This window comes from Bidens hawaiensis, unplaced genomic scaffold (assembly GCF_021521415.1).
Source record: "Bidens hawaiensis isolate Kalapana, Puna unplaced genomic scaffold, B.hawaiensis_p1.1 tig00031087_1, whole genome shotgun sequence".
NCBI classification, from domain to species: domain Eukaryota; kingdom Viridiplantae; phylum Streptophyta; class Magnoliopsida; order Asterales; family Asteraceae; genus Bidens; species Bidens hawaiensis.
In genome coordinates, this window is record NW_027495201.1 from 166677 (window position 1) to 238765 (window position 72089).

At 42.2% G+C, this 72089-nt stretch overlaps 3 protein-coding genes across 3 annotated transcripts; 2 read left to right on the forward strand and 1 right to left on the reverse strand.

The window, feature by feature from the left end:
- Window positions 1-4269: 4269 nt before the first annotated feature.
- Window positions 4270-5587, forward strand: LOC143581510 (aquaporin PIP1-3-like). The gene is made up of 3 exons (XM_077064278.1): window positions 4270-4496; window positions 5230-5370; window positions 5457-5587. The coding sequence occupies exons 1-3, from the start codon at window positions 4281-4283 to the stop codon at window positions 5547-5549; spliced, it is 450 nt and encodes a 149-aa protein (XP_076920393.1). The 5' UTR covers window positions 4270-4280; the 3' UTR covers window positions 5550-5587.
- Window positions 5588-8799: 3212 nt separating this feature from the next.
- On the forward strand, window positions 8800-11390 carry LOC143581521 (eukaryotic translation initiation factor 3 subunit F-like). The gene is made up of 6 exons (XM_077064287.1): window positions 8800-9107; window positions 9194-9273; window positions 10432-10661; window positions 10756-10877; window positions 10946-11059; window positions 11149-11390. The coding sequence occupies exons 1-6, from the start codon at window positions 8886-8888 to the stop codon at window positions 11236-11238; spliced, it is 858 nt and encodes a 285-aa protein (XP_076920402.1). The 5' UTR covers window positions 8800-8885; the 3' UTR covers window positions 11239-11390.
- A 17893-nt stretch (window positions 11391-29283) lies between these two features.
- LOC143581511 (putative acetyltransferase At3g50280) lies at window positions 29284-31084 on the reverse strand. Its single transcript, XM_077064279.1, has one exon. The coding sequence runs from the start codon at window positions 30861-30863 to the stop codon at window positions 29418-29420; it is 1446 nt and encodes a 481-aa protein (XP_076920394.1). The 5' UTR covers window positions 30864-31084; the 3' UTR covers window positions 29284-29417.
- Window positions 31085-72089: the final 41005 nt, after the last annotated feature.

Below are 72089 nucleotides of genomic sequence, written 5' to 3' on the forward strand. Positions count from 1 at the left end.
GCCTCAGCCTGCTGTTCCAAGACACGCACTCTACGCGCGTACTTGGCAACTTCGGCCTCCGCCAACTGCTGCTTCTCCCGCGCAGCTTGGAGCTCATGCCCGCGCTTAATATAGGCGGTGTTGGCACTTGCTCGGTTTTCGCTGAGCTCCGCCTGGAGTTTCTCAGCTCGTGCGCGAGCATCAGAAAGGTTCCAGGCGGCCACCTTAGCCTCTTGCTGGGCTGCCACAAGAGCATCGCGTACTTTAATATAATCGCGATGAAGCTCTTGGGAGGCAGCAAAGAAAGCTGACCCAGCGAAAATGTGATCGTTGAGCAAGTCAGCGCGGGTGCGCTCCTCCTGATACCTCCTTTCAGTAGGAGGCACGGCATGAGCCCAGAAGTCCTCGCATACGCCCATGGATTGGAAGGAACTGTCTTCATTAATATTCCATCTCGGGCGATAAACGTGGTCACCTTCCTACAAAACACAAGAAATGTTCTAAGTCATAAACATACTTATATGGAGGTACGCGCAGCGGAGCAACAAATTAAAACATACCTGCGGGGATGAAGCAGAAAAGTCAGCGCCAGCCCCACCAGAAGTATGCGCTGCGAAGACTTGTGGCATCGCAGGGCTGGCGCGGTCTCCCAAGGAGTCCTCAGCTTGAGCCCCCTCATCCTCCTCATCTTCTTGAATAGGCCTCTTCTCCTGCGACCTGGGGGGCTCCAAACCAGCCTCGCAGAGAGGGCTGCGCGTAGGAGGAGGCGAGGGAGGTCTCGACGCCGCCAGTTCGGCGCGCAATACGGCTTCCTGCTCCTTTGTAACCCCAATAAGGGGAGAATCAGCACTAGCAGGAGCAGGACCAGAACCAGCGGCGCCGCCAACGGCGCCAGGAGTGTCGCCAGCAACTTGTACGCCAGCTACAACTCCTATGAACAAATCAACAAGGAAAAATGGTTTATGACTGAATCCAAAAGAAAAATAAAGAAGACAAGTGTGCAAAACATACCTTGGCGCAATTCTGTTCGCAGCGGCGAACATCGCCATAAAGTTCATTCTACCCTTTTCAGAGGGTAGAACAGGGGACTCCGAAGCAGTCCCCGGCGCAGCCTCAGCACCTTGTGGCGCCTGTGGCTGATCTGCTACCGTCGCCGGTTCTGCAAACATTCAAAGGAGCAAAGGTTTAATAACAATTCAGCCAGATGAAGATAAACAAAGTATACCTGTTGCAGGCGCGGCACTGCTTCTCTCTTCAGCCGCGCGAACGGAGGAGGTGACGCCATCATACCTCAAGTGGACAGGAGGTCTGCCCACTTTCACAGGCACGGAAGCTAAAGAAACCTTGGTGGTAAACACCTGGGTTTCCTTAGGTCCCTTCGTTTGAGCATGGGGATGAGCAACAGGGGTGTCATTTTTCTTCTGTTTCTTACTGGCCCCTGCGCCAGATTTCCCCTTAGCTTTGCGCTTTAGTAGGGGCGCCTCCTCTTCCTCCTCCTCCTCTTCCGCGAGCTCCAGCTCGTAGTTTTCAAGCGCATCTGCAAAAACAACCAACAGAACTGTTAATAAACTTGGGTATTCTAAAGGAATGAGCATAAGTGCGAAGGCTTACCAGGCGCGTCACTGTCAAAGTCAAATTCCAGATCCACTGGGATGAACATGTCATCGAAGCGATCTGGGAAACCAACTTCCCCAGCGCCAAGCGCGACGGAGCCACCCTCCACTTGTTCATCATAAGCGGCAAGGACATAATCCTTGGTGACTGCGCAAAAACAAGTCAAGTGATATCAGCAAAAGAATTATGTTCGCGCAGAAAAAATAAATAAAGCAATGAAATAAACTTACACAACCCGTCGACTTGGATAACGGGCTCAAGCGCGCTGTCGGCCCATAGCTTACTCATGCCGACCCCCACCAGCGCCTCCTCGCAAATTTTCTTCGCGGGGGATGGTTCGGCGGTCAGTTTCTTAACCCAGGCGCCGGTTGGGTTCTTGAGGACACCCTCATCCGCAGGCGCAGAAGAGATAGAGCGCATGGTCATACGGATGGGGATCACACCAGCCCTTATGTAAAAGAACCTCTCAGACCAGTCATGAAGGCTCTTGAATGAAACAGTGGAGCACTTCACCTTCTGACTGCGAGGAATGAAAGAGATCCAATTGTCCTGGATCTTGGGCTTGTAAAAATATTGAAAACGCCGAGGAGTGGGTTCCTCGCGCTGGGATTTGCACATGAACTCAAAGTGAGTCACGCGCACGAGTCCAAACGGATGGACTTGGGATATATGAATCCCATAGAACTTCAGCAGTGCACCCACAAACCTTGTCATCGGGAGACGAAGGTTGCAGTGGGTGAAAAAGTGGCTATATAGGGATATATAGCCGGCAGGCGGGTCCGCCGCCGTTTGCCCGGACCTAGGCAACATGCAGCCAAACAGGGTGGGAAAGCCCTGAGAGGCGATGAGGTTGTCGAGATCGGCCTGCTTCAATTTGCAGAGGATTTCATTCCACCTTTTGGTGGCCTTGGTCCTCCCTACTTCCTCCGATGTGGTCTCAACAACCCTCTTCCCTTTCCCCTTTTGCTTCAATGTCGACATCACCACAGACTTCACACGGCGTCTTCGAGAGGCAACAGAGGTGATTGAAGGGCTAGACGAGTCTGAACTATCAGACATACAACTGCACCAGCAGATAATCGAAAAATCAAAAAGATGAATATACTCAATTCAGAATATGAAAGGCAGAAAATAGAAAATTTGAAACAATGAAGATGAAGATAAAAATTTCCTAAGGGCCTGCTTTTATAGGCCCAGGAGAGAGAAAAGTGGTAACTGATGGGATTTCACGCGCCCCCACTCGCAGGTGTAAGCCAACGAGGGCGCGGCACGTGTCCCTAACACTGTTGAGGGGACATAAAAACGTAACGGACCTGCCACGGAGCAGAGACGCGCCCCCACTCGCAGGTGCTAACCAATGCGAGCGCGACACGTGTTCAAGACAGCTGTGTGAGGGGACGTGAAAGGCAACTGTAGCACCTCGAGCACACGAAACGTCTGACATGTTTACGGTGCACGTCACCACCAACTAACCACGTGTTCGACCCTTCGTTTTCAACCAAATGGATAGAACTTCGCGCAACGATGGAAACAACCAATAAAACGACAAAACCCCTTTAAAGACCAAATCAGTAAGTCTAATATCCATCTTACCGCGCTCGCGCGAAATAAGACACACATTAGACTGGGGGGGCTTGAAGAGGTATGTACCCGCCTCAACACCGAGCAAGGCGGGTCAACCCACAAGATAAAGACATTATGAAGGCACAAAGCCAAAACCTATGCGCATGGCGCATACAAAACATGCTCAGGCATCATATGCCCAGGCACACATATGCTCGCGCATCACATACGCGCGCGGCGCATCAGCGCGCGGCGCATATCACATGCTCGTGCATATCACATCTGCCCAGACACACATGCTCGCGCATCACATATGCGCGCAGCGCATCAGCGCGCGGCGCATATCACATGCTCGTGCATATCACATCTGCGCATGAAATATCTGCGCGTGAGAATAAAGAGAAGACCTCGCGCATCCTCAGGATGGGCGCATATCACACGTGCGCATAATCAACCTCGTCCTTATCCAAATCAGGATTATGGCAACCTTGATTGTGCACGTCAGACAACCTTCCAGAAGGCATCTTTTTAAGGAGTAAGAATATGCTGATGTTGACAGCTGCCAAATGGAAGGTCGACAACTCAGCATGACACATGTGTTACCACGTGATTACAACCAACGAGAAAGCGCCAGGTGTCCCAGAGGACACGTGGCGCAGTGCGATTGGAGGAAGCCAACGAGGTTGAGCCCAACCGGTGGTAACCTTAGCACTATAAATACAGCATCAACTCCACTTTGATGACACATTCATACTCAATCATTGACAGTTACAAGCAGTGATAACACATTCAATCATATTGAATCACATTCACTCACAGTCAGTTACATACAAAACAGACAGTCTCACAATCAGGGGGTATTAAGCTATTCAGCAATACTCTTGAGATCCTCTTACACACATTATTATCTTCTCCACAAATATACTGATTCTCACGCCGGAGGGTTACCCCAAAGAGGACCCCTCTGTCCCTTTCTGAGGGGTAAGTAACGGCGCTGTTCATTTTGTAGGTGGAAGAACACAGACCCAGAAGAACCATCGGTGAAATAGTATAATCACACCCGAGGAAAGTAGATCTGCTACCAGTGAGTAGATCCACGTTTCTTCACTTTGTATTACATTGTGATGCAATGTCTCGGTGCAATTTGTGGGGCCGGGGTTGTAAGAGGGTTCGAAGGTGGAAACGAATACAAACTATTGGGCGGTGGCGCTAACACGGTTGCCCACGGCTACACTAAAGGCTCGGGCCTTGGTGCAGAAATCATTGGTACATTTGTTCTTGTTTACACCGTCTTCTCGGCCACCGATGCCAAACGTAGCGCCCGTGACTCTCATGTTCCGGTACATCCATCTTTATTATTATTATTATTAATTTATTATAGCTCGATTTTGAAACATATTAAAGTGAAAACTGAACCTCGGTTTTATTTTACAAAATGTGAATTCGGTTAGAACCGAATAGCAGAAAATGGTCATCTAAATTTACCACTTAGCTCAGTCCAATTACGCTTTTAACCCGATCTTATTTAGCCCAATTCAATTCAATAACAAATAATGACAAATATAACTTTTTTTTATCAATATGTTTAATTTATATATAACACAAACCAAGTTACATCTGGATAATGGGTAAGCGGGCAACAAGCTGCGCAGCTATTTTCTTTTGAATCGCAAAGCATATTCTACTAAATATAAATCCTTGGTTCATCGGGCTCTGCGAGTCACTGTGGACCACCTTCTGCACCCGCTCCAAGAAGCGAACCGCCTCGGGAGCTAGGGATCCAAAAATGTCGAAGGCAAATGGAATGAACACGTGCTGATTCTCCAAATATGCTGCCTCATTATAATATAAAAAATGAAAAGAAAAAAAAATTATTCGGTTTGCTTGATTGAAAACCGTAGGGCAAACCGAATTTTTATTTGTTTTAACCAGTCAGGTTCAATTTTCGGTTACTTTGACACAAAATCTCAAACAAAATAACGTGAAAACCAAACCGTTAAATTCCAAAGCAATCAATAATAAGCTAATCACCAATTGATAAGTGATTTTACTTGAATTTGTGTTCCTTTTTAGTTATTGGCACCATTGCCAATTGGGTTCGCGGTGTTTCTGGTCCACTTGGCGACTATTCCAATCACTGGAACTGGAATTAACCCGGCAAGGAGTTTGGGAGCTGCCATTATTTACAACAAAGATCACGCATGGGATGATCACGTACGCATTTTTGTACCAATCTTTAAAATAGAAACTTTATATGAATTTGACGAATACTGATAACGGTTTGTTGTGTCTATTGACAGTGGGTGTTCTGGGTAGGACCTTTTATCGGGGCGGCATTAGCAGCACTTTACCACCAAGTCGTGATCAGAGCCATCCCATTCAAGAACAAATAATGAAGAGGATGTAAAATGTTTTCATGTATTTAATTAGATAGTGGTATCCTTTTATTTTCCTTTCAAATAATGAAATCCCATTTTAAGTGGATTGAGTGTGTTTGAAGCCCCATGGAAGTGTTTTGTGGGCTTATATTGTATTGTTGTACTTTGTAAGTTAATCTCTTCGAAATCAAGTTTCTCTATTTTTAAACTTGTTGTCTCAATACTTGTACGTTGCGCTAATGTAAAACTATTCTTATTAAAACGGTCAAAAGTTATTGATAAAAATGGGTTATTATTACTTTTAAATTATCGTTATTGACGGTAATAAGAATTAAAATGGTAATATTACTGTCAATGACGAATTGGGGTACACAACACTATACTGTATATATATTTGTCACTTCCCCCTTTTTTGTCTCGTTTTTCTTTCCTTTTTAACATATATGAAACTTGGGAACATAATGTAAAATTTTCACATCATGCATTAGCCTCAAAAGTTTTAGGTGAGGAATTTCATATAAGAATATATTAAAAAGAAAAAAATGAACAATTTCAGCCATAACTAACATCGAGCGAGTTTTATAAATCATGTTGGCTTGTGCCCTGCTAAGAATGTATACAATTTAAAGATTGGTCCTATTAAAGTTTGAAACTGTTAAACGTGGATGCTACAAGAACACAAATGATTGATCACTCGATCGACTGTTTCTGTTTTATTCATTTGCAAAAACAAAGATACATACGACTCATCATGGACCAAAATATCAAGTGTAGTTCGGTTCATTCTTTCGTACACATAAGTACATTGTGATGTTTCTAATGAAGACAATTTTTCTATAAAGATTAGATGATTATAAAATCTGTGAGCTCAAATGTATATCACTTCACTGTGATCAAATCATTATGCTTTAATTAATTAGCCTAAAGTAAAACGTAATTGGTTTGGATTGGAGTATTAAACGGCTGAGATGTTAAGTGAGAGTAAGGTTATAAAACGGGGATAATATTCATGGACACCACACGATTCATAAAATTGGGCTACAATTATCGTTTAAAGTAATTTACTTTTGACTAAATGATACCGCATATTCATGTAATCATGTTATATGATCATACTAGTATGAAATCCGTGTATATCACAAATAACTAATAAAAATATAATATTTACTAAATAATTGATATACGATAAATAATAAATCTATCTAACACTTATAGTCATGATCAAGGTTGCAAAAGTCGCTAAGAGGACCCTAAGCTGCCGATTGGGGAGTTGGGTGTACTCGGGGAGTACTCGGATATGGTAAATATAAATAAAATTAATTTTTGGATATTATATATATATATATGTCAAATATCATAAGTTTACTAATATTTATGACAAAAATAGGTGAATATCAATATAAATAAAAGAAATACATTTTTAAATATAAAATATTTTAAAAACTACTAATTGTTAATTAGAAAAATAATATTTTTTATTTAATATTATTGAAATAACAATTATGTTTTAATTTTTTGAGTCAAAATCGACCTAAGTTCACCGATAAGATGTAATTATGGCTGAGGTTGACCACATTTGACCGATTCTTAGTAACTAGGCGGATTTACATAAACTCGCATCGGTGACATACCTTGTAGCGAGTACTCGAAGAGTACTCGGCCTTGTAATCTTACTTTTACAACATTGGTCATGATATAATAGTCTTTTTAACAATTTTAAAACAAATAATACACTTTTATTTTCTAAAGGGTTTTTAGTTTTTAACACAAATTAAATAACAATAATTTTTAATATTAAATCCAATAAATGCGTATATCTTGAGTAGAGTTTCTTTATAAAATAAGAGATCAAAATAAATTTTAAATATATGCAAAAAAAAGTATGATGTAAATATCAAATTAAATTTTTTAAAGCATAAATTTTAACAATGGTAAATATTATTATAACTTGATTAAAAATGGTGATAATGTGTGATAAATATTATTATAACTTGATTGAAAATGATAATAAAGTGAGAGTGACAAATGATAAAACTTATAACTTTTTACAATAACATAGATACGAGTCCAATTTATTAACATCATTCATTGTGAAAAGTATTTAGGGGGTGTTTGGCCTAGCTTTTTTAGCAAAGCTTATAGCTTTTTTAGCTTTTTTTTATAAAATAAGCTTCATTTGATGTTTGGTTTAGCTTTTTTAGCTTAGGCTTATAAGCTTATATAAGCTAATTTGTAGAAGCTTATTTGAAGATGGTTATTTAGCTTATTTGAAGAAGCTTATTTGTTTAAGGGAGTAAATTACTCATTTGCTTTCAAATGGTGATGGATTAATAATATTGAAGTAACTTATTACTATAACAAATTAAAAATGATAGATTTAACAACTTATTAAGATGTATAATCAACTTGTAGAATATAAGCTAATCCAAACACTTAAAAAGGCTTATCAAATGATATAAAATAAGCTATAAGCTTCAAAAAGATATAAGCATAAGCACAAAAATATAAGCTAAGCCAAACACCCCCTTACTCGTTTGAATTTTCACTTACAACATCTGCTTTTACTTACAAAATCAGACCATTAAATTAATCAAAACAACAAATTTTTTCATTTTAAAAAACCTATGTTTCCCTCATATTTCTAAGTAATCTCCCCCGTGTTTAACGTTTTTATGTCAAATCTAAAAGTTAGTTTAGTTGTGTCATGAAAACTTTTAAACAGTGATATTATACGTCTGTCGTCCCACGTATTATAAAAGCCGTATAACTTCTACTATACATATCACTTTCACATCTATCAATATCAGGAAAGTTAAATTAGTGCACCATAAACAGATCATATAAAACATTATAACATAGAAAAATTAGGGTTGATGAGTTGATGGTGAGTGGTAAAGGATAAATTTGATGTTTCATGTGACCCAAGTTCGATGTCAGCCCCGAACATTTAGTTTCGGTGGCATGGGGGGTGATAGGAGATTAGGTGAGTATGATTCACTAGTTGGATTTTTGATTTCTTAAACTACACGAGTTTTATCTCCCTGCACCGTCGTGCATTCAAGCGAGTGTTCATGGGCGCTGACCTTAAGTAAGGGTTTTTGTTCAATTGAAATGCGAGTGTATAAGTATCCCGATGTGATGATTTAGTCAGCGGTCAATTTAAAGAATTCGTCGGCCTTTCGAAAGAACATATGTGTCTCCTCTCTTTAAGTTGGGCCTTAGTTTTGATTCAACAGCCCAGCCCAATCAATCAATCAATCAATCAATCAATCTTCTATCAAAACCCTAACATCACACACTCACTCCGAATTTCACCTTCTCCGATCAATCAACCGCCGGAGAATCTCCACCATGACGTCATCAGACCAAACAGTCCTTCAGTTCCTTCCATTATCCACCTCCTTATCCGCCAAGGTTCATCCTCTCGTCATCTTCAACATCTGCGACTGTTTTGTACGGCGTCCGGACCAAGCGGAACGAGTCATCGGAACGCTTCTCGGATCCGTACTTCCGGACGGCACTGTTGATGTCCGTAACTCGTACGTCGTGCCGCACAACGAGTCTTCTGATCAGGTCAGGGTTTGTTTGGTTAATATGTTATTGTTGTTGAATAGAGATTGCGTTGATGATGATTTAATAGTGATTTGTGATATTGATAGGTGGCTTTGGATATAGATTATCATCATAATATGTTGTCGTCTCACCAGAAGGTTAATCCCAAAGAAGTTATTGTTGGCTGGTAATTTTATTATTCTAATATATGCTGCCGAATTGCATAATTGTGTTGAATTATATGGTTACATGTAGTTGATATCAGCTGGTTGAATTATGTTCATGTAGGGTTTATTGAGCTGAGCCCGGTTTGTTTTGATTTACAAGAGCATGCTTGGCTCATTTCGAGCTCTTCTTGACGCTCGTTAGTTGGTTTTTCAAGTTTCAGCTTGGCTTGTTTTATTATCCAATAATTTAAACTATATATTTTAAATCATTTTCATATGCTGTGAGAAAAACCTTAATGGGCCTAAGCTCAGCTCAAGCTCGTGTGTAGTACTTTAACGGTCATCACTCCAAGCATTGACAGATAACAATGGTGGGTCGCATTAAAGAAGGTTGGGCTGCATGGAGGTTGATGGTTTCGATTAGTTAATTGTTGATTAAGTCATTATGGTTAGTAGTGTTAGTTTACTTTAAAGTAGTTTGAGTATTCTTATATGTAAGTTTTTCTTTATTTTATTAAAAGGCATTTGCTTAAAACATGATATGAATAAAGCAAATTGTCATAAACTGTCGCGTGTCTTCTAATTTTCATCTGTAACTTAACAAGTGGTATCAGTGACTGTTTCAACTCAACCATGTACGTCTCTATCTTTTAAGCTATCCCCACTAGCTTCCTGCTACTCAGGCCTTTTTTGGCTTGCCAAGGCGAGTTGAATAGCTTGATACTTGGCTAGTGTGGTTTGGAAGGTCAGGTCAGAAGAGTACATGGTTGAGTCAGAACGAACCGACTCTGATATTATTGATATGTTACAACAGAATTATAGAAGACAAACGAAAGTTTATGTTTTGTTTAACTCATGTCATGCTTTAAACTAATACACTCAGGCTACATAAGTGTAGCCTTACAAATTGAAAAACTCAAACTGCTTCATGTTAGATTTAATGATTAACGAAAGGAAGACAGAAACTCTTCATCTCCATGCAGCTCACTCATCTCTGGTGCAGCTCACATTCGAGATTTGTTGACGCATAGGGGGATATAAAAACACTAGAATAATTGTATATGACCTAGGCATTTCTGTTTTCAGTACATTGAATGTGTTTCATTCAATCCATTTATGTAAACTATTGATTAATTTCAACCAGTTGATATATTATATTTATATCAAACTTGCCATAGGTTTTCAACTGGATTTGGTGTCACGGGTGGGAGTGCTCTTATTCATGAGTTTTATTCTAGAGAAGTTGCAAATCCCGTTCATCTGACAGTTGACACAGGATTCACAAATGGGGAGGCTTCCATTAAAGCTTTCGTCTCTGTTAACTTGTCGTTGGGTGATCAACAACTTGCAGCTCAGTTTCAGGAAATACCTCTTGATCTGCGTATGGTTGAAGCTGAACGTGTCGGATGTAAGCACTATAACTTATAAAACATCACTCTTCTAGTAAATAATTATCTAAACATGGTGATGATTAAACCAAAATATGGCATTTATGCATGTAGTTGACGTTCTGAAGACCACAGCAGTTGACAAACTTCCGACTGATATGGAAGGAATGGAAGCCACAATGGAACGTTTGCTAGCGTTAATAGACGATACCTACAAATATGTTGATGATGTTGTGGTGAGATCAAATGGTTTATTCTGTATTTTATCATTACAAGAGTTTAAATATGTATTTATTGGTTTCAGGAAGGACGTGTGGCACCAGATAACACGATTGGAAGGTTTATATCAGATAGTATAGCCTCTATTCCAAAGATATCACCACCTGCATTTGATAAGCTTGTGAATGATAGTCTACAGGTAATGAAATTGAAACAAATTACTCAGTTTTGGTTTTGGAATGATAATAAAATAAGCGAGTGGTTGAATGTTATTATGTTATGGTGCAGGACCAATTGTTGTTACTATACTTGTCAAGCATTACAAGAATCCAACTCAGTTTAGCAGAGAAATTGAACACTGCTGCTCAGATCCTGTAAACCATATATTGTCTTCGTTTTCCTGCCGAAAAGTTTTTTTGATCCGTTGAATTTGTGAAATCTGCGAGGTTGGTTTTGTTAGGAAATATTTGTAATGTGGTTTTGGACATGTAAACTGCCAGATTATTTGTTGCAATTGATGTTTACTAAATTTGATTTTGAATTTTATTTTAGAATCACTTTTAATGGTATGAAAAAGAGAGATGAACTTACTATAAAAGATAAATTGACTAATTAAACAATTACTTGAATGACTAGTTTCAAAAAAAGAAGCTACAAATAATTTCTCAATATTCACACTCAACCGATTCTGATACAATGAATTGAAGATCATCTTGCAACATTTTGACGGACATGTTAGTAAGTTCTTAACAATTAAAGCGGCAAAAATGATTGGGCTCTTTTGAGGCACACCCCTTTGCATTGTGAATACGATCCGGTTACCAAAATCTCTAACATAGAATCAAAGTTTGAGCGAGGAATTTTGTTGAATACTTAGCGATCAAGCTACCATTGATGGTGTGTGTGATTGTAAAAAACGAATGTCATCTACGGAATATGGAACCTCGGGTTAATATATTTACCTCAAAAAGAATATCAAGTAGCCCACCTATATCAAGAACATGTTTCATAGTTATATCTATTAGTGGAACTTGTAAAATTTGGAGAGAGAGATTTTAAAATTGAATTCTTTGGGATTAACCAAAGTACCCTCTTTTATATATCTAACTATCTATATAAATGCCTACCATAAAATCCTATGTGTCGCCCTCACATCGCTCCCCCGTTCCTCTCGAGTCACCAGATTGCTTAATTTTAAAATAAAGTCTTCTCATGCTTTCTTTCCAAATTTATGGGTTTATCATATAACCTAAAAAAATTAATATTTGAATATAATAAATATTAAAAGGTTAACGTAAAATACTAATTACTAAACAATAATTTAAAATATAACAGAAGTAGAACTAGATATCTCACAAATTTCATATCTATTTTATTCAAATACTATAAAATAATATTCAAATACTTTTAACTTTATATACTTTATCCATCATTCAAAAAAACTATGCCATATAATTAATTAATAAAAAAATAAAACTAGATATCTCACAAATTTCAATTACAAATTAAACAGATTATAAGAACAGGAATTAACGTTAATACGTACATTCATGGAGATATATTCTCATATACATGTTATTTATTTATATAATTATTATCATAATAATAATAATAATAACAATATAATATATAATTATATTTCTATATTATTCAATCTATACCCAATTTTATAAGGATTTACATATCAAATAAATATTTTTAAACTAATGTCTACCATAAAATCCTATGTGTCACCCTCACATCGTTCCCCCATCCCTCTCGAGTCACCAGATTGCTTGATTTCAAAATAAAGCCTTCTCATACTTTCTTTCCAAATTCGTGGGTTTATCATATAACCTAAAAAAATTAATATTTGAATATAATATCTAACTATCTATATAATTGCTTACCATAAAATCCTAGGTGTCACTCTCAAGTTGCTCCCCCCATTTTTTAGAGCCACCAGATTGCTTGATTTCTAAATAAAGTTTTCTCATGCATTTGACCCGAATTAGTGGGTATGAATCTTACCAAACCCGGATAGTCTTTAAATGGTTTATAACATCTCATTTATTTGTGAAACTTTTTCATAAACAAACAATAATTTTTACGGGTCATGGGTCTCATCAAACCCGGATAACCCTTAAACGGGTTATAACATCTCATTTATTTGTGAAATAACCCCTTAATCATCAAAGAATAATTTTCACGTGTTATAGGTCTTACCAAACCCTAATAGCCCTTAAATGGGTTATAAAATCTCATTTATTGGTAAACACTTTCATCGTTAAATCCTAATTTAATTTATCTCTTTTACATGTTCTCTGTTGCTTGTCTATCATCTCATTCGCCGGTTAACTTCCAATACTACCCACCATCGTCAACTACATCAACGTCCTCTTTTTCAGTAGACAAATATTTGTGTTCATGTTTGTTCATTTAAAAAAAATCAACATGCCCGTGTTCGTTTATATTGTTCGTTAAAAAACTAAAAAACATACACTCTCAATTGAAAAAACTCAAACGCTAAAAAATATAACAACAAACTAATATATATGTATTAACTTAAAACAAAACTATGTTAAAAGATAAAATAAATTATCATAAAATAGCAAAACGATTAAAAACAAAATTTTGAATAAACTCCCGTAACACAGGAGGATCAAACTAGTTTATTAATATTTTTCAACTCTTGGTTATTGTACATTGACTCTTTGTAAAGCTATTGAGTTTCTACGGAGTTTGAGCAATATTATGAAATGTGAATCTCAATTTCGTAGGCTCACTTAAGTCTCAACTCTCAACTCAGTGGCTTATAAAACTGAAGTCTTTGGGCTTTTGATAAGTATTGATTCGTCTAAGCCCAAAACTCTAGGTTTTTCATATATATTTTTATATGGGGCTTTATAATTACCCTTTATATTTTTACCAGTATATGTTAACGACATTGGGTTGGTGAAGAGGTAGGTCCCAGCAGAGCCCAGTTGGACCCGCAGGACTCACCTTGAAGAGAGACGTCTGCGCAGAAACCAACTGGATCCGCATGACCCACCATGCTCAGAGACGTGACGTCCTTACGCGCAGTACGCAAGCTGTTCCCGCAGGAAATGCCTCCCAATGGTGAAGTACTCCGCCTGTTCCCGCAGCTGCGGATACAAGCCATCAGGTAAGGCCACCCGCGCAGCAAGGCTACACGCACAAGGCACTTAGCTCTCAATAATTCAGTTGTCACCTGAAGGAATGAGCAAAGCCGGGAACAATCCCGCACAAAGGCGGGAGGGGGAATACTCCCGCCCAAATAAGCCAGTCCGTATGATACGGGAAGATCTTTTGTACTGTACCTGACGAGGTATGGGCAAAAGATCTGACCAAAGATACGACAGCTCATTGACAACAGTATGGCGAGCAGCATGCTCTTGTACTGTATGTCACTATTAGCCGCTGCCTACTCACCAACTCCTGTCATACCACGTGCATAGCCGGCAGTTGGTGGAAAAGGAATAGTACACAGCAAGCCTGGTCACTGTCAGCCGCTGCCTACCCACCAACTACCAGCATGGCACGTGCGTAGACCACAGTTGGTAGTACAGGAATACTATTCCGCCGGCTATACCTTCTTGGAAACCTACCTTCGGCTATAAATACCCCAAATGGTATGATCATCTCATCTTATCATATACTATCTTGTATCTTATATATTATACCTGATATCTGCTCTAGCAATCTCTTAATATATACTTATATTCAAGAGCAATCTAGTCTGATTCTCACGCCGGAGGGTGGTCACAAAGAGGAACCCCCCCTTCTCAGTGACGAGCTCACGGTGTCTGTTTTGCAGGTTATCAGAAGAACCATCTTTGCCGGATCTAACCCCTCGTGGGAAACATCTATTTAACCCCCAGATTATCCGTAATCTGCCCGAGGTCCATTAGTGTTTCTTCATTGGCGCCATCCGTGCATAAAAGCTAGAACTTCATTTCTTTTCAGTTTTTTCAAACTTCTGGAAAGATGGTTAAAGAAACTCCGGTAACCACAACCCCAGCTACTGGGGGGAATACCGGCGACTACACAGTTTTTACGAACACTACCTCGGTTACCAAAGCCGGGGAAAGTGCAGTAAATTTTACGAACACTACCCCAGTTACCCAAGCTGGGGCAAGTGCAGTAAATAATCGCTCACTGGGATTCACTGATACCCGGTTAGAAAGAGAACGAACGAGGCTCCCCCGCCAAACACTCGATGAAGTTAAAGCGTGGGCGGAAGCACGTCAAAAAGAATTCCAAGCCGAGTTGGATGAACGCTTACGTTCACTCCAACAGCCTGAGGAATTCGAAGAATACTTTGACGATGATTCGGAGGAATCCGATAGCGACGCAAACCCTCGTCATAGGGCGAAAGGGAAGCGTAAGGAAACGGACTCCCAACCGAGAAGGCATTTTGGAGAAACCTTCAAACCAAAAAACACGGGTGGAAACCCACGTGACTTCTCCAAAACATTCAGACCAACTGTGGCAAATGCGGGAACGTCCAAATTTGCAAGGGACATTGCGGAAGCAATCGCCCCGAAAAGTGCCAAACAGATGTCCAACATCGGCACTTACGATGGTATATCTGATCCAGACGATCATTTAAACAGATTCATAGCGGGGGCAACCGTCAGTAATTGGACGGAACCTACGTGGTGTTAAATGTTCCAAATGACGCTAGAGCGTGGTTCGATCGTCTACCGGTCAACCACATCTACGACTGGGCAGACTTCCAACAGAAGTTTAGCCAACACTTCAGCCAACAAAGAAAGTATACCGAAGAGCAATGGACAATCCTCAAATGCATTCGAGAGGAAGATGAATCTTTGCCAGACTTCATCACTTGCTTCAACTCAAAGAAGCTAAGTCTGGGTAATATCAGCGAAGATCTTGTTCGCGCTGCTTTCATCCAGGGCGCGAACGACCCAGAGCTCATCCGCACCTTAACGGGTAAAGATGGCATGCCATCCACATGGGATGCCATCATGACAGCAGCTAAACGCTTTGCGAAAACGGAGAAGCAACTGGGTAGAGATCTCCTCCAGAGCACAAACCTCTACACCCAGAAAACAAGAGAAGACAACGTCCTTACCGCCCGACTAAACAAAAAGCGGAAGCTAGGCATTTGGCAGTCAAGGGTAAACTTTGACACCTCATCTGGCTTGCAACATCGGTTAGACGGAAGGGATAACGTACAGTCGAACCAGAACTCCAGATGGACGCCACTCACCAAAAGCGTCACCGAGATATTCGCCACTGAGGAGCTCCCATGGCCAAAGGCTCCAATAATCCGACATCGTCATAATGCTGATCGGAGCAAATACTGTGACTTTCACAGGACAAAAGGCCACAACACTGAAGAATGCACAGACGTAAAGGACATGGTCGAAGCATTTGTCAGAGATGGGACGCTCGCGCACCTCGTGGCGCAATGAACGCTGAGCAGGCTGATGCGTGTAGAACCCCAGTTGGGGAAAACACGAATAAAATTGCAGCTTCAATGTTGGAGACTACATACTGCGTAAACAACGAGATCCCGAACCAGGTGCATATCGGCTCGATGGCACTCCCATCCCAACAACATGGAAGGGAGCTCAATTACACAGTTTGCACGTAGATCAATTCCAAATTTGTAAAGGCCCAGAGCCACTTCTAATGGAAATGATTCTCCTTAGAACATCGACGCTGATGGTTTTACATTTATACTTTATGAACTTTCCACACGAATATGCCGGTCTTCACCGCATACATAAGTGTGAAAGTCGTTGCGTGGGGAAGGCGGCAAAACCCGCATAAACCCAAAAAACGGCAAACCTTCACGCAGGTCAGTTAAAGGTAAAAGTTCAGTCATCCCACTAAATGAAAGTGCCGGTCTATCCGCACGAATCATGATAGAGGAAACTGAACACTAACCTATTAACAACCGCGCGTCGAACGGTTAATTTATTCAAAACTGATGCCGGTTTTCACCGCATAATTACGTGGAAAGTCGTTGCGTGGGGAAGGCGGCAAAACCCGCATAAACCCAAAAAAACGGCAAACCTTCACGCAGGTAAGTTAAAGGTAAAGTTCAGTCATCCCACTAAATGAAAGTGCCGGTCCTAACCGCACGAATCATGATAGAGGAAACTGAACACTAACCTATTAACAACCGCGCGTCGAACGGTTAATTTACTCAACGCTGATATGCCGGTTTTCACCGCATAATTACGTGGAAAGTCGTTGCGTGGGGAAGGCGGCAAAACCCGCATAAACCCAAAAAACGGGAAACCTTCACGCAGGTAAGTTAAAGGTAAAGTTCAGTCATCCCACTAAATGAAAGTGCCGGTCCTAACCGCACGAATCATGATAGAGGAAACTGAACACTAACCTATTAACAACCGCGCGTCGAACGGTTAATTTACTCAACACTGATATGCCGGTTTTCACCGCATAATTACGTGGAAAGTCGTTGCGTGGGGAAGGCGGCAAAACCCGCATAAACCCAAAAAACGGCAAACCTTCACGCAGGTAAGTTAAAGGTAAAGTTCAGTCATCCCACTAAATGAAAGTGCCGGTCCTAACCGCACGAATCATGATGGAGGAAACTGAACACTAACCTATTAACAACCGCACGTCGAACGGTTAATTTACTCAACACTGATATGCCGGTTTTCACCGCATAATTACGTGGAAAGTCGTTGCGTGGGGAAGGCGACAAAACCCGCATAAACCCAAAAAACGGCAAACCTTCACGCAGGTCAGTCATAGGTAAACTTTGGTTATCCAACTAAATGAAAGTGCCGGTCCTAACCGCACAAATCATGAGAGGAAACCGAACCTATTGACAACCGCGCGCCGAACGGTTAACTTATTCAAAATACTTTAGAAAATTTCTAACAGGATGAGGAAAACCTCCACGCAGGTTAGACGTAGGTAAAGTTTAGCCATCCTACTAAGTGCAAGTGACGGTCCTACCCGCACAATCACGAAAGAGGAAGCAAAACTTCAACCTATTATCTACCACGTTCAAAGGTTAACTTATTCTTAACACTTAGAAGATTTCTAAAAAGATGAGGAAAACCTCCACGTAGGTCGGATATAGGTAAAGTTTAGCCACCCTAAGTGCAAGTGACGGTCCTACCCGCACAATCACGAAGGAGGAAGCAAAACTTCAACCTATTATCTACCACGTTCAAAGGTTAACTTATACTAAACACTTGGAAAATTGCTAATTTAAACTAAAGTATGCATGAGCAAGTCATATAACGTTTATAAAGCAAGTCATCCAGTGAAAATAGCGGTCTTACCCGCACAAAGATTTATATTTCATAATATTCATTACAAGAATGGCCGGGTAACTACCCGCCTACAAGAATATAAATCTATACAAGCTAAACCTATCCTAACAGTGGGAAGGGATCTTCAGGATCAAGCTTCAGGACCACTACCACTTGGACCAGCACCATCAGTAGAGCGTGGCGGTTCAAGGAAAACTTTAAGGATAGCTAGCCCATCATCAGCAGCAGCAACTTCGTTCACCTTCTCCACCACCGGATGCGGGAAGGCGGCATACTGATTCACTGCTTGGTCATAAACAGCTTCAGTATTCACATCATACAAAGGGAAGTTGGAAGGCGGGATGCCTTTCTCAACGAACCCTAGACCAAGCAGGAAGCCGGCCTTTTCCCCATCCTCATGAGAAGCGTTGAGGGCTGCGCTCATGGCATCGTCGTATGATGTGTCCGTGAAGACTCGATGCACAACCTACAAAAAAAAAATATACAAGTATCAAAACCTTTTCTATTTACAAAGTAAAGCGTGAAGACATTATGAAGTTAAGCTTACCTGAGACAACGCTTCTCGAAGAAGCCATTCCTTGGCAACCAGAGCCTCTTGGAGGGCGGCTTGAGCTTGGTTACGGGCGCGTTCGGCTTCACTTTTATTGAGGTTGGCAAGCAACACTTCCTTTGCAGCAGCCTCTTCAACGTCCTTTAGCTTCCGCTCAATGTGGTCAAGCACGCCCCTCTGGTCCAAGATCTCTTGGAGCTTCTTGGCGTCTTCCATCGCCAAGGCATCATGAGCCTGTTGGAGCGCCTCTAGTTTGGCTTTAAGCTCCTCATTCTCGAGGCGTAAAGGCTCAGCAACAGCTTCAGCCTTGGTGGCCCTCTCGGTTGCGTTCCGCGCAGTTTCCTTAGCCAGCCGAAGCTGTTCGTTAACAGCTTGGGCAGCCTTGGAACGGGCCTCGAGCCGGGCCTGAACTTCAACCTCGAGGGCCTTGAAGGCCTTCTCCTTTTCCGCAGCCACTGCGGTAAGCCTCCTATTCTCCTCCCGGACAGCCCGCGCCTGAGCTACTTCTTGGATGCGAGCTGCTTTTAACTTGTCGTTTTCACGACAAAGCAGCTCGACGCGCGGCTGCATCCGGGCCAGGAGAACCCGAAGCTCATTGGTTAGCCTATCCTCCTGGTAGCTAGCAATGGCTTCCCCCAACGCACCACTGGGAGCTGCGTGACGAGCCCAATCCACGCACTGCACAGGCGTGCGAAGGGTTGTTCCTAGGCGGATGTTCCATCGTGGAACATACACTTCATTGGAATCCGACACTGCAAAAAACAAAAGGCAGTTAGGAAAAGATGATATAAAAAAAAGGCCAAAAGAACCCTACGCACCTGTAGGGTCGACAACAGGCCGATAGCCGCCAAACCCATCACCTGAACCCAAGAGAAATCCATCCAAGAGGTCAGGCAGATGGGAAGGAGGCAGAGGTTGGCGAGAAGCCCCGAGCATACCTGAAGGGTCGGCCGTAACTGCCGACGTCGGAGGAGGCATAGAGGCCGCCGCGGTAGAAACCAACGGAGGTGAACTCACCGGAGGTGAACTCACAACCGTGGTCGCCGCTGCGGAAGTACCCGCAGAAATAGTCACCGCCGGCTCAGTGAAAGATTCAGTAAATATGGCACTGACAGCCGGCGGTGATGTCATCACAGTTGGAACAGTTGGCTTAACTGGGTGAGCAACTGAACCAACCGAAGCAGGCGCAGCCGCCTGGGTCGTCGCCTCAGGTAGGCTGACCAAGCCTACCGTCATGGGTCCGGAGGTACTCCTCCCCGCTCCACCCTGGAATGCGGTAGCATCCACGCCTGCACAAGGAAGATAAGTATTAATGATGGAAAGCTACGAAGTTAAAAATAAAGGAAGTTTGTACTTACGGGTTTTCTTGAGCCTAAAAGTGCGGACAGGCGGGGACGAACCAGATGGAGCCGGCCTCTTTACGCCGCTCACCGTCGTCATCCTGGGCTCTCCGGAGGTGACAGTCGCAGCCTCCGGAGCAGTGGTCCTATCACCACCCGGGTTCCCCGCCACCTCCTCGCTCTCGGTCTCTGAATCAGACCGAGGCACCGGATCGGCAGTGGAGGCCACCTTCGCCTTCCCCTTCCCGCCGGCAGCCTTCTTCTTCCGCACCAACGGAGGACCATCTGCGGATTCCTCATCAGAACACAAGATTAGAGGAATTCCAGCAGAGGTTTCAGCATTGAGGGGTCGAGGGTTGAATAACGCCTTACCTGGCCGCCTGGCGCTCAGGATCTCGTGGCCTGGCGGGTAGACCTCCACGAACCGATCCGCCGTCTGTTCAAGGATGGGCAACTCGTTCTCATCTAGATCACGAGTACCCATCCGAGCGGGACTATCAGCCTCCCGCGGATACAGGAGCGACTGCAAGTCGTTCCCCTCTGAAATAAACAGGAAAGAAGTTAGAAGAGATTTTAAATCAACAAAAAGAAATGAAGCATACCGTAATGGACAGAGTTCAAACCGTATTCAAGGAGGATCGGGATCTTTTGCGCCTCCGCATCCTTCCACACCCGGCTCATCCCGAGCATCACCATCCCGGACTCCGCAAAGCGGTAAACCGGAGATTGGACTCGGGATATCTTCGAGAACCATTCCGCCTCCTGGTAGTTGGAGGCGTGAAGGCTGGGGAGTGCTTGCCCATTCTTGAACTTCATGGCAAGGGGGATGGCGCGAGCGGAGATATAAAAGAACTCCCGCTTCCATGAACGAAGACTGCGCTCGGTTGCGCAAATCTTCAAACCCTTGATCCGGGTTATCAGAGTATACCACCCCTGGATGCACCTCCAAGAGTAGAAGGTCATCAGGCGGTCGACGAATGGCTCAACTCCCAGAATTCGGCACACCCACTCGAAGTGGCGAATCTTTGCGATCGCCATCGGGTGTACCTCGGTCAAGTGTACACCGTGCCTCTCCAGAACACGGTACACAAACTTCGTCAAGGGAACCTAAGATTCCCATAGACAAAGAATGCGGCATATACCCCGATCTTGCCTCTGGGGGCATCATACACCGTCTGATGAGGTTCAGGAAACTCAGGCTCGAAAGACTCGAGCATGAACTTCCTGACGATGTACTGATATAGATCGACAGGCAGAGCACACTGGCACTCGCCAGCAGTACTCTTGTCATCGGCGTACACCCCAGCCTCCTGGGCTGTAGCCTCGAGATCGTGAGAAGACATCTTGCAGGTATGAAAGAAGAGAACGATTTCAAGAGAATGCTCGACTGAAAAGGTGAGTATTCGCCGGAAATCGTTTTGAAGATGAAGAGAAAAGTGAAAGTGTGGATTACAAAGGACCCTCTCCCCCTTTATATACTAATCGCAATTAATGCGATGATTTAATGCGGAAGAGAGAGAAATCGCAGGTGCAATGAAACTATGACACGTGGCAAAAAGCAAGCTGGCAACAGCTGTTGAAAGGACGCGTGCCATTAATTTCGCGGCCACGCGCCCAAAAAATTGCGCCCACGCGCCTGAAAAAGCGTCTGGAATGACCATGTACTGTCACGTCACCATAACTTCCTGCACGTCTAGACACAGTCAGAAGAAACCTTCGCACGACGTTTCAACAGTTTGGACTGTTCTTATCCTTTCACCAACTCTTCGAATTTCAAAAATTCAAAAAGATTCAAAAGTAAGCGGGAAAATACCCCTTACCTTGGCAACCAAGTAACTGTAAGACAGGTGCGAGTACAGTGTTAAGGCAAAACCCTTCACATACTTAGCACCTGCAGGGAATTGAAGCCAAGAATACCTCGGCGACCAAGTAAATATAAGACGGGTGCGGGTATAGTGTTAAGGCAAAACCCTTCACATACTTAGCACCCGCAGGGAATTGACGCCAGGAATACCTTGGCAACCAAGTAACTATAAGACGGGTGCGGGTACAGTGTCAAGGCAAAACCCTTCATATACTTAGCACCTGCAGGGAATTGACGCCAGGAATACCTTGGAAGTAAAGTAACCGTAAGACGAGTGCAGGTACAGTGTCAAGGCAAAACCCTTCACATACCTAGCGCTCCGCAGGGAATTGAAACCAAGAAGGATCTTCTGGGCAATGCTTGCGGAAACGGGAATAACATCCCCGCATAGCGGGAACGTCGAGAACTACATTGTTTGAAGCTCCAGGATGGAATTGGTGGTTTTAACATAATTGATCACTATGTTCAAAACTACCAAAACCTCATGGAGAATCCACACAAGTGGGACTCAACGCTCCTGACTTGCGAGGAGGTTACAGACCTACCCACATCATACCCAAAGATCAAGCAGGAAAGTCGGGAATTTCTGCAAGTGACATAAGGACTTCCGCGGGAAGAATCCCCATGGAAAACCTTAAAACTAAACCCTTTTCAAAACCCTTTGCTTAAGTCCAAAAGTTCACCTCACTTTATTAAACATTCATGAGAAGACATTGGACTGGGGGGACTTGAAGAGGTAGGTCCCAGCAGAGCCCAGTTGGACCCGCAGGACTCACCTTGAAGAGAGACGTCTGCACAGAAACCAACTGGATCCGCAGGACCCACCATGCTCAGAGACGTGACGTCCTTACGCGCAGTACGCAAGCTGTTCCCGCAGGAAATGCCTCCCAATGGTGAAGTACTCCGCCTGTTCCCGCAGCTGCGGATACAAGCCATCAGGGAAGGCCACCCGCGCAGCAAGGCTACACGCACAAGGCACTTAGCTCTCAATAATTCAGTTGTCACCTGAAGGAATGAGCAAAGCCAGGAACAATCCCGCACAAAGGCGGGAGGGGGAATAATCCCGCCCAAATAAGCCAGTCCGTATGATACGGGAAGATCTTTTGTACTGTACCTGACGAGGTATGAGCAAAAGATCTGACCAAAGATACGACAGCTCATTGACAACAGTATGGCGAGCAGCATGCTCTTGTACTGTATGTCACTATTAGCCGCTGCCTACTCACCAACTCATGTCATACCACGTGCATAGCCGGCAGTTGGTGGAAAAGGAATAGTACACAGCAGGCCTGGTCACTGTCAGCCGCTGCCTACCCACCAACTACCAGCATGGCACGTGCGTAGGCCACAGTTGGTAGAACAGGAATACTATTCAGCCGGCTATACCTTCTTGGAAACCTACCTTCGGCTATAAATACCCCAAATGGTATGATCATCTCATCTTATCATATAATATCTTGTATCTTACTTATTATACCTGATATCTGCTCTAGCAATCTCTTAATATATACTTATATTCAAGAGCAATCTAGTCTGATTCTCACGCCGGAGGGTGGTCACAAGGAGGAACCCCCCCTTCTCAGTGACGAGCTCACGGTGTCTGTTTTGCAGGTTATCAGAAGAACCATCTTTGCCGGATCTAACCCCTCGTGGGAAACATCTATTTAACCCCCAGATTATCCGTAATCTGCCCGAGGTCCATTAGTGTTTCTTCAGTTGGGTTAAATAAGATTGGCTCAAAATTATAATTTGGTTGTGTCACTACTAATTATCACATATTAGATTCATCAGTTAATAATAACTTATTATAAAGTAGTAGATAGAGGAGCATTAGCAGGAACAACAAGAGTAGTAGGAACATGTTAGATGATAAACTTATTATTCTCTATGGTTGTAAAAAGCCTCACTAAGCGTTAATTAATCCCAGTTAATCTCGATTAATCCCACTTAGTTTCAATTAATTCCGATTAATCGTTAGTCCTTATCCTGTCGCCCGACTAGCACCTAGCGATTACTACATCATATTTACTTACTTCATATATCGTAATATCGGTAAAACTTATATAATTTGTTGACTTAAAACATAAATCTTATATTATTAAATTATTATCAAACATAATATACCAAACGAGAGATTTTTAGACCACAAAAGGTGGAGATTTTGGACGGTTGAGAATACCCGATCCGCACATGCCAAAATCCAGCCACACCTTTAAAAGACTATTCATTCAAGATCTCCTCAAATCTAAATAATCCTTATATACATATCTACAAGAGTCTGAAAAAAATATAAAATAGAACCTTTAACATCAAATATTCTCCAAAGGTATTGTATAACCTGTTGGCCCAGACGGATCAAACAAACTTATCAAATAAACTAACACGAGATATTGGGGTGACAACCCTCGACTTTTTTCATATAATCAAACGAACATACCAAACGAACTTCACGAACTTATCAAACGTACATGGAGATGAGACTCCTTGACTCTCTTTCTTAACTCTCTCTCATAAAACTAATAAACTAGACCCTATATATAGACTCACTAAACTTGCTCTCAAAGACATACCTTTTCTAAACCTACCACAATTCAAATAACTAAATAAATATAACACAATAAACCATTAACTTTATTAATATTCAAGATTAATCCTTCATAACATGATCGCTCGTGCCATCCTACATATTCTAAAGCAAGATAGGGTCGTTTCGTAGGATTCGTTTATTTTCTTTAAACACCTTGACGGTCAACTTATTAAGAGACCTGTTTATTACGGGATTTTAGCAAAATCCTAGCCGTTTAAAATGGTTAGAAAACTCATGTTGGGCTACGGATAATTTTCATATGAATGTGAAAAAAAAGTGTTGTTACGTAAACGTCACGTAGACAGGAGTTGTTCCATCTTCACACTCACTTAGGCATGTAATAGTCATGTGAATGTGAGCCCGTAGAAGATGAGGTTATGACCTAACCCCGTTTTAACCCGTTAGTGTGCTTAACCTAATCCACAATTTACCAGGTATGGTTAGGGTTAGATCTAATCGGTTTGGTTTGTTAGGATAAATTTAAACAATTTTGGGTCGATTAGTTAACCAAATAATGAAACCCTCACGCAAGAGGCTAAAAAAATTTGAAAAGATTATCATTGAACTTTTGACAAATATTGATCCTTTCAAGCTCAAACATGAGGTTTATCAACATAATCTTCATTTCTATCATTCTACGTGCTACTATTATTAATATTGTTATTTAGATAGTTATTATACTCATTAATTCATATTGTTCGTGAGTATTTGTTTGATTAATAAACACATAATTGACAATTAATAGTATAATGTATACAACTGTTAGAACCACCAGTGTGATAGCTAGAAGACAAACCTATTTGGACTATTATGTTACTTCATCTACGGATAAACCTTAGACAACTTGTTCATAAATCTTGCTTATATCAAACACATTGTATCCAAAAAAATAAAGGATTTGGACGGTGGAGACGGGAGCATTCCCCACATGCCAAAATCTAGCCACACCTTTAAAGACTCCATCCTGGATCTCCTCGCTCGGATCTAAATAGTCTCTTATGAACACCATCGGGCATCATATATATACTCAAAGCAGTCTCTAAGATTTTAGGTGTCCAAGACAAGTACTAAAAAAACCCTTACAGATAATTTATCTCATAAAAAAACCAAGTGATTGTAGCGATAAACAAATGCAAAACAAAGTTAGAAAATAAACAACACAAAGTTAAACTTATCAAGAGTCTCTCATAGGATTTTTTAAAGTAAGAGTTGTATCAATTCTTCATAATTGATATTATCTAATATATCATTCTCGATAGCTATCGTTGTCAATCCTTTAAGTCTTCTTACACATTTTCAATGCAAGTACAACTTTAACAAACTTAATTTGAAAAGCTTTTTTACGCAGATGCTACTATTACTATAATAGTCAAAAGATTCGATATGCAATTGGTGCATTAGGAAAAAGAAAGGACTTGCTTAAAGTATTTTAAGACATCGGTAGGTTTGATAATATCACTATGTAACATATTTTTAAGCAACTTTAGCTCCATATATAGTTTATACGCATAAATATATGAACCCTCTTCAAACTTCAGTGCATCCTCAAGAAGTATACAACACGACTTAAGCTCTTTGTCTTCAAAATTAGTCAAGTTAGCAGGAAACAAAATAACAAATAATTTTTCATTACTTTAGTATCGTTCAAATCTTGTTTCAAGAGAATCACTCGCATGCTCAACAATATATAAAAAGTACCTCCTCGGATGAAAATAAAACTTCGTGGTCACGTGAATTCTTATCAAACTACTTTTTTTTACAAATTGGATGCCTCTAAGGGAATACCGAATCAGTACCCATTTCAATGGCAATATCCTTAGCTTGGTCAATCAATTTAGATAACTCAATTTCTCTAAATTTCTTGAAGAGTTCAATCAAGTTGTTCACTTCTTATTCAATAAATAACATCATCAAGAAGCATATCATCCGGTTGTAACTTTTTGCTCACTGTATTCACCATGTGTAGTAAATAGTAATGTAGTATATTTATCAAATGACAATTTAGATCTACAAAATTTTTAACTCCTTGATGTTTTTCTTTCTTGCTTGATTTATTGTCATAAACTTAACCGCGCATATCATCAATAACAAGACCAAGAGACTTAATTCCTCGTGTGTAACATCAAAGAGTCGTTTTCCGCTAGTATCTTCAACATACAAGTAAAAAACCTAAGAATGATTCCTCAAACCTAATAGAAGTAGAGGAAAAAGATACGTAGCTCGTTATCTAATACATTTGCTCTTGGTGACTTGTATCCAACATGCAATCAGGTATGATAGAGTAATAGTTTTAGTAAGAAATTTCGAAAGTGCAATAATCCTCAATAGAACTTGCTTTCAACAATTGTTTTCATTTATAAATTGCACGTCCGCTATGCTATAAATTGTTTCGTTACATTTCAATCTTTAGCGTGTTTCAAACAAAGTTGTCATATTCTTATGGTAACATTTTGCCAACTAGAAAACCCATCACTATCCAGATGGTCTTTCGGATCTCATTTTCCAAAAAGATTACAACAAAAACAAATGACTCTGTCAAACTCTTTCGGATATATGAGTCATTCTTCATCACATTTCTCCTTATATTGTAAAGCTCCGATATATAAAAATGCATGAAACTGTCTAGCTAACTTTTCCTTAGGACCCTTTTTGATAGTAAGATCATTCATGTTGGGGCTAGGACCATCCCAATTACTTGAATCAAATGTATCAATAGGATTAACATTAGCACCATCATCATTAACATCTTTAATATTTATAGCTTCAATATTAGCAACATCTACATTAGTATCTTCAACATTTGTATTTTCATGATTAGCACCATTAACACCATCAATATCAGTATCCACTATATTTTTTACTTTGAGACAAACCTTCTTGAGGCTTTCTTAAAAAAAAAGTTATACCTATTTAGAGATTCAGAGGAACCGTTGATTTGTACAATTGATCATCGTACTTGGTTGAAAAATCAGTGGCACGAAGCTAATGTGCAAGACTTTGTTGCTTCTTAATTTGCTTTTCTCTTCTTTTGTTTTTGGCAAGGCATTATTTTATGAAAATACATACAAATTTATCTTTCTTGTTGTCTAGCAATCTATTTCTATAAATAAGAATAATATAAATCATACAATCAATCAAGAATCAATAGACCGGCGTCAAGAAACAAGAACGAATAATTCAATAGAAGCATTATAAACATGTCAATTGATTCAATAATATAACAATTCAAATTTTCAAACATTTGATTGATCAATGATTCAATATATAAACAAATACCAATACAATAGATTCAATATATAATCAAGAATGCGATTGAATGATTGTTTAAATATTTAAAATTGAATTGTGGTAGGACTGATTATTAACCACTGTTAGCAGCCTCAATTGACGATCATGATTTTGATATTTGATTTTTGTTTTCTGGTTGCCAAGCCACAGCCCCAGTCTTTTGATTTGTGAATTCACAACCACAGTTTATTCGATAATGAATCTACGATCGCCCTGCCCACTGTCTAGTTTCGTACCCTTAACGCTGAGGCTTGTCATACCACTGGGTTGGCATACGCCCATACATATACATGTAGAGGAAAAAGTAAAAACTTAGAACATTAAAAGAACTTGTATTTAAAAGCTCATGACTTGTAATGACATTAATTTAAGTTGAGATTAACATGACCATTCATGTTTTCTCAGATGCATATTCGTACAATCGAACTGTAAGATGTGAAAAGAAGATGCTCTTAAAAGTTCTTAATAATTTTGCTCCTTAACATCTCAAAAGCTAATTTAAACGTCATCTCTCCTTTGTCTTTTATCTCTTCACTAGATGACAAATAAAATGGAGGAGAAGGAAGAGTTTTTGTGAGCTAGGGAGAAGAGAGAGAGACAGTTTTTGATAATCTTTTGTTGGAGTTTGAGAAAATCTTGTGAAGAGCGAGCATTTTTGGGTTTTGGTACGAGTCACGTTGTAGGCATTTATCGGAGGTGCTCTCACAAAATCCAGTGTTATACTTCTTGCACAAGAACTCTTAACACAGCTCTCTCCTCTATGTTACACTCATTTATTTAAAAACTCTTTAAAAATAACTATTAATGATGCTCTTATTACTTTTGTGTCAATATTAACACATCCCAAAAGTTTATAACTATCAAGGAAATCAATTTGCACCCAATTATAATAATGTAAATACGTCTACTGTCTACACAACTTCTTAAGGCATCGCTTAGTTAATAAAGTTATGTCTATTTCATTTACACCTAAAATGGCCAGTATCGGAATTTAAACATCCAAACTAGGAGTTGAAAATATACATTAGGAGCATGTTTGGGTTGAGTTATAAAACACCTTATTGGCTTTCTTAAAAAGCCAGTACGTTAAAAGATGTTTAACAATCATAAAAATCCTTTTTATTTTAGTTTTTTAAAAGTGTTAAAAATCATTTTTTTCAAAAGCCTGAGATTTAGTTTGAAAAATGTTTATTGACTTATTAATGTTTTTAAAAAATCAAAAAGTTAAAATGTCTTTGACAATCACAAAAATATTTTTTATTTTAGATTTTTAAAATGGCTAAAAAGTAGTTTTCAAAAAGCTTAAAATCCTTATTTCTCAAAATGACTTTTTAAAAAAGCTAATAAGCATTTTTCAATCAGAGGGTACATGGAAGTGATAATATTTAAAGTTTTAATACGTTGTCGCATAAATAAACACAAAAACATATTTACTTGTTTAGCACATGAAGTCCTAAAAGTTTTCTTTTTTCTTACGAGAAAAGATGTGGATTTTTTGAAGACAGCGTAGAAAATAAAATAACAAAATGATAAAAAAAAACTTAGATTACAAGCAGATAAACATGGTCATATAAAACATAAACTAATAAAACAGCACTTCACAAACAAGACAAAACAACAATGACAACAACATTAAACATTATTAACAGTATTCTGAAACATACTGCATAAACTCCATGTCCAATTCCAGCGCCGCCATTGTCTCCGGCGACAACACCACCTCCAAATCCACACTACCACCACCTTCCCGCCCCGGAAAAGCCGATATCTTCCCATCGAACTTATTCGCCCTTCCGCTCCTCACCGCCACCGGTTTCCCCCACCCGAAATCGTTATCATACATCGGAAACCTCGGCGAACTGCCCATCGTTAGCATCGCCCCGTCGAAATTCCCTAGCGGAAAACACCGCGGGTCCCGCTCCCAATTCGATACAAAACTACGCACCATCTGGTCGTCGTGAGCTAAAACATTTTTGTTTAGCTGCTCGGCGAACCAGCGGAGATCATGCGACAGCACATCACGTGCTGTCGCATAAGTAGGAATGCTTTGAATTGCATTACCAAAATACAGAGGTTCGAGCTTTGGCTCGAGCCTGTGCCTGCAGTTCACTGCCATTCTAAAAGTTGTCATTTTAGAATCCTGAAACTTTCTGGCGCGTGTCACTGCGCGCCAGAGTAAAGCACTGAGTGACTGAAAAGAAGAAATTTCAGGAACTGTTTGGGGTTTCGAAACGACAGCGTTTCGAATCCAGTTACCGATTAACGTAGTCATCTTCTCGTTAATCGGATCGTTACTCTGTTTCCCCATTACTTCAACCGCGTTAATTTCTCCGTTACAATTTAATCTCTTTCGATTATTCGTCATATCTTTCAATTTCAAAATCGATTCTCGACTAAAGCTGAAAATCCTCTCCGAAAGTGGCGCGTATTCATCAAACGTCACTTTCGGTCCGCCAGCGGGGACTTTGAGCACCGCGGGCGAAATAATAACAGAGTCACGTGTAAAACGCGGCGGTTTTGTTAATAATTTCACTCCCCTACAAACCTCCGCGAACGAATTAATAAAATTCCACAATGTAGTCCCATCAACGACCGCGTGATTAACAGAAAACCCGATAAACACGCCGTCGTTGAGCTCGGTCACTTGAACCGCCAAAATCGGGTTAAAATGACCCGAGTAACTAACCATCCCATCAAACGCAAAAAACGTCTTGACAAAATCCGGAACATGAATAGGTGAAATGATGTCATTTACAGTAACATTAATTGCATCCGCGTGAACGAATTGCGCGCCCGCATCGTTACACGTGATGTACACATAGCCGTCATTGTCAGTGACAAGACGGCCAGCAAGTGGTGGGAAGTGTGTCAGAATATTCGCAAGGCCTTCACGCAGGAGAAATATTATGTCAGAAAAAGGGATTTCGGGTTTCACGAAAAGGTTGCCTTTTTGTATGTAGTGGCAGGATAACATTGGGAGGTCGGAGGTGGAGAGTTTGAGATCGGGTAAAGTGGATTTAGTCGAGGGAAAAACAGTCGACTTGGAGATGATTTCGGACACCAACATGTTTGGTAATTCACAAGGCATGATTGCTAAGTGAATTAATATGAATGAATGTTGGGAGTGAGTGTGTGTGAGGATATTGGGGTGATGAAGGGGTGTTTAAATAGGTGGTTTGGGTTCATGAATGTTACCATTAACAAAGTTGACTCTAATTAGAAGCTTGAAAACTGATATCCGACTGTCTGTCACGTGTCCATCAATATTTTTATTTTTGTTAATTTAGTTATTGGAGTATAATTGATTATTTTTCCTTTTTTGTTGGGAGGTTTTATTCGTTAACAGACTAATCATTAGATAACTAACAAGTAACAACAATATTATGGGATTTTTCTATTTTTCGTATAAAGGTGTTATTCTTTTTAGTTGAAAAATAATGTTCTTTGATATAACTAATTATGTGGACAGACTTTAAAGATCTATTAAAATTCAGGTATTCTATTGTGTTTTAAAAAAGGAAAATTTTGGTCAAGTTAGGATAAAGGTTGAGAATTTGTAACTAATGCATATTTTTTTTTATATTAAATATAGTAATGTACCCATCAAAATTTTTATAATAACTTATTCTTATATTAACTTAATACGAATGATAACTAATATAATTTATAAAAGTTGCTGGCTACTAATAATGTTGCTACTCTAAATACTTTAGGACTAAAAGTTCATAAGTTATAACAAAAAAGACAATAATGATGACAATGGTTAAATAATAAGACTATATATTATGAAAGGATGTTACTTAGCAATATGCTTTTATTATTTGGGTCTATAAAAAAATGAAATGTTGGTTGAAATGTTTGTTTAACCTGCGCTGGTGGAATGATGACCGGTGAGAAGTAGGGTGGTGCCCCTTCCATGTAAGTCCCTTAAAAGTTGTGCCTGTGATGACGTCCATAAGGTCATGTGTAGTGCGGCTCCGGCTTGAGCGATTTTGGGCGCGAAGGGGCGCGAACACCGCCCCACCCCCCGGCGATTTTTGGGCGAAAGGGACGGGGGTGGGGGGGGGGGGGCAGGGTTCTTTTATCGCCGTGAAGAGATGAAGTTTATTATTAAGGGTGGCAAACCCAACCCAAATGGGTTGTTTTGGGTCAAGATGAATAACTTTAAAAGTAAAATGGGTTAGTATGGATCATAAATATTCTACAAGTGGGTCAGGATGGGTTGGAAATATACAAATGAGTTTCATTTATAGGTTAAAATGGATCAAAACAAAATATCCAAGTTATCCAAAATTTATCTGTTTCAAAATACCCAAACTATCATGTGCGAAACAAAACCCATCTGAAACCCAAAAAACGATCAAAACGAAACAAAAACCCCGAACTGACTAAAACGAAACTAAACCGAAATAGAAAACAACCAAAACGAAATAAAAACGAAATGAAACGGAAAAACTGACAAAATCGAAACAAAAAAAGCGAAATGCAACCGAAAAGCTAACCAAAACTAAACAAAAACACCGAATCGACCAAATTGAAACAAAACTGAATCGAAATAGAAAACCGACCAAAATGAAACAAAAAAACCGATATGAAATCGAAAAGTTGACCAAAACGAAACAAAAAAAAAGCGAAATGCAACTGAAAAGCGGACCAAAACAAAACAAAAACACCGAACCAAAAAAGCGGAATGCAACCGAAAAGCTAACCAAAACCAAACAAAAACACTGAATCGACCAAACCGAAACAAAACTGAATCGAAATAGAAAACTGACCAAAACGAAACAAAAAAACCGATATGAAATCGAAAAGTTAACCAAAAAAAAAAGCGAAATGCAACTGAAAAGCGGCCCAAAACAAAAACACCGAACCGACCAAAACGAAACAAAAACACCGAATCGACCGAAACAAAACAAAAAAAAACAAAACGAAACTGAACCGAAATAGAAAAAACGACCAAAACGAAGCAAAAAAAAGCGAAATGCAACTGAAACCTGACCAAAACAAAACAAAAACACTGAACCGACCAAAGCGAAACAAACAAACCGAAACGAAACTGAACCGGAATAGAAAAACGACCGAAACGACACAAAAAAAACCGAATTGAAACTGAAAAACTGACCGAAAGGAAACATAAAAAAACTAAATGCAATTTAAAAACAAGACCAAAACGAATCAAAAACACCGAACCGACAAACGAAACAAAAAAACTGAAACGAAACTAAACCGAAATAGAAAAACGACCAAAACGATACAAAAAACCGATATGAAACCGAAAAACTGACCAAAACGAAACAAAAAAAAAGCGAAATGCAATCAAAAAGCTTACCAAAACGAAACAAAAAAATTGAAACGTAGCCGACCAAAATAAAACAAATGAATCGAAACGAAACAAAAAAACGAAATGAAACCGAAAAAACTAACTAAAACAAAACAACACTGAAACCGAAAAAACCGAGAAATCGAAACCGAAATCATTGAAACCGAGCGGATACCGAAACCGACCGAAATGAAAAAAAACAAAACCGAACCGAAAAAAACCCCCCGAAAAACTCAAAAAATGATCCGGAACAAAAAGTTTTTATTTTATTTTTTTATGAACGAGGAGGATGGGGGAAATATTTTAGTTATTTTACATTTTGTGTTTTTTATTTATATTTTGAGTTATTATTTTTTTAATATTTTTTTGAGGGTTTTTTAAAACCCTTTGTATGTCAACCTTCACTTGGGTCAAGATGGGTTAGTTTTATCCATCTTGACCCATATCCATCCTAACCCTTTATTTTAAAAATCCATGCTGACCCATCACTCAAATCCAACCCAACCCACTCATATTGCCCCCTCTATTTATTATTATTATATTATATATTATTATTGTATATATATGTATATATGTTATGTGTTATATATATATATAGGGTAAGGATCCTAAGAGAACCCTTTGCAAATTAAAAACTTTGAGAACCATTTTGTACCACTAAAAACACCTATAAAAAATATTTAAAAAAATCATAAAACAAAAAATAATTAAAATTTTAAAAAGTAAAAAAACCAAAATTCTTATATTTCATTCCGGTTTCATTAAAAAAATAAAAAAATACAAAAAAAATAAAAAAAACGTCGTATTATACACATATGTATAATTTTATATAATCTTTAGTTACGTAATATACACATATGTACAGTATTATTTATCTTAAATTATACAAATGTGTACAAAAAAACATGTAATTATACATATATGTATATATTATACATATGTGTATATAATTTAGGTAAACCGTGTTTTTTTTATGAAACCGGGATGATAAAATAAGAATTTTGGTTTTTATACTTTTTTTATTTTTATGTTTTTTTTTATTTTATGATTTTTTTTTATTTTTGGTTTTTTTGTGATCCAAAATGGTTCTCATAGTTCTCAATTTTAAAAACGTTCTCTTTTGATCCTGATCCTATATATGTATATGTATATGTGTTGTGTGTGTGTGTATATATATATGTATATGTATATATGTTGTGTGTGTGTATATATATAAATGTATATGCAAAATGAATCCTATAAACAACCTGAACCACCCTTTCCCTCCTTTTAGTTAACACCATGGTTCGCAAAACCAACCGAACGTGAACTTACAACGGAACCCAATTAACCTAAACCAACCGAGCTATCCGTTTCAATTTCCCGACCCGAACCTAAACATGTACGCCAACCGAGCTATATGTTTTTGTATAATTTTAGTTAAGTATTTTTTTAGTTATGTATTTTTTTGTATTTCTTTTTAATTTTAATGCATTTTTATTTAATTATTTTAATAAATTGGTTTTTATTTAATTAGTTTAATTATAAAAAGAAAATAATAAAAAAACACACTGTGGGCTCAACTTGTAGCCCCTACACCATTACACCTCAAAAATAAATTTCCACTCCATGCTGACTGATCGTCACGTGTCACAATTCGCCCCCAATTGTAGTCCCTTCACTACCCATAGCCTAACAATTAGTCTAATAATAGATCGACGGGTCAGTACTTTTTAACTTTTATAAATACTGGAAACTTTTGTAATGAATAAAAAAAAATCTTTTATAAATGAACATCTAATGAAATATATTTCATAGAGAGATTAATTGAAATATAAAGTGTATTAAATACCTACGACATTAAATAAAGGATAACAAAGAAACCTTTATAAATGTATATTAAATACAAAAATTAAATTGAACCGACAACGTTTTTTTTTAATGACCACTAAGTAATGTCCGGTATTTCGTGGGCGGCCCCTTATTGGCTAAAGGTAGCTCGAGCCGGTCACGAGTCCGGATAGACGGAGCCCCTGGCGGTAAGCACTCACTTTGGCTAAAAGTGGGTGATCTACAAAAGTTGGTCTAGCTGGTAAGAGGTTGGTTTTGCAAACATAAGGTCACATGTTCAATTCCGGTTGTAATGCGAATTTTTTGAACTTTTTTTTTCTAATTCAATTTTATGCCCTTATATCAATTTCAAATGGCGGTGTCTCTTTATTATTTTATCGTACTTATATTATGTAATGAACTTTGCCCGAACCATTGAACCGACCCGGAATTTTTTATATCCGACTCATGTAACTGAAACATCTGAAGTAGTCCACCACCTGAAAAAAAATCTTGGATCCTCCATTGGTTATAATTGGTTATAAGATGTAATAATCCAAGTCGTTGGTCCAATATTCTATCTATAGTGTGTGATTGTGAGTTTGAGTTTAGAAATAAGAAGAATATGAAAAATGAATTGTGAGATAGGTATTTATAGGGGTAAAAGATTGATTTTTTAACGGCTTTATAGCCGTTTGTAATGTCTAGAACATTAATTTCTTCACAAACCAAATCGGCAACAATCAGCCGAAATTTCAATCCGCCTCCTACCCGAATTACTAGCATTGGTGTAGCTGGTCAATATCACTACCCTCTCTTATATTCACATCATAGTCCAAGTTATAAATGTGTGCATTGAAGAAGGTCTAACACACATATATATATATATATATAAAACATGTCTTTATTAAAATAAATTGCAAGTAACATGGACTATGATGTGAATATAACACAAATGGACGATTTGGTTTAACAAAGTCAAATATTTGATTTGGTTTGAGGAAAATATGGTGAAGCCTTTTTGTGATCCGATGTTAGAAAAAGGTTGATAATAAAAAATCAATGGTGAAAAGTTAATATGTTATGTTGCAACAAAGAAGGCAAGAAACTAGAAAGTGTGGCACGCACCCCAAATGATCTCGAAGGATGGAACCAAGAGACTTCAGTCATACGGTCAAATAGGGATTCTTGGAGTGGATGTACGTGGTGGACCTCTTTATTTCTAAACTATTTATAGTCAGACCATTTATGATACACATACTCATGTTATTTTTGTTTTAGAGTTAGTCCTTAATTGTAAAACTGGTTTATGCTTTGTTTTGTTTGATTTTGTGTTAAAATTGGTTTACAAGTTTTTAAGCATGTGAAGTTACTTAATCCAACAAGCTAACATGCAGCGACACTAGGGCTAAATGTCTCACCCGCTTACGAACGTTTAGACTTTAGACTAAGTCTGTATTTTTCATTTTCTAATGAAGCCAACAAAACATGCAACATGATCATATCACAAGATGCTATTTGAGCAACTAACTATTTGGTTTATTTAAATGCCTTATTTAATACAAAGAAACATGTTAAACTAAATAACTAATTAAATACAAAAGACGAGAAAAATATCATGGAAGATATGGGTTGGACTTGGGTCGGAATTCTAATATGGATCTTTCTTGGACTGCTCATATAGCCACGTGTCATTGTCACACTAATTTACAACCTCAATACTCAAACAGACAAACACACACGTGTACTTATGTTGAAGAGTTCTAGAAATCACAATAACTTTACTTGGTTCAAAAATGACGACACATGTTAACTAATTCCACATCAGTTGTATAAATTACAATTTTTTGTACATATTTTAAAATCGGAACATCTAAGTCATCTCCAACAGAGATACAAGAATAATGTAAAGTTATGACGTAACACATGATATAGCAGTTTTGTTGTGTCTTTATTTTATAAAATATTTGTTATTGGTATTCGTTCTTATCACAAGATGCTATTTGAGCAACTAACTATTTGGTTTATTTAAATGCCTTATTTAATACAAAGAAACATGTTAAACTAAATAACTAATTAAATACAAAAGACGAGAAAAACATCATATTTACTTACTTCATATATCGTAATATCGGTAAAACTTATATAATTTGTTGACTTAAAACATGAATCTTATAATATTAAATTATTATCAAACATAATATACCAAACGAGAGATTTTTAGACCACAAAAGGTGGAGATTTTGGACGGTTGAGAATACCCGATCCGCACATGCCAAAATCCAGCCACACCTTTAAAAGACTATTCATTCAAGATCTCCTCAAATCTAAATAATCCTTATATACATATCTACAAGAGTCTGAAAAAAATATAAAATAGAACCTTTAACATCAAATATTCTCCAAAGGTCTTGTATAACCTGTTGGCCCAGACGGATCAAACAAACTTATCAAATAAACTAACACGAGATATTGGGGTGACAACCCTCGACTTTTTTCATATAATCAAACGAACATACCAAACGAACTTCACGAACTTATCAAACGTACATGAAGATGAGACTACTTGACTCTCTTTCTTAACTCTTTCTCATAAAACTAATAAACTAGACCCTATATATAGACTCACTAAACTTGCTCTCCAAGACATACCTTTCCTAAACCTACCACAATTCAAATAACTAAATAAATATAACACAATAAACCATTAACTTTATTAATATTCAAGATTAATCCTTCATAACATGATCGCTCGTGCCATCCTACATATTCTAAAGCAAGATAGGGTCGTTTCGTAGGATTCGTTTATTTTCTTTAAACACCTTGACGGTCAACTTATTAAGAGACCTGTTTATTACGGGATTTTAGCAAAATCCTAGCCGTTTAAAATGCCTTATTTAATACAAAGAAACATGTTAAACTAAATAACTAATTAAATACAAAAGACGAGAAAAATATCATGGAAGATATGGGTTGGACTTTGGGTCAGAATTCTAATATGGATCTTTCTTGGATTGCTCATATAGCCACGTGTCATTGTCACACTAATTTACAACCTCAATACTCAAACAGACAAACACACACGTGTACTTATGTTGAAGAGTTCTAGAAATCACAATAACTTTACTTGTGAAGAGGTAGGTCTCAGCAGAGCCCAGTTGGACCCGCAAGACTCACCTTGAATAGGGACATCTGCACAATGACCAACTGCTCCAGCAGGACCCACCATGCTCAGAGAACCTTACGCGCAGTACGCCAGCTGTACCCGCAGGGAAAGCCTCCCAATGGTGGTACCCCGCCTGTTCCCGCAGCTGCGGATACAAGCCATCAGGGAAGGCTACCCGCACTAACAGCAAGGCTACACGCACAAGGCATTCGCTACTTCAGTAGTCACATGAAGGAATGAGCAAGGCGGGAATACTCCCGCCTAAATGAGCCAGTCCGTATGCTTTTGGAAGGTCTTTCGTACTATACCTACTAAGGTATGGGCGGAACAGACAATTTGACCAGAGCAGCCCATGAACCAATCACAGGGTGACAGCTCACCGACAACAATACGAGGAGGAGCACCCTCTAGTACTGTTTGTCACTATTAGCCGCTGCCTACTCACCAATTCTTACGATGGGACGTGCGCAGCCTACAGTTGGTGGAACAGTGCGGAGCCGGCAGTAAAGGAACAGTGTACAGCCGACCTTTACTGTTGGCCGTAGCCTATCCACCAACCAGCATGGCCTGTGCGTAGTCCACTGTTGGTGGAACAGGAATACTATTTAGCCGGCTGTACCTTCGAGGAAACCTACCTTCGGCTATAAATACTCCAACACTTTGGAATGGTAAGGACATCATCTGATATCTCAATCTTATCTAGCAATCTCTTAATATACACTTATATTCAGAGCAATCTAGTCTGATTCTCACGCCGGAGGGTGGTCACAAGGAGGAACCCCCCCTTCTCAGTGACGAGCTTACGGTGTCTGTTTTGCAGGTCCCCCGAAGAACAACCTTCTCTGCTATACCTCATCCTCGTGGGAAACATTACTTAACCCCCAGATTATCTATAATCTGCCCCGGGTCGCTTAGTGTTTCTTCATTGGCGCCATCCGTGCATAAAAGCTAGAACTAATTCTTAGTTTTTTCAAAGTTTCTGAAGAAATGGTTAACGTTACTCCGGTCCCAAGACCAGTAAGTGACCAAGAAACCCCGATGACCACAACCCCAGTAATTGGGAACACCGGCGGTTATAAAAATCTTACGAACACTACCCCGGCTACCCAAGCCGGGGCAAGTGCAGTAAATATTCCACTGGGGTTCACTGATGCCCAGTTGGAAAAACGAACGAGGGTCCCTCGCCAAACAAGTGAAGGCGTGGGCCGAAGCACGTCAGAGAGAGTTCCAAGCTGAATTGGATGAACGCTTGCGTTCAGTTCAACAGGCTGACGAATTCGGCAGTACTCGCCAACATCTCAATATGAACAGTGAGTGCGAGTACTCAGACGACGAGAGGGAAGAATCCGATACCGACGCAAACCCTCGCCATAAGGCGAAAGGGAAGCGTAAGGAAACGGACTTCCAACCAAAAAGGAATTTTGGGTAAGCTTTTAAACTAACAAATGCGGAGAGAAACCCGCGTGACTTCTCCAAAACCTTTAGACCAACTGCTACAAATGCAGGAAAGTCAAAGTTCGCAAGGGACATTGCGGAAGCAATCGCCCCGAAAAGTGCCAAACAAATGTCCAACATTGGCACTTATGATGGTCTATCCGACCCGGACGACCACTTGAACAGATTCATTGTGGGGGCAACCGTCAGTAACTGGACGGAACCCACGTTGTGTTATATGTTCTAGATGACTCTGGTTGGAGCGGCCAGGGCATGGTTCGACCGTTTACCGGTCCACCACATTTATGATTGGGCGGACTTCCAGAACAAGTTCAGCCAGCACTTCAGTCAGCAGAGGAAATATACTGAAGAACAGTGGACGATCCTCAACTGCGTTAGAGAGGAGGATGAATCTTTACTAGACTTCATCACCCGCTTCAACTCCAAAAAGCTAAGTCTCGGCAACATAAGTGAAGATCTTGTTCGCGCCGCTTTCATCCAAGGCGCCGAATACCCAGAGCTTATCCGCACATTGACGGGTAAGGATGGCATGCCATCAACATGGGATGCCATCATGACGGCAGCAAAGCGCTTTGCCGAGACGGAGAAGCAACTGGGAAGGGATCTTCCCCAGAGTACACACCTCTACACGCAGAGGACAAGAGAGAACAATGTTCGGATCGCCCGGCAGAACAAAAAGAGGAAGCTAGGTATCTGGCAGTCAAGGGTAAACTTTGACACCTCATCCAGCTCTCACCCTCTTGTTGGTGGAAGAAATCACACACACCCTTCAAGCCAAAAGCACCGGTGGACGCCACTCACCAAAAGCGTCACGGAGATATTTGCCACTGAAAAGCTACCATGGCCAAAGGCTCCAATGATCCGGCAGCGACCTAATGCGGATCAGAGTAAATCCTGTGACTTCCACGGGACAAAAAGTCATAGTACGGAAGAGTGTACATCCTTGAAGGATATTATTGAAGCATTCGTCAAGGATGGAAGACTGGCACACCTGGTGGCATCAATCAAGAAGGGAGGAAGCAACGACAACCGGTACCGAGGCAACGGACGAAAGCCCGTTGACATCAGCATCAACATGGTTCATGGTAAGATCAGAGGAAGAAAAAGGCGAACGACAGAACCATGTGCGTGGAAGGAAGCTGAGGTGCGCTTCCCGCGAGTGCCAGGAGGACCCAGCAAAGAAGGCCCTATCGTCATCAAAAGCCAGCTGGGCCACTACATCACTTCTCGCACTCTTGCTGACAACGGCGCCTCGTCAACGGTGATGTACAGGCAGTTCTTTGATAAGCTAGATGACGAAGACAAGGAACGCCTGGAAACGATCTGCGCCTCGATGGAAGGGTTTGATGGCAGCACAAACACCCCCCTGGGTATCCTATCGTTCCCCGTCACTCTTACGGATGGGAAACACTCCCGCACAGAAGATGTGGACTTTGTCGTGATGAGGAAGCCACACCACACATACGACATTCTCTTCGGGAGAGACGGGATGGCAAGATTCAACGCCGTGGTATCCTCAGTCCACGGCATGATGGGATGGCCAACAGCTGAGGGTGTAGCGATGATCACCGGCATTCCCCAGGTATGCATCGCATCTGTCTCATCTAAACCCAAACCAAAGATGGCTAAACCAACCATCACCGAACCAGAAAGATGGGCCTTCAATGGCAAGTACCCTGACCAGGCCGTCACCATTGGCCCGACAGTTGTTGATCCCACACGCACCCTACTCAAGCGCTTATTACAAAAAAACGCTGACATCTTCGCGTGGACACCAGCTGACATGACTGGTGTACCCCGAAGTAAGGCAGAGCATAAGCTCAAATACGATCCGGCTGTTACGCCGATCGTACAAAAGCGCAGAGTAATGGGGCCAGAACAAACTAACGCGTGTAGAACCCAAGTCAAGGAACTCCTTGACGCAGGCATCGTACGCGTTAGTAGATATGAAACTTGGGTTGCAAATCCCGTTATGGTACCGAAGAATAACAAACAATGGCGCATGTGCATAGATTTCAAAGACTTGAACAAAGCATGCCCCAAAGATTGTTATCCGTTACCCGAAATTGATCTTAAGGTGGATTCGTTGGCACCATTCCGCCTTAAATGCTTCCTGGACGCGTATATGGGGTACCATCAAATACACATGGCCGTTGATGATCAGGACAAAACCGCTTTTCGGACGCCCGATGGCACATTTTGTTACCAAATTATGCCATTCGGACTTAAGAATGCCGGGTCCACATACCAACGCCTGATGGACAACCAGTTTCATGCCCAAATTGGGAGGAACTTGGAAGTCTACATGGATGACTTGGTTATCGAAAGCCTTGACCCGGAAGCGATGTTGAAAGACATCGAAGAGACTTTCAACACGCTCAGGAAGATAAACATGAAGCTCAACCCGAGTAAGCGTGCCTTTGGAATGGAAGAAAGGAAGTTCTTGGGGGTCATCGTCACTAAAGATGGCTTCAGAGCGAACCCTGAAAAGGTCGAAGCCATTATCAAAATGGAATCACCTACTACCATCAAACAGGCTCAGACACTGAATGGACGACTAGTGGCACTTAATCGCTTTTTGGCAAACCACGCAGAAAAGTCGTTTCCCTTCGTGTCAACGTTGAGAAACTGTTTAAAGAAAACGCACTTCCGCTGGACACCAGAAGCGGAAGCAGCTTTTCAGGAGATTCGGTCACGCTTGATCGAACTCCCAACGCTCACAGCACCAAAAGCGGGAGAGGAGTTAATCCTATACCTTTCCGCAACAGATAGAGCAACCGGGGCAGTCCTGCTAGTAGAGCGAAAAGGCATCCAGATGCCAATCTATTATGTCAGCCGTATCCTAACAGACGTAGAAACCCGGTACTCTACCCTCGAAAAATTAGTCTTAGCACTTTTACACGCTTCACGCAGGTTAAGACGATATTTCCAGGGTCACCCAATCACCATTCTCTCTAACTTCAAACTTGCAAACGTTCTAGGCAAACCCGAGTTATCGGGACGCCTAGCCAAATGGGCAATTGAGTTGGGGGAATACGCGATAAAGTATAAGCCAAGACCAGCCATAAAAGGCCAGGTTCTGGCCGACTTTATTGCAGAAGTGCCTGCATCGCGGGAAAAAGAGTGCCAGGAAGAGGCTCAACCCTCTCCAGCACAAAACATCAATGATGTCTGGCGACTCTACACTGATGGAGCAGCCAGTAACGAGGGTTCAGGCGCAGGGCTGAAATTAACCAACCCAGCAGGCCAAGAATACACTTACGCTATTCGACTGGATTTTCCAAGTACGAATAACGAAGCCGAGTATGAGGCATTCTTGGCTGGGTTGAGAATTGCGCGTAAGATGGGGGTGAAAAACTTGGAAGCCCACGTGGATTCCATGTTGGTAGCCAATCAAATCAACGGGACGTACACAGCCGTGAACGACACAATGGCCCTGTACCTCGCACAAGCAAAACCACTTCCGCTTGGACCCGCTCCATCAGTAGAGCGTGGTGGTTCAAGGAAAGCTTTAAGGATAGCAAGCCCATCATCAGCAGCAGCGACTTCGTTCACCTTCTCCACCACCGGATGCGGGAAGGCGGCATACTGATTCACTGCTTCGTCGTAAACAGCTTCAGTATCAACATTGTACAAAGGGAAGTTGGAAGGCGGGATGCCTTTCTCAACGAACCCTAGACCAAGCAGGAAGCCGGCCTTTACCCCATCCTCATGAGAAGCGTTGAGGGCTGCGCTCATAGCATCGTCATAAGACGTCTCTGAGAAGACCCGATGCACAACCTACAAGAAAATATACAAGTATCAGAACCCCTTTCTATTTACAAAGAAAAGCGTAAAGACATGAAAGCTTACCAGAGACAACGCTTCTCGAAGAAGCCATTCCTTGGCAACCAGAGCTTCTTGGAGGGCAGCTTGAGCTTCGTTACGGGCGCGTTCGGCTTCACTCTTGATGAGGTTGGCAAGCAACACTTCCTTTGCAGCAGCCTCTTCGACGCCCTTTAACTTCCGCTCAGTATGGTCAAGCACCCCCCTCTGGTCCAAGATCTCCTGGAGCTTTTTGGCGTCTTCCATCGCCAAGGCATCATGAGCCTGCTGGAGAGCCTCTAATTTGGCTTTAAGCTCTTCATTCTCCACGCGTAGAGGCTCAGCAACGGCATCAGCCTTGGTGGCCCTCTCGGTTGCGTTCCTCGCAGTTTCCTTAGCCAGCCGAAGCTGTTCATTAACAGCTTGAGCAGCCTTGGAACGGGCCACGAGTCGAGCCTGAACTTCAACCTCGAGGGCCTTGAAGGCCTTCTCCTTTTCCGCAGCCACTGCGGAAAGCCTTTGGTTCTCCTCCCGGACAGCCGCGCCTGAGCCACTTCTTTAAGGCGAGCTGCTTTTAACTTGTCGTTTTCACGACAAAGCAGCTCGACGCGCGGCTGCATCCGGGCCAGGAGAACCCGAAGCTCATTGGTTAGCCTACCCTCCTGGTAGCTAGCCATGGCTTCCCCCAACGCACCACTGGGAGAAGCGTGAAGAGCCCATTCCACGCACTCCACAGGGGTGCGAAGGGTTGTTCCTCGGCGAATGTTCCATCGTGGAACATACACTTCATTGGAATCCGACACTGCAAAAAAACATAAAGCAGTTAGGAAAAGATGATATAAAAAAAAATATATGAAAAGGGCCAAAAGAACCCTACGCACCTGTAGGGTCAATAACAGGCCGATAGCCGCCGAACCCATCACCTGAACCCAAGGGAAATCCATCCAAGAGGTCAGGCAGATGGGAAGGTGGCAGAGATTGGCGTGAAACCCCATGCGTACCTGATGGATCGACCATCGTTGCCGATGACGGGGGCATGGTAGCAGCCGCCGCGGCCGCCGCCGCGGAATCCGCAGCAAAAGTAACCGCCGGCTCGGTGAAAGATGCTGTAAAAATCGCACTCACAGCCGGCGGTGACGTCATCTCAGCTGGAACAGTCGGCTCAAAGGAGTGAGCAACTGAACCAACGGAAGCAGGCGCAGGCGCCTGGGTCGACGCCTCAGGTAGGCTGACCAAGCCTACCGTCATTGGCGGAGAGGTACTCCTCTGCGCTCCACCATGGAATGCGTCAACATCCACGCCTGCGTAAAGAAGATAAGTGTTAAATGATATTAAGCTATGAAATTAAAAGACAAGAAGTTTGTACTTACGGGTTTTCTTGAGCCTAAAGGTACGGAGAGGCGGGGACGAACCCGAAGGAGCCGGCCTCTTTGCGCCGGTTACCGTCGTCTTCTTGGGCTCTCCGGAGGTGACAGTCGCAGCCTCCGGAGCGGTGGTCTTATCACCACCGGGATTCCCCGCCACCTCTTCGCTCTCGGTCTCCGAATCAGACCGAGGCGCCGGATCGGCAGTGGAGGCCACCTTCTCCTTTCCCTTCCCGCCGGCAGCCTTCTTCTTCCGCACCAACGGAGGACCATCTGCGGATTCCTCATCAGAACATACGATTAGAGGAATTCCAGCAGAGGTTTCAACATTGAGGGGTCGAGGGTTGAATAGCGCCTTACCTGGCCGCCTGGCGCTCAGGATCTCGTGGCCTAGCGGGTAGACCTCCACGAACCGATCCGCAGTTTGTTCTAGGATGGGCAACTCGTTCTCGTCTAGAGCGCGAGTACCCATCCGAGCGGGACCGTCAGCCTCCCGCGGGTTCAGGAGCGACTGCAAGTCGTTCCCCTCTGAAATAAACAGGAAAGAAGTTAGAAGAAATTCAAAATCAAAAAAAGGAAACAAAGCATACCGTAAGGAACAGAGTTCGAACCGTATTCAAGGACGATTGGGATTTTTTGCGCATCCGCCGCCTTCCACACCCGGCTCATCCCCAACATCACCATCCCGGACTCCGCAAACCGGTAAACCGGAGATTGGACCCAGGAAATCCTCGAAAACCATTCCGCCTCCTCGTAGTTGGAGGCGTGAAGGCTGGGAAATGCTTGCCCGTTCTTAAACTTCATGGCAAGGGGGATGGCGCGAGCGGATAAGAAGAATAACTCCCGCTTCCACGCGCGAAGACTGCGCTCGGTTGCGCAAATCTTCAAACCCTTTATCCGGGTTATCAACGTGTACCACCCCTGGATGCACCTCCAGGTGTAGAAGGTCATCAGGCGGTCAACATAGGGCTCAATGCCCAGAATCCGGCACACCCACTCGAAGTGGCGAATCTTGGCGATCGCCATGGGGTGCAACTCGGTCAAATGAACACCGTGCCTCTCAAGGACACGGTAAACAAACTTTGTCAATGGGAACCTAAGATTCCCATAAACAAAGAATGCAGCATATACCCCGATCTTGCCTCTGGGGGCATCGTACACAGTCTGATGGGGTTCAGGAAACTCAGGCTCGAGAGACTCGAGCATGAACTTCCTGACGACGTACTGGTACAGATCGCCAGGCAGAGCACACTGGCACTCGCCAGCAGTACTCTTGTCATCGGCTGTAGATTCAAGATCACGAGACGACATCTTGCAAACGAAATAAGAAAGCGATTTCGAGAGAATGCTTGCCTGAAAAGGGGAGTATTCGCCGGAAATCGCTTAAAAGATGAAGAGAAGAGTGAAAGTGTGGATTACAAAGAACCCCCTCCCCCTTTATATACTAATCGCAATTAATGCGATGCATTTAATGCGGAAGAGAGAGAAATCGAAGGTGCAATGAAACTATGACACGCGGCAAAAAGCAAGCTGGCAACAGCTGTTGACAGGACGTGTACCATTAATTTCGCGGCCACGCGCCCGAAAAATCGCGCCCACGCGCCTGAAAAAGCGTCTGGAATGACCGTGTACTGTCACGTCACCATAACTTCCTGCACGTCCTGACACAGTCAGAAGAAACCGTCGCACGACGTTTCAGAGGTTTGGACTGTTCTTATCCTTTCACCAACTCTTCGAATTTCAAAAAAATTCAAAAAAGATTCAAAAGTAGGCGGGAAAATACCCCTTACCTTGGCAACCAAGTAACCATAAGACGGGTGCGGGTACAGTGTCAAGGCAAAACCCTTCACATACTTAGCACCCGCAGGGAATTGACGCCAGGAATACCTTGGAAGTAAAGTAACCGTAAGACGAGTGCGGGTACAGTGTCAAGGCAAAACCCTTCACATACTTAGCACTCTGCAGGGAATTCAAACCAAGAAGGATCTTCTGGGCCATGTTTGCGGAAACGGGAGTAATATCCCCGCATGACGGGAACGTCGAGAACTATATTGTTTGAAACTCCATGATGGGATTGGTGGTTTTAGCATAATTGATCAATATGTTGAAAACTACCAAAACCCCATGGAGAATCCACACAAATGGGATTCAACGATCCTGACGTGCGAGGAGGTTACAAACCTACCCGCTTCACACCCAAAGATCAAGCAGAAAAGTCGGGAATTTCTGCGTGACATCAGGAAAACCGCGGGAAGAATCACCACGGAAAACCTAAAAACTAAACCCTTTTCAAAACCCCTTAAAGTCCAAAAGTTCACCTCACTTATTAATAATTCATGAGAAGAACATTGGACTGGGGGGACTTGAAGAGGTAGGTCCCAGCAGAGCCCAGTTGGACCCGCAAGACTCACCTTGAATAGGGACGTCTGCGCAATGACCAACTGCTCCAGCAGGACCCACCATGCTCAGAGAACCTTACGCGCAGTACGCCAGCTGTACCCGCAGGGAAAGCCTCCCAATGGTGAAGTACCCCGCCTGTTCCCGCAGCTGCGGATACAAGCCATCAGGGAAGGCTACCCGCACTAACAGCAAGGCTACACGCACAAGGCATTCGCTACTTCAGTAGTCACATGAAGGAATGAGCAAGGCGGGAATACTCCCGCCTAAATGAGCCAGTCCGTATGCTTTTGGAAGGTCTTTCGTACTATACCTACTAAGGTATGGGCGGAACATACAATTTGACCAGAGCAGCCCATGAACCAATCACAGGGTGACAGCTCACCGACAACAATACGAGGAGGAGCACCCTCTAGTACTGTTTGTCACTATTAGCCGCTGCCTACTCACCAACCCTTACGATGGGACGTGCGCAGCCTACAGTTGGTGGAACAGTGCGGAGCCGGCAGTAAAGGAACAGTGTACAGCCGACCTTTACTGTTGGCCGTAGCCTATCCACCAACCAGCATGGCCTGTGCGTTGTCCACTGTTGGTGGAACAGGAATACTATTCAGCCGGCTGTACCTTCGAGGAAACCTACCTTCGGCTATAAATACTCCAACACTTTGGAATGGTAAGGACATCATCTGATATCTCAATCTTATCTAGCAATCTCTTAATATACACTTATATTCAGAGCAATCTAGTCTGATTCTTACACCGGAGGGTGGTCACAAGGAGGAACCCCCCCTTCTCAGTGACGAGCTTACGGTGTCTGTTTTGCAGGTCCCCTGAAGAACAACCTTCTCTGCTAGACCTCATCCTCGTGGGAAACATTACTTAACCCCCAGATTATCTATAATCTGCCCCGGTTCGCTTAGTGTTTCTTCAACTTGGTTCAGAAATGACGACACATGTTAACTAATTCCACATCAGTTGTATAAATTACAATTTTTTGTACATATTTTAAAATGGGAACATCTAAGTCATCTCCAACAGAGATACAAGAATAATGTAAAGTTATGACGTAACACATGATATAGCAGTTTTGTTGTGTCTTTATTTTATAAAATATTTGTTATTGGTATTCGTTCTTATCATTTTCGAGGAGCATGAGTTTTGTAATTTTTTTATTGATGACTTTTATATATTTCTTAGAACGGTGGCATAGTATCAAACGAACGCTAGCAAACAACGTGACAAGAGTATTTCACAAACAAATATGATAGTCAATCACTCAATTGTGTTAGAACATTTTAATATATGATCGTCAAATTTTCTAGGCTATACTTTCTAGCTAGGCTAACTACAAGGCGTTAGCCAGTCCAACATGGCAATAAAAAACCGTCCAAAATATCATATTAGAGGTGTAAACAGGATGTTATATGGGCGGTAAGGGTGGGGGCAGTAAGCCTGTAACGGGTTAATGTTGGAGGTTTCTTCACAATACACAACCTTATAGGTGTCGCTCTGATTTTAAATAAAATATTCATTCAGTTTTTCCCATGTCATATGAGATCAATATCAGGGTTTGTGCTTTCGATTATTAATTTTGGATTGTCAAGTAAGTGTCATATATTTATTAAAAGTATAACTTTATAATATGTCTGTGTATATACATTTATTGTTTATAACAATCTTAAAACATCATGTTTAGGTTAAATTTTATTATTAATTAATATATGTTTATGACGGTTCTATGTGATTTAGCAATATAAACTCAAAATGGCACGAATTTTAAGCAATTAAATTTTTATAGTTATTAATGTTAGTAGACAAGTGGAATTGTATATAATTCAGTCCGTGCGGCATGTTAGGCCAGAAATATATATTATACAAAGCAATTGGACACTTTTATATAATAAGATAAAATATGTAAGTAAATATATTTATATTTTCTGTATATACAGTTTTCACAAACACGTTGTAGGGGTATGGTACCAATGTCGAAGCATGAAATGAATCTAACCTGATCCATGACGATGTTTCCACGGATTTTCGAGATGAACGAACCACGTCTTAATCTTCTTCTTCAGCTGCTTGAGACCTGCGATGGTTTTTTGGGGGAGTGGAGGTGACTGCTAAGAAATCCTGAGATCTCTTGTTTACAGACACAAAAAAGTGGTGGTGGCTCTTATTGAGCATGACCCTCTAATAAGGAGGTGGAGACCTCCTTATATAGAGAGCCTCATGGCCACCATCATGATACCCTAATGGGCCTAGCCCAGTTAGGGTTACCTCCACAAAACCCCCTCAGCCCAATAACATTGTATTAGTCCATGTAATAAAATAAGCCAAACATAATAGATTTAGGGTCGTAGAACCAGGTTTTAGTACCATACCCCTACACACGTTTTTGTATATGTTGGCATGTTGGATCAGGATTACTATCTTTTTGATGATGATTTGATTGAAATGATAATATATTCTTGCCAATAAAAGCCTTACAAAATGTTTCATACTTGAGAATAATTAAAAGATACAGTTCTTATACATAATGTGACACCATATGAAAAAATAAATCGATTTCACGATTATAAATGATTTGATGAACGATATATTCCAGTGTAGAAATTTAAAACCTTTTTTTCTAATTTAACTAGATTAATAGAAGTTTATTTTTAATAAAAAGCGAACTTCAGTTTTTGATCCCCGTGGTTTCTCAAACGCACTATGCATGCTTGTTCGTGTAAAGAGTGACTTTTACCAGCAAAGCCAAGATATACACGCGTGTTCATTTAACCTTGATTTTAACTAACTGTATCTCACCAAGACAGTCAATTTTGTCCCCCCCCCCCCCCACACACACACCAAAAAAAAAAAAGAAGCTCAACAAAATCATACGTTAAAATATGTGAAATATATATCTGTTTAATTGAACAAATCAAATGATTAGTTTGTAACTAAATTTACAAGCATACAAGCATGATCGATTCATTTATATTATAAAAAAAATCAGCTAGCTTAATATCTGAAATAAAATCAAATAAAATATAGAGTGGAAATCTTAGTGCACGAATAAAAATAAGGAATTAAAAATGACTAGTGAACTTAAATTAAAAAGGATTTACGGTAAGGCTATGTGTATATGTTGGCTGTCATTCCATTAATCCCGAAAAAAGTCGGTTTAATATGCTCTGTAATCTTAATAACATGAAAAAGGTCGGTTTATTTTTGCTTAAAATATAGTCAACTGATAACCGTCTTTTTGATTTGTCGGCGCCCATGCACATACACAGCTACGTTTGACTTCAATTAAGTAACAACCTATGTATTATTTATTTATTAATTGCTTCGTTGTCATTATCTCAACCAAATCGCATCTCAAGTTCAACTTTAGTTTATAAATTACTTAAACATAAAATGGATTTTATGGTAAATACTAAATATTTTGATTCGTGTGATACGGAACGCGGGTGTAATCGAGGCTAGTAAAACCCGAGATTAATTCTGGCTCATTTCGAGATATAATTAAAAAAAAACTAGAGCGCAGTTGAAAAGTATGTAATTTTTCAACTTTGGGTTTGACTTGTTTATTATTTCTTTCGAAAAAAAACTATAAACAAGAACAAAACGAGCTGACTTACAAGGAGGACACAAAAACCAACAAATTAGATACCAGAATAGACCCATAAAAAAGCACCTAAAAAACAAACACCCAACTATACAAACCAAAATTACGTCATAGTGACCAATCAAGACGTTGAGCTTTCGCTATACTCTTGATTCGACGAAACAAAATGATTTTTGTTTGTTCTACCACTTTAATCAGTTGTACTATAATGTTATTAAAGATCTTTTCGTTTCTAGCCATCCAAATTAATCTAAGTGACGTCAAGTGATTGAGTATAACACATTTTCTCGGGGAGATTTTCCTACAGGTAGGCTGCTAGACAAAGAGAGTATGTCAGTAGCCAATAATCCATATGGGATCTCGCAGTTGTGTTAGTGTTCCAAACTTCCTTGGCAAAGTTACAATTGATCAAGAGATGATGTATTAATATTTCTACATTTTCACACAGTGCGCATTGAATATAACTAATGCAGACTTCCTATTTTTTTTACTAGAGAGTCAATACATGTCAACTTCTTTAGTGGTATTCTCAACATGAGCGGATGTGCGATGTCTCTGGAAATTCCAGAGAGCCTATTTTAGGTCATTTACACTTTTCGTTATGGTAACGTAGCCTACGAGGTATGAAATCAGGTTGGTAAGGGACTTTTTTCAACCTTGATGCAAAATCTGAACTCATGCTTCCACCTCAAGAATTTCACTTTTTTTTAGCATAACTCTTTCTATTTTTGTATTGACATATGAAGAGAAAACGGTAGGAAGAACTTGATTAAGGTAATAACTACCATAGTTAAGAAATTGAATCAATGATATCGCATGAAAAAATTTTAGAAATGGGAAAAATGAAAGAAATGAAATGGTTTATAGGAGAGAGATTTTTTTTTTGTGTTTCTAGGTGTTCCGTCATTTGAAATGGCGGAACCCACACTGGTTGCAGAGCGTGTCAGAAATTGTCTGGTGAGCTGGAGATTTTTCTGGTGTTCCGCCATTTCAAATGGCGGAAGTCACTTATTTTCCACGTGTTCTGCCATTTGAAATTGCGGAACACCACTTTTACCCCCGTTATGCACTTCCGACATTTCAACTGGCGGAAGTGAATAGTAATATTCTGACACACGTATGACGAGGCGTTTGACCACACTATTCACTTATGCCATTTCAAATGACGGAAGTGAATAGTACCGACAATTATGACAATTGACAAGACTTTCTCTCCTTTTTGACCAATACTATTCCCTCATGCCATTTTGAATGGCGTAAGTGAACAGTACTTTATATTATTATTTTCTTTTATATTATTTTTCTTAAATTTTTTTATTTGAAAAAGGTATTTTTAAATTTTAATACTAATTTAAAATATATTAAAATTAAAAAATATTTTTTTTTCAAATATTTTTTTTTAAAATAACTATAAAAGAAAATAATAATATATATTAATTTTTTGAAATATATTTTCCAAATTAAAATTTTTAAGAAAAGTAATGCTATGTTAGAAAATGATAATATAAAGTACTGTTCACTTCCGCCATTTGAAATGACATAAATCAACAGTGTGGTCAAACACCTTGTCAGACACGTGTCAGAATATTACTATTCACTTCCACCATTTGAAATGGCAGAAGTGCAATAATTGTATAGGGGCAGGCTATAAAGGGGGGAAAGTGGTGTTTCGCAATTTCAAATGGCGGAACACATGGAAAATAAGTGACTTCCGCCATTTGAAATGGCGGAATACCAGAAAACCTCCAGCTCACTAGACAATTTCTGACACGCTCTGTAACCAGTGTGGGTTCCACCATTTCAAATGACGGAACATCTAGAAACACAAAAAAAAATTTCTCTCTCCTATAAACCATTTCATCCCTTTCATTTTTCCTATTTCAAAAAATTTTTCTATATCGCATGCAAGCTTAGATAAAGTTTACTTTTAATTTAAATTTAAAGAATCTTTCACTTTTTCTAAGCTAAAGAACTTGTCCTTTTATGGAATCTATATTGGATGTGTTGCCCCACAAAAAGGTATTGTTTTCTTTGAGTTTTCTCAAATTTTTTACATAAAATTAAAATTATATAAATGATAATATTGTATTAGCTTGTGAGCCTATCCGAGCCTAATAAGTGAATTTAAACTCAAACAAGCTTACTTTTAATCACGAGTTCTTTTAATCTCGACATCAATCGAGCTATCAGGGAGTCGATTTCGAGGAATTCACGAGTGTCTTGTCTCATTTACACCTCTAGTATGGAGCCTCTTCAGGAAGTTGCAGACCAATATTTAGAGATCTCATAAAATGGTAGTTGGGTAATTGATAATGAATAGATATTGTGATTAGCTACTATTATCGGTTCTTTCGTATGTATTAATATTTAATAATAAGGATCCATAAACAATAAGTTGTGCAATTAACAATATGTGACTTATTATTGAGGAACCAACCATCATCATCAACAACTGAATTAATAATAATGAAGTTGCTGCTAATGTAATTGGATAACTATTGACAGTTATAACAGCCAACTAACGCAATCTATCATGAAGAGTTGTGTGTACATAAAATAATTCGTACATCATGTTTGTGAACATGTGAAGAAACACTAACCGGACCCCGGGCAGATTACTGGTAACCTGGGGGTTAGATAGATGTTTCCCACGAGGGGTTAGACCCTGAGAAGATGGTTCTTCTGATAACCTGCAAAACAGACACCGTGAGCTTGTCACTGAGAAGGGGGGGGGTTCCTCCTTGTGACCACCCTCCGACGTGAGAATCAGACTAGATTGCTCTTTAAATATAAGTGTATATTAAGAGATTGCTAGAGCAGATATCAGGTATAATATGATGATAATGTGTTCAGATCAGATGATCATACCATTCGTGGTATTTATAGCCGAAGGTAGGTTTCCAAGGAGGTGTGGCCGGCTGCAACAGTGTTCCTGTTCCACCAACAGTGGCCTACGCACGTGCCCTGCTGGTAGTTGGTGGGTAGGCAGCGGCTGATAGTGACCAGGCCTGCTGTGTACTATTCCTTTTCCACCAACTGCCGGCTACGCACGTGGTATGGCAGTAGTTGGTGAGTAGGCAGCGGCTAATAGTGACACAGTACAGGAGCATGCTGCTCGCCATACTGTGTCAATAAGCTGTCGTATATTTAGTCAGATCTTTTTCCCATACCTCGTCAGGTACAGTACAGAAGATCTTCCCGTATCGTACGGACTGGCTTATGTAACACCCCGACCAAAGGCGGATTATACATCGGGGCGCCACATATTGTTTCATTACTCGTGACACTATTGGGTGTCAATATTTAATAAATACATTCATTCGCGCACGCGCAAAGCAAACACAAATAATATAAATCAACATAAATCAATATATTATAAATCATAATATCCGAACAGCAATAACTTGTCTTGATACATTTTAATCTAGGTCAAAAAATAAAGAAAACTTCCTACGTGTCCACAAGCTCCAAAACAGCTACTGCAAACCTGAACATGTGTTAAAATAAAACGTCAAACACTTGCGTGTTGGTGAGAAATCAAGTTTAATACAATACATAGATAACAATAAATCTGCGCGCAACATGTGTATGTCTGGTTTTCAACAAGGGTGTAATCTGATCGGGACCAACTCTAAGATTCATAAGACTGCCAGTGCTCACAATTGAGCTCACAAACAAGACTAACTGTGCATGTGTAAATAAAAGAGAAAATCATAAACGATAGTTCTCCCGTGTTCATCTAATGGTACCATGAAAACTGCGGAATAGACCGACAAGACGGTTAATGATCCACACATACAAATAAACAGCCAAGTCTACGTCCTCAACACATGGGATACTGCGCGACTAAAGTTCATAAACAAGTTTAAGACTCTAAGTTTGTATGAACACATGAACATCCCAAAACATTAAAAGCAAAAAGGGATTAGGTACGAGATTACTCACTTGATAAAGATGCGATGATAGATAAAGCAAGAACCAAACAAGCAAGTTAACCTATAAGTAAAGATTATTGTTTTAACGATTTGTTTTAAGTCTTGATTATAAGTTAGCATAATTAATAAGTAAATTATTATATATATATATTACCGGAAAAGCAGGGCAGAACAGGGAGGAAGACGGAGGCAAGAGAGGAGGGAGGCGGCTGAAGAACAACGGCAGAGAGCAAAAAGGGAGGAAGAGAATAAGTGTAGTGTGTGAAGTGTTAAGAAAATAGTACTATATATAGGCAAACCCTAGGGGACACAAACCCTAGAAAAGATCTCCAAAAGTAAAAGAAAAGATATCAACAGTAAAAAGTTCTGAAAAGTAAAGATATCAAAAGATATGGTAGCAGGGAAAAAGAGGAAAAGGTTGACAGGATTCAGAAAAAGGCATGGGAGAGGACAGATAAAGTTACTGGTCAAGCATGGCAAAAGCAGATCTCAAAAGATTATGTCAGTCACTTTATCTGCCAACCAATGGGGTTGGTGCGCATGCTGCGCCGAAAGTGGCTTTTCAGACATAAAGCAGATTAGGTCAACAGCACAAAAGATAAGACAACACAAAAGCAAACGGCTAGATTAAACAGAAGAAAACTCAAAAGGTTTAGCGCGAGAAGGCTAAGGCGCTAAGGCAAAAGTGCGCGAGCGCGAAGGCAGACAGAACCAACCTTAACGCGTCGCGGGAAGAATCACATTTCTTAGCGCGCCGCGGGAGGAACTAAAATTCCTAGCGCGTCGAGGGATGAACTACGATTCTTAGCGCGCTGCGAGAAGTACAAATCCTTAGCGCGTCGCGGGAAGAACTACCGTTCTTAGCGCGCTGCGAGAAGAATTACAATTCTTAGCGCGCTGCGAGAAGAGTTTGTCTCGCGAATCGCTGTACAGGTGGTCTTCACGCAGGATTCCTTGTAAGGGGTCTGGCGCGTGGAGCTGCGCAGACAACCTTAGGCGGGAAGGAACAAAGGACAAGCAAAGAGTTAGAAGAAAAAGAGGGAAACAAGGCGTAAGGGCGGGACGGCGACAAGAGGGAAAAGAAGGCGGAAAGAGAGAAGGAGAGGGACGGGACGGCGGAAAGAAAGAGAGAGAAAGAGGCGGGAAGGAAAATATATATATTATTATTAAAAATAAAGTATAAGTATAAATAAATACTAAATCATAAAAGAAAGAGATCGGGTCAGAGAAACGGGTACCTGGGTCGGGTCGGATCGGGGCAGATGTCACAGTCTCCCCTACTTTAAGAAATTTCGTCCCGAAATTTATCTCGAAGTAGGTTGCGCAGAGAACCGGTGCGGGTACTTGATCTTCATTTGATCTTCCCTTTCCCATGTAAACTCGGCTCCGCGCTTGGACTCCCAGCGAACTTTCACGATAGGGATGCGACTGCGCTTGGTTTGCTTAACCTCGCGATCCATAATCTCAACAGGCTTCTCAACGAAATGCATAGATTCATCAACTTGAACTTCATCAAGTGGAATGTGAAGGTTCTCGTCGGCTAAACACTTCTTGAGATTGGATACATGGAACGTTGGATGCACATTACTGAGCGCGGGCGGCAGGTCAAGTCTGTAGGCAACTTTTCCCACACGCGCGAGAATCTTAAATGGACCAACATAACGAGGAGCAAGCTTACCTTTCTTCCCAAAGCGGACAACACCCTTCCAGGGCGACACCTTGAGGAGAACAAGATCACCAACTTGAAATTCGAGAGGCTTCCGCCTACGATCTGCGTAACTCTTCTGTCGGCTTCTGGCAGTCAGCAGATGATCACGGATCTTGGCGATTTTATCGGTTGTCTCTTGAACAAGTTCGGGTCCTGTGATTTGAGTTTCACCCACTTCGCTCCAACAAATCGGGGAGCGGCACTTACGACCGTAAAGTGCTTCAAATGGGGCCATACCGATACTGGAATGATAGCTGTTATTATAAGAGAACTCGATCAAAGGCAGGTGCGAATCCCAATTACCTCCAAAATCAAGAACACAAGATCGGAGCATATCCTCAAGAGTTTGAATAGTTCGCTCAGACTGACCGTCAGTCTGAGGATGATATGCCGTACTCATGTCCAAGCGAGTTCCTAGTGCAGATTGGAGAGATTTCCAAAAGCGAGATATAAAACGGCCATCGCGATCGGATATGATGCTCAAAGGAGTACCATGGCGGCAGACAATTTCCTTGACATAAAGCTGCGCGAGTTGCTCAACACGGTAGTTTTCACGAATGGGCAGAAAGTGAGCAGACTTAGTCAAACGATCCACTATTACCCAAATGCTATCATGTTTGCTTGCTGTCAAAGGTAACTTGGTAATAAAGTCCATCGCTACACATTCCCATTTCCACGTAGGAATTTCTGGTTGTTCGAGCAAACCAGATGGGCGTTGGTGTTCAGCTTTCACTTTAGAACAAGTCAGACATTTAGCTACGAACACAGCAATATCCTTTTTCATACCGGGCCACCAATAAGTAATGCGCAAATCCTTGTACATCTTATCAGCGCCAGGATGAATAGAATACCGAGATTTGTGCGCTTCACTCAGGATATCAGCGCGAAGATTCTCATCAAAGGGAACCCAGATGCGATTGAGATAGCAGAGAATTCCACTCAGATTAGGGACAAAGAGTGCTTCCGCGCCACACGCTAACTCGGCGCGAAGGTTACCATTACTGATGGATGCTCGCTGCGCGTCACGAATGCGCGATTCAAGGTTGCTTTGGATCGGCGCGAAGTGAAGCTGCGTGCGCGGCAAAATACAGTTAAGCTGGCAGGGTTTTCGGCTGAGCGCATCGGCTACCACATTAGCCTTACCAGGATGATACCGGATCTCACAATCGTAATCGCTGATGAGTTCGTTCCATCGGCGTTGCCTCATGTTAAGTTCCTTCTGATCAAAGATATGCTGAAGGCTTTTATGGTCAGTGTAGAGGATACACTTAGTACCATAAAGGTAGTGTCTCCAGATCTTCAAGGCAAAAACAACTGCGCCTAGTTCGAGGTCGTGAGTTGTATAATTCTTTTCATGAACCTTGAGTTGCCTTGATGCGTAAGCGATAACCTTGCCTCGTTGCATAAGAACACAACCGAGACCTTGGTTGGATGCATCGCAATACACGACAAAATCTTCATTACCCTCAGGTAGCGCAAGAACAGGAGCTTCACACAACAATCGCTTGAGCGTCAGAAAGGCTTCTTCTTGCTTCGAGCCCCAAGTATATGGTTTACCTTTGTGCGTTAGAGCTGTTAAAGGCAAAGCGATCTTTGAGAAGTTCGAAATAAATCGCCGGTAGTAACCAGCTAAGCCCAGAAAGGAACGGATCTCAGAAGGAGAGGATGGCGTAATCCAGTTCTTGATTGCTTCAATTTTGGATGGGTCGACATGAATACCCATCTTGTTAACAACATGGCCAAGAAACTGTACTTCATCCGACCAAAATTCACACTTGGAAAGCTTAGCATAGAGCTGCTCAGCTCTAAGCTTTTGCAATACCAATCGGAGATGTTGCTCATGCTCGGCCTTGGTCTTAGAATACACCAGAACATCATCGATAAACACAATCAAGAATTTATCCAAGAAAGGCCTACACACCCGATTCATTAGATCCATGAAAACGGCGGGTGCGTTGGTTAAACCGAAGGACATGACCAAGAATTCAAAATGGCCATAACGAGTTCGAAAAGCAGTCTTCGGAACATCTTCATCGCTGATGCGCAACTGGTGATAGCCAGAGCGGAGATCAATCTTGGAAAAACAAGAGGCACCTTGGAGTTGATCAAAGAGGTCGTCAATGCGCGGTAAGGGATACCGGTTTTTAATTGTGAGTTTGTTCAACTCGCGGTAATCAATACACATGCGAAACGATCCATCTTTCTTTTTAACGAACAACACCGAGCACCCCAGGGCGAAGAGCTAGGGCGAATGAATCCTTTAGCAGTCAACTCTTGAAGTTGGCTTGCCAATTCTTGCATCTCAGCGGGCGCAAGACGGTAAGGAGATTTAGCTACGGGGGAAGCACCAGGGACAAGATCAATACGAAACTCGACTTCACGAGCGGGAGGGATACCAGGAAGATCATCAGGAAAAACTTCAGGGAAATCACGCACAACAGGGATATCGCGAAGCTTCTTCTCTTCAGCAGGTTTAACCACATGGGCTAAGAATGCAACACACTTCTTCCGCATGAGTCTTCGGGCTTCGGCGCAAGACATAAGTTTAAGGCCGTGGGAGGGTTTTTCGCCGTAGATGTGAAGATCACCGTTTTCTCGAGGAATGCGAATCAACTTCTTGGCGCAAATAACTTCGGCGCGATTATTCGAGAGCCAGTCCATACCAATGATAACATCAAAGCTTCCAAGAGGCATGGGGATGAGGTCAATCAGAAAATCGTTTTCGTTAAGGTTAAGCGTGCAATCTTTAATCACTGAGTTTATTAAAACAGTTTCACCATTAGCCAATTCAACTGAAAAATTTTCTTTTAAATCGTTGCGCGGTCGCGCAAGCTTCTGCTCGAAGGCGCGAGAGATAAAACTTCGATCGGCGCCAGTATCAAAAAGTATAGAAGCATAAAATCCGTTAAGCAAAAATGTACCATTAACTACGTCATTATTCGCTTGCGCTTGGTGCGCGGTTATATTAAAAGCTCGTCCCACGCGTCACTTGGTTTGAAATCTGGTTCACCGGATTCGCTTGTGTGATTTGCACTTGTAGTCTCCGGGCACGCGTTCCGGAAATGACTGGGATCACCGCAGTTAAAGCACGATCTGGGTCGTGGGTTTTGGTAGGTTGGTTGTGGGTTCTGCGGGTAGACTGGTGGTGTTGGCGCAATTGGATTGGCGGGAAGGACTCTACAGTTTTCTGCAAGGTGACCAGCGCGGCCACATCGGGTACAAAGTCGACATGGGACTTGAGGTGGGTGGTGGAGTCTACAGGTTGGGCAAAAGGGGTGGTTTCCTGTGTAAGGTTTCTTAGTTGGCGGGGCAGGGAGTGCTGGATTGGTTAAGGCATAGTTGTGGGCTACAGGAGGTGTTGGGTAAGCTGACAGAGGGTTAGGCGCGTAAACTGGGGGTTGGTAGATGGGTTGCTGGACAATGGGCGGGTTGGTAAGCGCATAGGCCTTGCGCCTGCGCTTGAGGTTGTTACGGTTTGAGGGTTCAGGTTTGGTTTCTGTTGGTTCAGGGGCAGTCTTGGTGAGTTTGGTCTTCTCAGTTCCCCGCAGGAACAGGGTTCCTGCTCTGACATGGTTGTCGCTGAGCACAGCGGCCAACTCAATGGCGTCAGAGAGGGTAACTGGGTTTCTGGCCCATACAGAATCTTGAATTTCCATGGGGAGACCCCCAAGGAATTTCTCTATGGCTCGGCGTGAAGGGGTAACAAGGTGAGGGACCAGTAAGCTTAGCTCGTGGAAGCGCGTCGCGTACTCGCGCGCTTCGCCACTATATTGCTTTAAGTTCCAGAATTCTTCCTCCAGGCGCTTAACTTCGTTGGGAGGGCAGAATTCTCGCGTAAGAATTTCCTTAAATTCCTCCCAGAGCATGCTGGAAGCAGCTTCTGCGCCACGCGCATGAGCTACTCCATTCCACCATGTAAGCGCTCTGGATTCCAGGACACTGGAAGCATACAGGGTTCGTCTGTCTGAGGGGCATTGGGTGTGGAGGAAAGTGTTTTCTATCTTCTCAAGCCACTGGAGCATCACGGTGGCTCCTTCAAGACCTGTGAACTTTGGAGGGTTACCCGCGTTGAAGGATTTAATGTTATAACTGGAGGTATTATTTTGGCTCAAGGCTTGGGCTATTGCGGCGGCCATTTCCTGGGAACGTTGCTGTCTACGCATGCGCGAGGCTTCTCTTCTCTGAAATCGGCGAGATAGCGGAGGCATTCTATAAAAATTTTAATTTTAGTTAATATCTTGGTTTTAGCGCAAAGTTTTAATCTTATAAAGCTTGGTTTCACGGAGTCAGTTACAGTCAAAAGTTAAAGTAAAATAAATGATCCTAAATGCAGACTTAATAAAGGTAACAAATTCGAATCAAGAATCGACAATTCATGTATCACCATGACTTTCCGAATTCCCAATTTAAAATATACGAGCAAACGAGTATTGGAGATTGATGATTCATGTATCACCATGACTTTTCAATCCTCAATATAAAACATACAAGAAAATGAGTATTGGAGGTTGACAATTCATGTATCACCATGACTTTTCAAGTCTCCAACCTCAGAACATAATCGTAAATGGAAATTGAAAATCAACTATTCATGTATCACCATGACTTTTCGGATTTTCGATCCCAACAAACGAATATGTAAGTAAAATCAATAAAAATCGAAATTCACAAAAATCGAAATATCGCGGAATAAAACATAAAATCATATACTGCGCAAGCGCGAGCATACTCATAAATAACGAGTAATTAACAATAAGCGCGCAAACATGAGATTTCTCTCATGCGCGAGAGGGGACTCTTAGGTATTCTAGGCCGTTACGTCTAACCACCTATCCTAAAGTCAACGAGCTCTGATACCAATCTGTAACACCCCGACCAAAGGCGGATTATACATCGGGGCGCCACATATTGTTTCATTACTCGTGACACTATTGGGTGTCAATATTTAATAAATACATTCATTCGCGCACGCGCAAAGCAAACACAAATAATATAAATCAACATAAATCAATATATTATAAATCATAATATCCGAACAGCAATAACTTGTCTTGATACATTTTAATCTAGGTCAAAAAAATAAAGAAAACTTCCTACGTGTCCACAAGCTCCAAAACAGCTACTGCAAACCTGAACATGTGTTAAAATAAAACGTCAAACACTTGCGTGTTGGTGAGAAATCAAGTTTAATACAATACATAGATAACAATAAATCTGCGCGCAACATGTGTATGTCTGGTTTTCAACAAGGGTGTAATCTGATCGGGACCAACTCTAAGATTCATAAGACTGCCAGTGCTCACAATTGAGCTCACAAACAAGACTAACTGTGCATGTGTAAATAAAAGAGAAAATCATAAACGATAGTTCTCCCGTGTTCATCTAATGGTACCATGAAAACTGCGGAATAGACCGACAAGACGGTTAATGATCCACACATACAAATAAACAGCCAAGTCTACGTCCTCAACACATGGGATACTGCGCGACTAAAGTTCATAAACAAGTTTAAGACTCTAAGTTTGTATGAACACATGAACATCCCAAAACATTAAAAGCAAAAAGGGATTAGGTACGAGATTACTTACTTGATAAAGATGCGATGATAGATAAAGCAAGAACCAAACAAGCAAGTTAACCTATAAGTAAAGATTATTGTTTTAACGATTTGTTTTAAGTCTTGATTATAAGTTAGCATAATTAATAAGTAAATTATTATATATATATATTACCGGAAAAGCAGGGCAGAACAGGGAGGAAGACGGAGGCAAGAGAGGAGGGAGGCGGCTGAAGAACAACGGCAGAGAGCAAAAAGGGAGGAAGAGAATAAGTGTAGTGTGTGAAGTGTTAAGAAAATAGTACTATATATAGGCAAACCCTAGGGGACACAAACCCTAGAAAAGATCTCCAAAAGTAAAAGAAAAGATATCAACAGTAAAAAGTTCTGAAAAGTAAAGATATCAAAAGATATGGTAGCAGGGAAAAAGAGGAAAAGGTTGACAGGATTCAGAAAAAGGCATGGGAGAGGACAGATAAAGTTACTGGTCAAGCATGGCAAAAGCAGATCTCAAAAGATTATGTCAGTCACTTTATCTGCCAACCAATGGGGTTGGTGCGCATGCTGCGCCGAAAGTGGCTTTTCAGACATAAAGCAGATTAGGTCAACAGCACAAAAGATAAGACAACACAAAAGCAAACGGCTAGATTAAACAGAAGAAAACTCAAAAGGTTTAGCGCGAGAAGGCTAAGGCGCTAAGGCAAAAGTGCGCGAGCGCGAAGGCAGACAGAACCAACCTTAACGCGTCGCGGGAAGAATCACATTTCTTAGCGCGCCGCGGGAGGAACTAAAATTCCTAGCGCGTCGAGGGATGAACTACGATTCTTAGCGCGCTGCGAGAAGTACAAATCCTTAGCGCGTCGCGGGAAGAACTACCGTTCTTAGCGCGCTGCGAGAAGAATTACAATTCTTAGCGCGCTGCGAGAAGAGTTTGTCTCGCGAATCGCTGTACAGGTGGTCTTCACGCAGGATTCCTTGTAAGGGGTCTGGCGCGTGGAGCTGCGCAGACAACCTTAGGCGGGAAGGAACAAAGGACAAGCAAAGAGTTAGAAGAAAAAGAGGGAAACAAGGCGTAAGGGCGGGACGGCGACAAGAGGGAAAAGAAGGCGGAAAGAGAGAAGGAGAGGGACGGGACGGCGGAAAGAAAGAGAGAGAAAGAGGCGGGAAGGAAAATATATATATTATTATTAAAAATAAAGTATAAGTATAAATAAATACTAAATCATAAAAGAAAGAGATCGGGTCAGAGAAACGGGTACCTGGGTCGGGTCGGATCGGGGCAGATGTCACAGCTTATTTGGGCGGGAGTATTCCCCCTCCCGCCCTTGTGCGGGATTGTTCCCGGCTTTGCTCATTCCCTCAGGTGACACTGAGTGATTGAGAGCTAAGTGCTTGTGCGTGTAGCCTTGCTGCGCGGGTGGCCATCCCTGATGGCTTGTATCCGAAGCTGCGGGAACAAGCGGAGTCCTTCACCATCGGGAGGCATTTCCTGCGGGACCAGCTTGCGTACTGCGCGTAAGGACGTCACGTCTCTGAGCATGGTTGGTCCTGCGGATCCAGTTGGTTTCTGCGCAGACGTCCCTCTTCAAGGTGAGTCTTGCGGGTCCAACTGGGCTCTGCTGGGACCTACCTCTTCAAGTCCCCCCAGTCCAATGTTCTTCTCATGAGTGTTTAATAAAGTGAGGTGAACTTTTGGACTTAAGCAGAGGGTTTTGAAAAGGGTTTTTTAAGGTTTTCCATGGGGATTCCTCCGCGGAAGTCCTTGTCACTTGCAGAAATTCCCGAGTTTCCTGCTTGGTCTTTGGGTATGATGCGGGTAGGTCTGTAACCTCCTCGCAAGTCAGGAGCGTTGAGTCCCATTTGTGTGGATTCTCCATGAGGTTTTGTTAGTTTTGAACATAGTGATCAATTATGTTAAAACCACCAATTCCATCCTGGAGCTTCAAACAACGTAGTTCTCGACGTTCCCGCTATGCGGGGATGTTATTTCCGTTTCCGCAAGCATTGCCCAGAAGATCCTTCTTGGTTTCAATTCCCAGCGGAGCGCTAGGTATGTGAAGGGTTTTGCCTTAACATTGTACCCGCGCTCGTCTTACGGTTACTTTACTTCCAAGGTATTCCTGGCGTCAATTCCCTGCGGGTGCTAGGTATGTGAAGGGTTTTGCCTTTACACTGTACCCGCACCCGTCTTATAGTTACTTGGTTGCCGAGGTATACTTGGCTTCAATTCCCTGCGGGTGCTAGGTATGTGAAAGGTTTTGCCTTTACACTGTACCCGCATCCGTCTTAGGGTTACTTGTTTGCCAAGGTTTACTTGGCTTCAATTCCCTGCGGGTGCTAGGTATGTGAAGGGTTTTGCCTTAACACTGTACCCGCATCCGTCTTACGGTTACTTGTTTGCCAAGGTTTACTTGGCTTCAATTCCCTGCGGGTGCTAGGTATGTGAAGGGTTTTGCCTTAACACTGTACCCGCATCCGTCTTACGGTTACTTGTTTGCCAAGGTTTACTTGGCTTCAATTCCCAGCGGGTGCTAGGTATGTGAAGGGTTTTGCCTTAACACTGTACCCGCATCCGTCTTACGGTTACTTGTTTGCCAAGGTTTACTTGGCTTCAATTCCCTGCGGGTGCTAGGTATGTGAAGGGTTTTGCCTTAACACTGTACCCGCATCCGTCTTACGGTTACTTGTTTGCCAAGGTAAGGGGTATTTTCCCGCTTACTTTTTTGAATTTTGAATTTTGAAATTCGAAGAGTTGGTGGAAAGATACGAACAGTCCAAACCTCTGAAACGTCGTGCGACGGTTTCTTCTGACTGTGTCAGGACGTGCAGGAAGTTATGGTGACGTGACAGTACATGGTCATTCCAGACGCTTTTTCAGGCGCGTGGGCGCGATTTTTCGGGCGCGTGGCCGCGAAATTAATGGTATGCGTCCTGTCAACAGCTGTTGCCAGCTTGCTTTTTGCCACGTGTCATAGTTTCATTGCACCTTCGTTTTCTCTCTCTTCTGCATTAATTTCATCGCATTAATTGCGATTAGTATATAAAGGGGGAGAGGGTTCTTTGTAATCCACACTTTCACTCTTCTCTTCATCTTCTAAGCGATTTCCGGCGAATACTCACCTTTTCAGGCAAGCATTCTCCCGAAATCGTTTTCTTCTTCTTTTACAAGATGTCTCGTGATCTCGAATCTACAGCTGATGACAAGGGTACCGCTGGCGAGTGCCAGTGTGCTCTGCCTGGCGATCTGTATCGGTACGTCGTCAGGAAGTTCATGCTCGAGTCTCTCGAGCCTGAGTTTCCTGAACCCCATCAGACGGTGTACGATGCCCCCAGAGGCAAGATCGGGGTTTATGCTGCATTCTTTGTTTATGGGAATCTTAGGTTCCCATTGACAAAGTTTGTTTACCGTGTCCTTGAGAGGCACGGTGTTCATTTGACCGAGTTGCACCCCATGGCGATCGCCAAGATTCGCCACTTCGAGTGGGTGTGCCGGATTTTGGGCATTGAGCCCTATGTTGACCGCCTGATGACCTTCTACACTTGGAGGTGCATCCAGGGGTGGTATACGTTGATAACCCGGATCAAGGGTTTGAAGATTCGCGCAACCTAGCGCAGTCTTCGTTCGTGGAAGAGGGAGTTCTTCTACCTCTCCGCTCGCGCCATCCCCCTTGCCATGAAATTTAAGAACGGGCAAGTACTTCCCAGCCTTCACGCCTCCAACTACGAGGAGGCGGAATGGTTTTCGAAGATATCCCGAGTCCAATCTCCGGTTTACCGGTTTGCGGAGTCCGGGATGGTGATGCTGGGGATGAGCCGGGTGTGGAAGGCTGCGGATGCGCATAAGATCCCAATCGTCCTCGAATACGGTTCGAACTCTGTTCCTTACGGTATGCTTTGTTTCTTTTTGTTGATTTTGAATTTCTTCCAACTTCTTTCCTGTTTATTTCAGAGGGGAACGACCTGCAGTCGCTCCTGAACCCGCGGGAGGCTGACGGTCCCGCTCGGATGGGTACTCGCGCTCTAGACGAGAACGAGTTGCCCATCCTAGAACAAACGGCGGATCGGTTCGTGGAGGTCTATCCGCTAGGCCACGAGATCCTTAGCGCCAGGCGGCCAGGTAAGGCGCTATTCGACCCTCGACCCCTCAATGTTGAAACCTCTGCTGGAATTCCTTTAATCGTATGTTCTGATGAGGAATCCGCAGATGGTCCTCCGTTGGTGCGGAAGAAGAAGGCTGCCGGCGGGAAGGGGAAGGAGAAGGCGGCCTCAACTGCCGATCCGGTGCCTCGGTCTGACTCGGAGACCGAGAGCGAAGAGGTGGCGGGGAATCCCGGTGGTGATAAGATCACCATTCCGGAGGCTGTGACAACTGTCATCGAAGAGCCCAGGATGACAACGGTGACCGGCGCAAAGAGGCCGGCTCCATCGGGTTCGTCCCCGCCTCTCCGTACCTTTAGGCTCAAGAAAACCCGTAAGTACAAACTTCCTTTATCTTTATCTTTAGCTTCATAGTTTAATGTCGTTAAACACTTATCTTCTTTACACAGGCGTGGATGTTGACGCATTCCAGGGTGGAGTGCAGAGTAGTACTTCTCCGCCAATGACGGTAGGCTTGGTCAGCCTACCTGAGGCGACGACAGGCGCCTGCTTCCGCTGGTTCAGTTGCTCACTCCTTTGAGCCGACTGTTCCAGCTGTGATGACGTCACCGCCGGCTGTGAGTGCGATTTTTACAGCATCCTTCACTGAGCCGGCGGTTACTATTGCCGCGGATTCCGCGGCGGCGACCGCGGCGGCTGCTACCATGCCCCCGTCATCGGCAACGACGGTCGATCCATCAGGTACGCATGGGGCTTCTCGCCAATCTCTGCCACCTTCCCATCTGCCTGACCTCTTGGATGGATTTCCCTTGGGTTCAGGTGATGGGTTCGGCGGCTATCGGCCTGTTATTGACCCTACAGGTGCGTAGGGTTCTTTTGGCCCTTTTTATATATTTTTTCTTTATCATCTTTTCCTAACTGCTTTATGTTTTTTGCAGTGTCGGATTCCAATGAAGTGTATGTTCCACGATGGAACATTCGCCGAGGAACAACCCTTCGCACCCCTGTGGAGTGAGTGGAATGGGCTCGTCACGCTGCTCCCAGTGGTGCGTTGGGGGAAGCCATGGCTAGCTACCAGGAGGGTAGGCTAAGCAATGAGCTTCGGGTTCTCCTGGCCCGGATGCAGCCGCGCGTTGAGCTGCTTTGTCGTGAAAACGACAAGTTAAAAGCAGCTCGCCTTAAAGAAGTGGCTCAGGCGCGGGCTGTCCGGGAGGAGAACCAAAGGCTTTCCGCATTGGCTGCGGAAAAGGAGAAGTCCTTCAAGGCCCTCGAGGTTGAAGTTCATGCTCGACTTGAGGCCCGTTCCAAGGCTGCCCAAGCTGTTAATGAACAGCTTCGGCTGGCTAAGGAAACTGCCAGGAACGCAACCGAGAGGGCCACCAAGGCTGAAGCTGTTGCTGAGCCTCTTCGCGTGGAGAATGAAGAACTTAAAGCCAAATTAGAGGCTCTCCAACAGGCTCATGATGCCTTGGCGATGGAAGACGCCAAAAAGCTCCAAGAAATCCTGGACCAGAGGGGGGTGCTTGACCATGCTGAGCGTAAGCTGAAGGGCGTCGAAGAGGCTGCGGCTAAAGAAGTGTTGCTTGCCAACCTCAACAAGAGTGAAGCCGATCGCGCCCGTAATGAAGCTCAAGCTGCCCTCCAAGAAGCCCTGGTTGCCAAGGAATGGCTTCTTCGAGAAGCGTTGTCTCAGGTAAGCTTTTCTTGTCTTTACGCTTTTCATTGTAAATAGAAAAGGTTTTGACACTTATATATTTTCTTTTGTAGGTTGTGCATCGGGTCTTTGCTGAGACCTCTTACGATGATGCTATGAGCGCAGCCCTCAACGCTTCTCAAGAGGATGGGGAAAAGGTCGGCTTCCTGCTTGGTCTAGGGTTCGTTGAGAAAGGCATCCCGCCTTCCAACTTCCCTTTGTACAATGTTGATACTGAAGCTGTTTACGACCAAGCAGTGAATCAGTACGCCGCCTTCCCGCATCCGGTGGTGGAGAAGGTGAATGAAGTTGCTGCTGCTGATGATGGGCTAGCTATCCTTAAAGCTTTCCTTGAACTGCCACGCTCTACTGACGGTGCTGGTCCAAGTGGAAGTGGCCCTGAAGCCTGATCCTGAAGATCCCTTCCCACTGCTAGGATAGATTTAGCTTGTATAGATTTATTTTCTTGTAGGCGGGTAGTTACCCGGCCATTTCTTGTAATGAATCATTGTGAAATATAAATCTTTTTGTGTGTAAGACCGCTTCTTTTATTGGATTCCTTGCTTTATAAACGTTATATGACTTGCATACTTTAGTTTAAATTAGCAATTTTCCAAGTGTAGAATAAGTTAACCTTTGAACGTGGTAGATAATAGGTGTGAAGTTTTGCTTCCTCTTTCGTGATTGTGCGGGTAGGACCGTCACTTGCACTTAGTAGGATGGCTAAACTTTACCCATATCTGACCTGCGTGTAGGTTTTCCTCATCTTTTCTTGAGGATAAGTTAACCTTTGAACGTGGTAGATAATAGGTGTGAAGTTTTGCTTCCTCTTTCGTGATTGTGCGGGTAGGACCGTCACTTGCACTTAGTAGGATGGCTAAACTTTACCAATATCTGACCTGCGTGTAGGTTTTCCTCATCCTTTTTTAGAAATTCTGTTTTGAACCGTTCGACGCAAGGTTGTCAATAGGTTAGTGTTCAGTTCCCTTTTTCATGATTCATGCGGATAGACCGGCACTTTCATTTAATGGGACTGAACTTTTCCACTTCAACTGACCTGCGTGAAGGTTTGTCGTTTTTTGGGTTTATGCGGGTTTTGCCGCCTTCCCCACGCAACGACTTTCCACGTATTTATGCGGTGAAAACCGGCATATCCGTGTTGAATAAATTAACCGTTCGACGCGCGGTTGTCAATAGGTTAGTGTTCAGTTCCCTTTTTCATGATTCATGCGGATAGACCGACACTTTCATTTAATGGGAGGACTGAACTTTTCCCCTTCAACTGACATGCGTGAAGGTTTGTCGTTTTTTGGGTTTATGCGGGTTTTGCCGCCTTCCCCACGCAACGACTTTCACACTTATGTATGCGGTGAAAACCGGCATTAGTGTTGATAGTTCATAAAAGTATAAATGTAAAATCATCAGCGTTGATGTTTTAAGGAGAATCATTTCCATTAGAAGTGGCTCTTGGCATTTTCTTTACATATTTGGAATTGATTTACATGCAAACTGTGTAATTGAGCTCCCTTCCATGTTGGGATGGGAGTGCCATCGAGCCGATACGCACCTGGTTCGGGATCTCGTTCTTTACGCAGCATGTAGTCTCCACATTGAAGCTGGAATTTTATTCGTGTTTTCCCCAGCTGGGGTTCTACACGCATCAGCCTGCTCAGCGTTCATTGCGCCACGAGGTGCGCGAGCGTCCCATCTCTGACAAATGCTTCGACCATGTCCTTTACGTCTATGCATTCTTCGGTGTTGTGGCCTTTTGTCCTGTGAAAGTCACAGTATTTGCTCCGATCAGCATTGTGGCGATGTCGGATTATTTGAGGCTTTGGCCATGGGAGCTCCTCGGTGGCGAATATCTCGGTGACGCTTTTGGTGAGCGGCGTCCATCTGGAGTTCTTGTTTGACTGTACGTTATCCCTTCCGCCTAACCGATTTTGCAAGCCGGATGAGGTGTCAAAGTTTACCCTTGACTGCCAAATGCCTAGCTTCCGCTTTTTGTTTAATCGGGCGGTAAGAACGTTGTCTTCTCTTGTTTTCTGGGTGTAGAGGTTTGTGCTCTGTGGGAGATCTCTACCCAGTTGCTTCTCCGTTTCCGCAAAGCGTTTAGCTGCTGTCATGATGGCATCCCATGTGGATGGCATGCCATCTTTACCTGTTAAGGTGCGGATGAGCTATGGGTCGTTCGCGCCCTGGATAAAGGCAGCGCGAACAAGATCTTCGCTAACGTTACCCAGACTTAGCTTCTTCGAGTTGAAGCGAGTGATGAAGTCTAGCAAAGATTCATCTTTTTCTCGAATGCACTTGAGGATTGTCCATTGCTCCTCGGTATACTTTCGTTGTTGGCTAAAGTGTTGGCTAAACTTCTGTTGGAAGTCAGCCCAGTCGTAGATGTGGTTGACCGGTAGACGATCGAACCACGCTCTAGCAGCCCCCACAATCGTCATTTGGAACATGTAACACCACGTAGGTTCCGTCCAACTACTGACGGTTGCCCCCGCTATGAACCTGTTCAAATGATCGTCTGGATCAGATATACCATCATATGTGCCTATGCTGGACATTTGTTTGGCACTTTTTGGGGCAATTGCTTCTGCAATGTCCCTTGCAAATTTGGACGTTCCCGCATTTGCAACGTTTGGTCTGAATGTTTTGGAGAAGTCTCGTGGACTTCCACCTGTGCTTTTTGGTTTGAAGGCTTGTCCAAAATGCCTTCTCGGTTGGGAATCCGTTTCCTTACGCTTCCCTTTTGCCCTATGGCGAGGGTTCGCGTCGGAGTCGGATTCCTCCGAGTCATCCAAGTAATCTTCGAATTCGTCAGCCTGTTGGACGGAACGCAAGCGTTCGTCCAACTCAGCTTGGAATTCCCTCTGACGTGCCTCCGCCCATGCCTTAACTTCATCGAGTGTTTGGCGGGGGAGTCTTGTTCGTTTCTCAAACTGGGTATCAGTGAATCCCAGTGAGCGATTATTTACTGCACTTGCCCCAGCTTGGGTAGCTGGGGTAGTGTTCGTAAAATTTACTTCACTTGCCCCGGCTTGGGTAGCCGGGGTAATGTTTGTAAAAACTGTGTTGCCGGTATTCCCCCCAGTAGCTGGGGTTGTGGTTACCGGAATTTCTTTAACCATCTTAGAAGTTTGAAAAAACTGGAGAAAAATGTTCTAGCTTTATGCACGGATGGCGCCAATGAAGAAACACTAACCGGACCCCGGGCAGATTACGGGTAACCTGGGGGTTAGATAGATGTTTCCCACGAGGGGTTAGACCCAGGGAAGATGGTTCTTCTGATAACCTGCAAAACAGACACCGTGAGCTTGTCACTGAGAAGGGGGGGTTCCTCCTTGTGACCACCCTCCGACGTGAGAATCAGACTAGATTGCTCTTTAAATATAAGTGTATATTAAGAGATTGCTAGAGCAGATATCAGGTATAATATGATGATAATGTGTTCAGATCAGATGATCATACCATTCGTGGTATTTATAGCCGAAGGTAGGTTTCCAAGGAGGTGTGGCCGGCTGCAACAGTGTTCCTGTTCCACCAACAGTGGCCTACGCACGTGCCCTGCTGGTAGTTGGTGGGTAGGCAGCGGCTGATAGTGACCAGGCCTGCTGTGTACTATTCCTTTTCCACCAACTGCCGGCTACGCACATGGTATGGCAGTAGTTGGTGAGTAGGCAGCGGCTAATAGTGACACAGTACAGGAGCATGCTGCTCGCCATACTGTGTCAATAAGCTGTCGTATCTTTAGTCAGATCTTTTTCCCATACCTCGTCAGGTACAGTACAGAAGATCTTCCCGTATCGTACGGACTGGCTTATTTGGGCGGGAGTATTCCCCCTCCCGCCCTTGTGCGGGATTGTTCCCGGCTTTGCTCATTCCCTCAGGTGACACTGAGTGATTGAGAGCTAAGTGCCTTGTGCGTGTAGCCTTGCTGCGCGGGTGGCCTTCCCTGATGGCTTGTATCCGAAGCTGCGGGAACAAGCGGAGTCCTTCACCATCGGGAGGCATTTCCTGCGGGACCAGCTTGCGTACTGCGCGTAAGGACGTCACGTCTCTGAGCATGGTTGGTCCTGCGGATCCAGTTGGTTTCTGCGCAGACGTCCCTCTTCAAGGTGAGTCTTGCGGGTCCAACTGGGCTCTGCTGGGACCTACCTCTTCATGAAGAGTTGTGTGTACATAAAATAATTCGTACATCATGTTTGTGAACATGATATCTCTAGTTGAAATTACAAGACATAATATTGGTTTGAATGAAAGTTGTTTGGACATGAGAGAACAATCTTAGTGCCAAGAAATTAAAGTAGCTCGATTAAAAGAATTAAGATACTAATTCTTTGAGACCATGGTTATGGTAATGATCATTGACCATAATATACTAATCATATA

Coding starts and splice junctions, on each gene's coding strand:
- LOC143581510 (XM_077064278.1), top strand. CDS start 4,281: ATGCAATGTCTCGGTGCAATTTGTGGGGCCGGGGTTGTAAGAGGGTTC. Junction 4,497..5,229: donor CCCGTGACTCTCATGTTCCG/GTACATCCATCT, acceptor GTTCCTTTTTAG/TTATTGGCACCATTGCCAAT. Junction 5,371..5,456: donor ATCACGCATGGGATGATCAC/GTACGCATTTTT, acceptor GTCTATTGACAG/TGGGTGTTCTGGGTAGGACC.
- LOC143581521 (XM_077064287.1), top strand. CDS start 8,886: ATGACGTCATCAGACCAAACAGTCCTTCAGTTCCTTCCATTATCCACC. Junction 9,274..10,431: donor AAAGAAGTTATTGTTGGCTG/GTAATTTTATTA, acceptor AACTTGCCATAG/GTTTTCAACTGGATTTGGTG. Junction 11,060..11,148: donor TTGTGAATGATAGTCTACAG/GTAATGAAATTG, acceptor GTTATGGTGCAG/GACCAATTGTTGTTACTATA.
- LOC143581511 (XM_077064279.1), bottom strand. CDS start 30,863: ATGCCTTGTGAATTACCAAACATGTTGGTGTCCGAAATCATCTCCAAG.